At 39.1% G+C, this 72089-nt stretch overlaps 4 protein-coding genes across 4 annotated transcripts in view; 1 reads left to right on the top strand and 3 right to left on the bottom strand.

Moving 5' to 3' along the window:
* Positions 1-2634: 2634 nt before the first annotated feature.
* LOC148046818 (vomeronasal type-2 receptor 26-like) lies at positions 2635-8837 on the top strand. The gene is made up of 4 exons (XM_087714986.1): positions 2635-3438; positions 4920-5147; positions 7110-7236; positions 7939-8837. Exons 1-4 carry the CDS (start codon positions 2635-2637, stop codon positions 8835-8837), a joined length of 2058 nt encoding a protein of 685 aa, XP_087571112.1.
* A 6714-nt stretch (positions 8838-15551) lies between these two features.
* Positions 15552-43802, bottom strand: LOC148046817 (vomeronasal type-2 receptor 26-like). Its single transcript, XM_087714985.1, has 5 exons — positions 43606-43802; positions 42165-42456; positions 28897-29136; positions 16579-16705; positions 15552-16447 (listed from the first exon to the last, which is right to left on the bottom strand). The coding sequence occupies exons 1-5, from the start codon at positions 43800-43802 to the stop codon at positions 15552-15554; spliced, it is 1752 nt and encodes a 583-aa protein (XP_087571111.1).
* Positions 43803-47687: 3885 nt separating this feature from the next.
* LOC148046816 (vomeronasal type-2 receptor 26-like) lies at positions 47688-64310 on the bottom strand. The gene is made up of 8 exons (XM_087714983.1): positions 63713-64310; positions 60128-60187; positions 56058-56187; positions 53374-53665; positions 52045-52705; positions 51842-51936; positions 48717-48843; positions 47688-48586 (listed from the first exon to the last, which is right to left on the bottom strand). Exons 1-8 carry the CDS (start codon positions 64308-64310, stop codon positions 47688-47690), a joined length of 2862 nt encoding a protein of 953 aa, XP_087571109.1.
* A 4815-nt stretch (positions 64311-69125) lies between these two features.
* The window catches only part of LOC148046815 (vomeronasal type-2 receptor 26-like), a 12397-nt gene continuing 9433 nt past the window's right edge, over positions 69126-72089 (bottom strand). Inside the window, exons 4-5 of the mRNA XM_087714982.1 lie at positions 70161-70287; positions 69126-70024 (exon numbers count right to left, since the gene is read on the bottom strand). Of these exons, the coding sequence (XP_087571108.1) occupies positions 69126-70024; positions 70161-70287 (1026 nt within the window). The remainder of the gene's footprint in view (positions 70025-70160; positions 70288-72089) is intronic.

Raw genomic sequence — 72089 nt, 5'->3', positions numbered from 1 at the left:
GTCTTTCAAATGCATCTAGTTGTGGCAGAAGAAAGACTCTTCTTTATGTTATTTTGAAGACTTTCGCACGAAATGTACAAAACTTCAGATCAAGAAGTCTCTTATTGGACATATATTGAGGTCAGTGGTGGGATTCAAATAATTTAACAACCGGTTCTCTACCCTAATGACTATCTGGGTAGATTGGGTTCAGTGGTCATGTGACTGAGTGGGCTTGTCCAACTCAAGGTTACTTAGGGCGATGGGCGCTTCGCCTTAGCTGTTACAATGTAATAAGGGTTAACTGGAGAGACAATTTCTGTAAGCAGGGCAACAAAGATGAGGCTAGAAACAACACTAAAATGTTTCCTTCCTGCCTTCCTTACAGGATTAGCCCTGTAAAGTGGAAAAAAACAAAAGGATATTACTTCCAACAATCGGTTCTCTGAACTGCTTAGAAAGTTAGTTGCGAACTGGCTGAATCCCACCACTGATTGAGGTTAAAGTGATTTTTTTTAAAAGGGTTGGCATTATCAAATATACAAAATATACATAGAGTAAATGAGTAGTACACATGCTGAAAGTATTCCTATAAAACCTTGTGAAAATCTCATAGAAAATTAACATAGTATCACCTGCATTTGTTGCAGCATATGTTTGTTGCACATCATGGAAACGTTGTGTAAAAAGTAAGTTTTCACCCTATACAAATTACCAGTAAAGGACAATATTTTAGTTCAGGGTTGAAATGAAGGGTCTTTGGTGACATTGGTTGTTTTTCATTTCAAGACATTTCATTATTCAAACTAGATAACATCACCTGGTGTTAAGTTGGAATGAGGTTGCCTACTTTGGGTAATGAAATGCCTGCAAGAAAGGAAACAAGCTCAGAGAATATCAAGAACACCTCTGCAGAAATTATTAAGAATTTCAGAAAAGCTGCCAACTTTCTATTACCATCAGAGAAAGAAATGTTTGTTATTGATATAGAAAAGATGCCACCTTATGAGAATTGTCAACCTATAATTTCAACTACAATAATTTAATTATTTACAGTGCAACCACCAAATTTCATCAACATGTCCTTGCCTTGGCCTTTGCTGTGAAGGAGATCAATGAGGACCCCCAGATCTTACCCAACATCACTCTTGGGTTCCACATCTATGACAGTTACCTCGATGCGAGGATGACCTATCGCACCACCCTGGACCTGCTGTTCAAATCTCAAGAATTTGTCCCTAACTACAAATGTGAAAACCCGAAGAATCTCATGGCTATTATTGGGGGATTGGATTTTGACACATCATCTCACATAGCTGAAATTATAGGATTCTTCAAGATTCCACAAGTAATGTGATGGGATTGTGGGAAAAAAGTATATATTTTATTGTTATGAAATATTTAATGAGCATCAAATATTAGGGTTGGATTTGTGTTAAGGTATTGTCAGGTCTATTACTTAGCATTTTTTTTTATGAAACTACAATGAGTATCCAGAGTCATTCCATAGTTGAGTGAATATTTGTATGTAGTATCCTCTTTGAATGTATTGATCTCTTATAGGGATGTGGTGGCTCAGTGGCTAAGACACTGAAGTTGTCGATCAGAAAGGTCGGCAGTTCAAGTATTTGAATCTGTAGTGTTGCGTAAAAGAGTGAACTCCCTTATCACAGCTTCTGCCAACCTAGCAGTTCAAAAGCATGTTAAACATGCAAGTAGAAAAATAGGGACCACCTTTGTTGGAAAGTAACAGTGCTCCATGTGTCTTCAGCACAGTTTAGTCATGCCGGCCACTTGACCATGGAAACATCTTTGGACAGCGCTGGCTCTTCAGCTTTGAAACGGAGATGAGCACCACCACCCCATAGAGTTGGGAATGATTAGCACATATATGCTAGGGGAACCTTTTATTGATCTCTTATATATAATAATATGTAGTACTTGGACGTAATTCCAAGTATTTCTTTTCTATAACACCAATAGCAGAACAGGAATGTATATGTGGTAAAGGAGAAGTTGAAGATATCTCACATGTTTTATTGTACTGTGAGTTATACAGAATTTATAGGGCAGCATATATTCTCCCCTTACTAGAGATATTGCCAGGGAGGGCAGAAAAAATTTATGTAGGCTTTCTCCTCCGGGACTCAAACACCTCTACCATGCATGCAGTGGCAAAATTCTGTGTTGCTGCAATGTCCATAAGAAGAAAAAATGGTTACAGAATTATAGCTGTCAAAATGTACCAATTTTTTGGAGAAATCTCTAATAATGTTTGGAACATTATATTTACTTACATACATATTGGCTTTTCACCCATGTAAACTAGGGAGTGAGTGACCCTAAGAGTTTGAAAACATGTATTTTCTTAACAGGGATGTTATTATCCACTTTTTTTATGTATTGTAAAAAGTGATGTCTATTGCTGGTCTCTGGCTGTAATAACGATATATTCTTCTATACTTTTCGATAGTAATATTTAGAAGAATTCTAGAGAAAAATGTTGCTTGAGTGCATTTCATAAGAAAACTAGATAAGAAGGAATAGTTCTGATTTAACATTTCAAGAGAATCGTATTCCGCTTTCTTATAGCTGGCATATGGCTCAGTAGCCCAAAAGGAATTTGAGACAAGTAGACTCTCTTCACTTTATTCCATGGTCCCCAAAGAGGACCATCAGTATACTGGGATTATCCAGCTGCTTCGTCATTTCAGGTGGACGTGGATTGGGATTTTCTCTGTTGATAACCACAATGGAGAAAATTTCTTGCAGAAAATGCAGCCCTTGCTTTCCCAGAATGGAATATGCTCAGCGTTCATAGAAAGGATGTCACAACAAACCCATGTGGACGACCTCCTAGACGTTTATCAAACGATCTCCATGATTTCCATTAATATGATGAATCACAAAACCAATGCATTTCTTGTCTACGGAGAATCCTGGGCCATTACGTGGCTAAGATTTATTCCATTTGTAGTCGATCCTGAAAGCAAGGAAATTGCATTATTTAGAAAGGTGTGGATCATGACTGCACAGATTGATTTCATATTATCAGGATTTCAAGTCCTGTGGGATCTCCAGATGTTCCATGGGGCTCTTTCCTTCACTGTTCATTCAACAGAAGTTCCAGGTTTCAAGGAATTTCTTCAGACTGTAAATCCTCTTTCTGTCTCCAGAGATGGGTTTCTACAGGATGTTTGGGAACAATCATTTGATTGTTCATTTCCAAAATCAGAATTGCAAGAAGAATTGCATGATAAGCAGTGCAGTGGGCAGAAGAGGCTAGAAGATCTTCCTGCACCTTTGTTTGAAATAGAAATGACTGGCCAAAGCTACAGTGTCTACAATGCTGTTTATGCTGTGGCTCATGCTTTGCAGGCTCTATACACACTATATTTCAATAGAAAAAGAACTATGATTCATAAGAAAACTGACTATCCATATCTTCAGGCTTGGCAGGTATTCCCTTTGCATGAGATACTTCTTTAATTTCAATGAGAAGTTTGATGTAGAATTATTTTGTGAACCCACTGTGGAATGTCTTAATATTTTCCATATGTGGAATCAAGTTAAATATGAGAAATAACCTAGAAATAAAAAGAAATTTCCTGACAGAATAATTAAATAGTAGAAAAAAACTTGCCTTTACCAAGTGGTTAGATGGTGTTTAAAATGTATTAGGTTGTTTAAAATGTATTAGGTTTCCTCCTTCATTTCGTAAAATAAAATACATAAAAAGTAGTTTATTTTGAGACTTACCTTTCCTGACTTAATTTTTGCAAGTTTGAACTATTTGCTGATATTCTGCCTTGGTTATTTGCCTCCCATCAACTTTTTATACTTGTCCTTTTTCTCCTTCACTTTATCAGAGATTATTTTGTACACCCATGCAGATTTATTTTGAGATTTCTTATTTTTCATCTGCATTGGAATTATGCTAGACTGGGCTTTTATAATGTTACTTTTCAACTTTTGCCAAGCTTCTTGGGTTGATTTTTCACCTTTTGAATTCCAATCCATGGAATCTCTTACAAGCTCTCTCCAAGTATATTGAAATCAGCTGTTTTGAAGTTCAAGATTCTAGTTTGACTGTGTTATATTGCTTCTATTTGCATAATGTTAAACTCCAGTGTTGTGTGATCACTCACACATAACATTCCTATAACTTGAACATCTTCTTTCATTTCATCTTTGTTAGTGAGAATTAAGCCCAGTGTGGCTGACCCTCTAGTTCCCTTCTCTATCTTTTATCATGTTTAGGTATCAGTATCTAGGGAAACACCACAACTTGTACAATAAGAAATATTTAAAATGATAATTTAGGTTACTTTTCATTGCCTTGTCCTAAAATAATCAATTCTCCAAATACTTCTTTCTGGCTCGTGAATTTGTCAGGATTGAGAAGCTGAGGATTCTGTCCTTATAAGAATCGAAGAGGAATGAATTAGGAGAAGTTTATTTTCAGAAGTGGTATCCATGTTCTCTCTCTCATCTCTCTCTCTCATCTCTCTCTTTCTTTCTCTCTCTCTCTCACAATGTTCATCTCACATGTATTGAACAAGGAGTCTCAAATTTTCAAATCTGGCTAAAGGAAATTTATCATATTTAAGATTATCAAATACATTTATACCACTGAGGGAAGTTAAAATATGTTCTATGTTTCAGTATTGTTTAAATTATTGAAGGAAGTTGGTTAATCCTAATAGTCTACTTTCATTCAGGGTTGGTTCATTCTTATCTTTATCCTTAAAATAATATCAAATTAATAATAGAGCAGTTATGTACATTTCTATGAAATATCAATTATCAAATTCCTTAGTGTACATATTTAATAATTGTAATAGGAATAGGAAGCATGTGTCAATGAAATTTGAATACAGTGTTCATCTCTCTACTATGTTGTATTCAACTCTCTTTCATTTTCATTTGTTTTCAAGTAGCTCCATTCATTTCTTCAAGGCATTTCTTTTAACAATTCAGCTGGGGAGAAAGTGTTCCTGAATGAGAAAGGGGAAGCAACTGGTGGATTCGACATCACCAACTTGATCACTTTTCCAAACAGATCCTTTCAGAGAGTCATAGTTGGAAAGATGGATCTCCAGGCTCCAAAAGGAAAGGAATTATTCATGGATGAAGAGGTGATTGTCTGGCACCCAGCTTTTAACCAGGTATCAAATTACTGAATGAGCTATGATTAAACCATTATGATCTGATATTGAATGCAGTCTTTTTGGAAATCTGACCCCTCCTGAAGAAGCCATCTCTGGATCTTGCCATTTTGAATAACTACCGTCCAGTCTCCAACCTCCCGTTTGTTGGGAAGGTTGTTGAGAAAGTGGTAGCCTTTCAGCTCCGACGGTCCTTGGATGAAGCCGATTATCTGGATCCCTTTCAGTCTGGATTCAGGCCTGGCTTCAGCACGGAAACTGCTTTGGTCGCACTGACCGATGATCTCTAGAGAGCCAGGGATGGAGGTCATACCTTCATCCTAGTGCTTCGTGACCTCTCAGCAGCCTTCAATACCATCGACCATGGTATCCTTCTGCGACGGTTATGAGAGGTGGGGGTGGGAGGCACCATTTTTCAGTGGTTCTCCTCCTACCTCTCGGACAGGTCACAGTCGGTGTTGGTCGGGGGGGGGCAGAGGGTTTTTTTAAATTAACATTTATAGGCCGCCCTTTTCCCTGAGGGGACTCAGGGCGGCTTACATAAAATAGGGAGGGGGGGTACAAAACAATAAGCATAAAACAATACATGAGATTAAAATAGTACACAACATTCATTCATCATCCGGGTGGGGACAGATTGTGGTCTTTATCCCCAGGCCTGACAGGATAGCCAGGTCTTAAGGGCTGTGCGGAAGGTCTGGACGGTGGTGAGGGTATGAATCTCCATGGGGAAATCATTCCAAAGGGTCGGAGCTACTACTGAAAAGGCTCTCCTCCGTGTGGTTGCCAGTATACACTGACTGGCAGATGGAACTCGGAGGAGGCCTAATCTATGCGATCTTATTGGTCGCAAGGAGGTAATTGGCAGGAAGTTGACCCCTAGGCCCCTGAAATATGGGGTCCCACAGGGTTTGGTCCTGTCCCTCCTCCTGTTTAACATCTACATGAAGCTGTTGGGTGAGATCATTCGGCGGCACGGGATAAAATACCATCAGTATGTGGACGATACCCAGTTGTATCTGTCCGCCTCATGCCAACTCAGTGAAGTGGTTGACGTGATGTGCCAGTGCCTGGAGGCTGTCAGGGTCTGGATGGGAGTTAACAAGCTTGCGCTCAATCCAGACAAGACCGAGTGGCTGTTGTGTTTTTCTCCAAAAATTTCGGCTAGTACTCCATCGTTCAGGCTGGTGGGTGAAATTTTACGCCCCTCAGACAAGGTTCGCAATTTGGGAGTCCTCTTGGACCCCCAGCTGACCTTAGAACATCATTTGTCAGCTGTGACCAGGGGGACATTTGCCCAGGTTCTCCTGGTGCACCAATTGTGTCCCTACCTGAACCGGGAGGCACTCGCAACAGTCACTCATGCCCTCATGACCTCATGACCATTAAAACCTGGCTGAGTCGGCAGGCCTGGGGTCGATGAGTTCCCTTCCCCTCTCGAATCGTGCAGCAGTTGGTTGTTTTTAAATGCCCTGTACTTTTGTAGTTTTTGTGTTTTTCCCTTCCCCTCCTTCGGGTTTGTGCGCCGCCCTGAGTCCTGCTGGGAATAGGGCGGCATATAAATAAAAAGAAACTCAAACTCAAACTCAAACTTCTGTTTTTTTAAAATAAACACTAGCATACTCTTTTCAAAAGTTGCTGAAGATCAAACATTTGTAAAATTGGAAAAATGGCATTACAATACAAAAACATGCTTGTATATTTCATTGGTATTTCCATTTATAATTACAAGAGTGGCCATGTTTCCATGACATTGTTACCCTGTTAAATTATTTAAACACCTTGCCCTTCAAACAGGACATCTTGTACATCATTGTAATTTCTAAAACTTTTAAAATTGTTGATGAATTCAGTATTTTTGGGGGGAGGGGGGGAATCAAATATATTTTCCCTGATAAAGGAGAACAATTACAAACTGCTAAAAGTATCTCTGTTTTCAGAACCTTTTATGATTATCACCAGGTTCATCCGCTTTCTCGATGCAATGACCCCTGTTTCCCTGGATCCTGGAAGAAAGGGATTGAGGGGGATCAGTTCTGCTGCTATGACTGTGTTCCATGCCCTGAAGGGAAGATTTCAAACCAAAATGGTAGGTTAGGAATTCTACCAATTTTCATAAGACTTAAGCAAACTTTAATTGTTGTGGCCCACCAGTGGACAGCAAAGCTGGCAGCAGATTCTGATAGTGAGGAGGTTGGGAAGAAACATGGGCCAGTCCTGGAGTCTGTGTAAGGCTCGGATGAGGGTTCTGCATTGGAGACAGAGAGGGGACCAAAATTGTCTGGTAGTTATTTGCTGCTTCTGGAGCCTCCAGAGTCTGACATCAGTGAGGTAGGAGAACAGCAGGAGCCTGTTCCAAGTGTGCACATACGCAGAGCTGCCAGAAGGCAAGAACAATGAAGAAAACAGTGTTGACTTGGGTGTTAGGCTCGGAGATGATTGGCCCCTCCCATAAGTCATAAAAGAGGAGCGAACCAGATGTGAGATTTGGCAGGAAGCAATTAGCTCATCTGGTTGCTTCAAGCTTTGAAAAGTTCTGTTTCACTCTGTGCTATGCATAGGCAAATAGGTCTCTGGCAGAATTCCCAGGGAGATAAGGTGGGTGTCTCCTAAAAGACTGTGGCAACTCGAGCAGACATCTGTTGGAACCTTCACAGACTGTTTGTGAAGTCTTCTAAACTGGTAATGACCATAGTTTACAGCCAAACAAAAAAACAAACAAACAACTAAATAAGATTATTTTCAAAAATTTGGAATGTCTAGGTGACAAATTCCTTGATTTTCCTTTCAGATATGGATGACTGTTTGCAATGTTCAGAAGATCATTATCCAAACAAAGAAAAGAATGGATGTATCCCAAAACTGGTGGTGTTTCTAACTCTTCAAGAAACTTTAGGAATTGGTTTAACTTCAGCAGCTCTTTCTTTCTTCTTCTTGACCTCTTGGGTACTTGGAACCTTTATTAAGCACAGGGATACTCCCATTGTGAGAGCCAACAACAGGTCCCTCACATACACCCTGCTGGCCTCTCTCCAGCTCTGTTTTCTCTCCTCTTTGTTGTTCCTCAGCCAACCTAGCAAAGTGACCTGCCTTCTCCGTCAACCAATGTTTGGCATCACCTTCTCAGTGGCCATTTCTAGTGTCCTGGCCAAAACCATCACTGTGGTTGCGGCTTTCATGGCCACTAAACCAGGATCTCAGATGAGGAAATGGGTGGGGAAAAGATTGGCTCTTTCTAATGTACTTTCCTGTTCTATCATCCAAGCATGTATTTGTATACTTTGGTTGTCAGCATCTCCCCCATTCCCTGAGTTGGACATGCAGTCACAGTCCCAAGAAATGATTTTGCAATGCAATGAAGGTTCAGCTTCCTTCTTCTACTGTCTCTTGGGCTACATGGGTATCTTGGCCATTGCCAGTTTTATTGTGGCTTTTCTTGCCCGTAAATTACCCAACAGTTTTAATGAAGCCAAGTTCATCACCTTCAGCATGTTGGCCTTCTGCAGTGTGTGGATCTCCTTCTTTCCAGCCTATCTGAGCACAAAAGGAAAAGCCATGGTGGCTGTGGAGGTCTTCTCCATCTTGGCCTCCAGTGCTGCTTTACTGGGATGCATATTCCTGCCCAAATGCTACATCATGGTTTTCAGACCTGAGCTAAACCACAGAGAACAACTCATAAAGAGGAATTAGTGACCTATGTGTACATCTGAACTAGACTGTGTTTTTTTTCTATACATTCTGTCATACACTCTGTTGGTATGAGGGTATATGCATAATTTTGTATTTATTTATTTATTTATTTATTTATTTATTTATTTATTTATTTATTTATTTATTTATTTATTTATTTAGTCATGTTTATGTAGTGAATATTGGAGGTGGTGACCCTTTGAGAGAAGTGGGCAGCAAAATTTCATGTTAATGTATGATTATTAGTGTGCATTCAAAGTGATAATAAAGTTGTTCCAAATTGCTACATTTTTACCATTTCCCAAGATTCTTTAACCTGATCCTTTTCCCATTTCAATGCTCATTTTGAACTTGACTTTGATAATCTAGGTTTCTTGGTTCCTGTTAGGAAATTTCAGATATTGACTCAAGCAATTTTAAATCTTTGCAGAGACTTTTTCATGTTTTTCATACTTTCAAGTCATAAAGCACTTGAATATGGTAAAAAGTTAATTACCATTTTATGAATATATATTTAACATAGTATTATAGGATCTCCATTTTAGATATGTTAGCTTCCTCAAAATGTTATTGAGTTTAGTTATCTGGCATCTCTCCAAATGAGATAAGGTTCGTGTTGATAAATATTCCTCAGAAAGATTGTTTGCTAAGCCTTCCTGACTATGAATGAAAGGAATTCACAGTCATGTAAATAAAAGGATTTTTTTTCGAGGACCAAGACTCTGCTTTTTGGTTCTTAATGAAGCCTGGGTCAGAACAATCTCATATATTTAATTGCATTTTACAATAGACTTTAATGCTGGATTATAAATATTTGGTCTCTATCCATAAATCTGTTTTTATTGCAATCTGTTTTCAGATTTCACTAATAAGGAAGACATTGATGAAATGAAATTAAATGTATTTTTCCTTCTGCTACATCCTTTATTCAAGGTTATGTTGACCAAAGACCATATAAAGCATGATTTGAATTGGTTTGGAATTAGAAGTCTGACATTTTTTCAATAAAAGCAAAGGTGAAATCCAGTGCAAATCGTAGGGAAAAATGCATATCCCTCACTGATAGAGCGAGGAACAATAAAGATGAAAATATTTGAGGTTGGGATATTGTGAGTTTCCCCTACATAGAGATCATCGTGAAGTACTACAACATTTGGAGTATAACACGCACCGGAGTATAAGATGCATCAGTTTAGTTTAATTTAGTTTAGTTTCACTTTATTTGTATGCCGCCCTTTTCCCTGGGGAGACTCAGGGCGGCTCACAGTTCAAAAGGGGGGAGAGAAGGACAAATAATTTACAACATAAAACAAAAAAGCACTACACCATTTAAGAACTCAACAGTCATACAATTCGAGTAGGGTTTAGAGTCTTTAACCCCAGGCCAGTCGGGATAGCCAGATTTCAGTGCGGCGCGGAAGGTCTGGAGGGTGGTGAGGGTCCGGATCTCCACGGGGAGTTCGTTCCAGAGGTTCGGAGCAGCCACCGAGAAGGCTCTCCTCCAGGTAGTTGCCAGTCTACACTGGCTGGCTGATGGAATTCGGAGGAGGCCTAATCTATGCGATCTTATCGGTCTAGTGGAGGTAATTGGCAGTAGGCAGTCTCTCAAGTACCCAGATCCAATACCATGAAGGGCTTTATAGGTGACAAGTAGCACCTTGAAGCACACCAGGAGATCAACAGGCAGCCAGTGCAGCTCGCGGAGGATAGGTGTTACGTGAGTGAATTGGGGTGCACCCACGATCGCTCGCGCAGCTGCATTCTGGACCAGCTGAAGTTGCCGAATACTCTTCAAGGGCAGCCCCATGTAGAGCACATTGCAGTACTCCAGCCTAGAGGTCACAAGGGCACGAGTGACTGTTGTGAGGGCCTCCCGGTTCAGGTAGGTTCGCAACTGGTGCACCAGGCGAACCTGGGCAAATGCCCCCCTGGTTACAGCTGACAAATGGTGTTCTAAAGTCAGCTGAGGGTCCAGGAGGACTCCCAAATTGTGAACCCTATCTGAGGGGCGTAGAATTTGACCCCCCAGCCTGAGAGATGGAACACTTGGCCAATTCGTGGGAGGGAAGCACAACAGCCACTCGGTCTTTTCTGGATTGAGCACAAGCTTGTTAACCCCCATCCAGTCTCTGACAGCCTCAAGACCCTGGCTCATCACGTCCATCGCTTCATTGAGTTGGCACGGGGCGGACAGATACAACTGTCTATCGTCCGCATATTGATGGTATTTTATCCCGTGCCATCGGATGATCTCTCCCAGCGGTTTCATGTAGATGTTGAAAAGAAGGGGGGACAGGACCGAACCCTGCGGCACCCCATGTGTTAGGGGCCTAGGGGTCGATCTCTGCCCTCCGACTAACACCGACTACGACCTTTCCGAGAGGTAAGAGGAGAACCACTGTAAGACAGTGCCTCCCACCCCCACCTCCCGCAGTCGTCGCAGAAGGATGGTATCGAAAGCCGCCGAGAGGTCAAGGAGAACCAGGATGGAGGCATGGCCTCCATCCCTGGCTCTCCAGAGATCATCGGTCAATGCAACCAAAGCAGTTTCTGTGCTGTAGCCAGGTCTGAAGCCGGACTGGAATGGATCGATAACTGGCTTCCTCCAAGGATCATTAGAGCTGAAAGGCCACCACCTTCTCAACAACCTTCCCCACAAAGGGGAGTTTGGAGACTGGACAATAGTTGTTTAAAATGGCTGGATCCAAGGATGGTTTCTTCAGGAGGGGTCTTACCACCACCGCCTTTAAAGCGGGGGGAAAGACCCCCTTCCGAAGGGAGGCGGTAACAACTGCCTGGATCCAGCCTCATGTCACCTCTCTGCTGTTTACAACCAGCCAGGAGGGGCACAGGTCCAGCACACATGTGGAGGCACCAACAGCTCTCATCGCCTTGTCCATGTCCTCAGGGGTAACAGCTTGAAAATCAATCCAGCGATGGCTTACCAGATTATCCCTTAGTGCCTCGGCTGGTTCTGAAGAATTGGAGTCCAGGTCCACCCGGAGCCGAGCAACCTTGTCTGCGAGGAATTGGACGTAATCCTCAGCCCTGCCCTGCAGCGGATCACCCGTGTCCCTCCTATTTAGGAGAGAACGGGTTATCCTAAACAGGGCGGCTGGGCGTGACTCAGCGGACGCAATCAGAGAGGCAATATGTGATCTCTTAGATGTCCTTATTGTTCAAATGTATTCTCTGATGCAGGTTGTTAAAAGTGCTCGGCTCAATTTGGATTTACTGGACCTCCAATTGTGCTCTAGGCGTCTCTTCCGGCGCTTCATCTCCCGGAGTTCCTCAGTGAACCAAGGAGCTCTCCGGGATCCACTGCCTCGGAGCGGCCGTAGAGGCGCAATCCGGTTAAGGGACTCCGTCGCTGCCGAGTTCCAGGCAGCAACCAGAGTCTCCACCGGACTGCGGGCAAGAGTATCAGGGATAACCCCAAGCTCCGTCTTGAACCCCAAAGGGTCCATAAGTTGCCTGGGGCGGAACCACCTGGTCGGTTTCTCCTCCCTACAGTGGGGGTTTATTCACTGGGATGGAAGCGAGGGATGGAAGAGGAGGAGGAGCGGAGGAGAAGAATGAAGGAGGAGGAGAAGAGGAAGAAGAAGAGGAGTAGGGGAGGAGGAGGAGGAAAGGAGGAGGAGTTCAGAAGGTTGGAACATACCTGTTAGGTATTCTACCAATTTTCATTAAACTTAAGCAAACTTAAATATACCATTTTGGGATGCAAAAAATTAGTAAAGCAATTTTCAATAATTCGGCATGCCTAGATGAACAATGATTTTTCTTTGAGATATGGATGACTGCTTTGAATGTTCAGAAGATCATTATACAAATAAAGAAAAGAAAGGATGTATCCCAAAACTGGTTGGTGGTGTTTACAACTTTTGAAGAAACCTTAGGAATTGGTTTAACTTCAGCTGCTCTTTCTTTCTTCTTCTTGACCTCTTGGGTACTGGGAACTTTTATTAAGCACAGGGATACTCCCATTGTCAAAGCCAACAATCGGTCACTCACGTACACCCTCCTTGTCTCCTTCTGCTCTGTTTTCTCTCCTCTTTCTTCTTCCTTAGCCAACCTGGCAAAGTGACCTGCCTTCTCCGACAAGAAATATTTGGCATCACCTTCTCAGTGGCCATTTCTAGTGTACTGGCCAAAACCATCACTGTGGTTGTTGCCTTCATGGCCACTAAACCAGGATCTCAGATGAGGACATTGGTGGGGAAAAGATTGGCCTTTTCTATTGTCCTTTTTTGTTCTTTCTGCCAGATATGTATTTGTACTTTTTTGTTGTCAATATCTCCCCCATTCCCTGAGTTAGCTGTGGAGGTCTTCTCCATCTTGGCCCCCGCTGCTGCATTATTGGGATGCATATTTCTCCCAAAACGCTACATCATTGTTTTGCAGTCTGAGCTAAATTACAAAGAACAACTCGTATTCCATGTGATATTGTTGGTTGAGAGAATTCCTGAAAAAAGGAATAGAAAAACAGTTTGCTATTTACAGGAAATATATAGAAAACTAAAGAAATATTGATGTAGAATATTTTTATTATCAAAAATTATTATTACTGCTCATTGCAAAATAAATGTTCATTTTGCTTTCCAAGATTCCTCAATCTAATCCTTTCTCCCTTTCAACACACCTGTTAAATTTGACTTTCTTAATGTAGCTTTTTAGTTGCTATTAGTGTATTTCAGGTATTGTTTTAAGCTATATCCAATGTTTGCAGAGACATTTTCATGGTTTTTATATTTTCAATTCATAAAGCACTACAAAAATGTAGTAAAAGGCTGAATAACATTTGATCTGTATGTATTTAGGATATCAGTTTTTGGTTTTTTTAGGCTTCAATATAAAAGGTATTGAGCTTGTGAATCTTGTACACTTGACAGCATTTAAAAACGCTTTTATGTTGGATAATAACTATTCACTCTCTATCCATAAACCTATATTTCCATTACAATCTCTTGTCAAGTATTAGTAGTATGGGACATTTATTGAAATGATGTAAAATGTATCCTTCCTTCCTTCCTTCGTTCTTCCCTCTCACCCACCCTCCCTCCCATCCTTGATTCAAAGTGTATGCTTACCAGTGACCATAATAAAGACTGTTTAATTTGGCTTAAAGTAAAAAGTCTGGCATTTTAAAAGAAAACCAACGATGAAATTCAGTCCAATTCCTGTAAAAATATGCAGACACCATCCCCACCCACCTCCACTAACAGAAGGAGAAACTACAAGGTCAAAATACCTGGAGAAAACTTTTGAGTGTTCTACTAGATGGAGATGATAGATAGGAATATAGATGTGAAGGTAGATATGTAGATAGAGTACATAAGTAGGTAACTAGGTAGGTAGATTAAAATATGATAGATGATAGATAGATAGATAGATAGATAGATAGATAGATAGATAGATAGATAGATAGATAGATAGATAGATAGATATGGATAGGTAGATAGGTTAATAAATGGATGGATGGATGGATGGATGGATGGATGGATGGATAGATGGATAGATAGATAGATAGATAGATAGGTTAATGGATGGATGGATGGATGGAAGCAAGGAAGGAAGGAAGAAGGAAGGAAGACGGAAGGAAGGAAGGAAGGATGGATAGATAGATAGATAGATAGATAGATAGATAGATAGATAGATAGATAGGTTAATGGATGGATGGATTGATGGATGGATGGATGGATGGATAGATAGATAGATAGATAGATAGATAGATAGATAGATAGATAGATAGATAGATAGATAGATAGATGTAGGTAGATAGGTAGGTAGGTAGGTAGGTAGGTAGGTAGGTAGGTAGGTTGGTAGGTAGCTAGGTAGATAGATAGATAGATAGATAGATAGATAGATAGATAGATAGATAGATAGATAGATATCCATGAATTTTTTATCACTCTTTGCTGCACCATGTGGCATGTTTTCCACAAAATTGTCTTTTGTCTCCTTGCCTTATTTCCCTCTTTTCTTTTATTACTGTGCTTTTTTTGTGGTTTACTCCCTCCCTTTCCTATCCTTTCTTCTATAATCCCATTCCCTTTCTTTGTTGGGACATATATCCCCTTTTCAATTTTTCCTGTGCCACTGCCAAACCCAGTGAAATCTTTTATCTGCTTTTTTATTTTATTATCCTTCTATTGCTTTTCTATAGTTCCACTTTCTTTTCCCTCTTCTTCCCATGCTTCTTGTTTCTCCTTAATATCTAATTTCAAATCCAAACTAATATCCTATAACACTGTGTTATATAAACAATGAAAACATCTCCAAACATTGGACATCGTTTGAGTCAATATCTGAAATGCCCTAATAACAGCTAAGAAAACTAGATTGAAGTCAAGGTCAACAGGAGTGTTGAAAGGGAGAATGGATTAGGTTAAAGAAACTTGGAAAATGATGGTAATACAGCAACATGATAACTTACATTGTAATGGGCTCTTATATCAATGAATCTTAAATACCGTACATAAAATGTTCTTCGACAGAAAACAAATTATATTCCTACATGTTTTATAAATACTTATTTAGACAGCAAAAAGTTTTTCTATTCTTTATTTCAGCACTTTTTTCACACAAATCGTTCCTTGTGTGATACAAAGAAACAAAATTGTCCCTACAACATTAGATACGTTTCTCTACAGACTACATGCTTTCTATTTCTTTTTCAGCAATTTCTCTGAGACAGAAAGATCACATGATGTACTAATTTTTCTTTGTGAGTTGCTCTCTGTGGTTGAGGTCAGGCCGGACAACAATGATGTAGCATTTTTGGAGGAATATGCATCCCAGTAATGCAGCACTGGAAGCCAAGATGGAGAAGACCTCCACAGCTACCATGGCTTTTCCCTTTGTGCTCAGATAGGCTGGAAAGAAGGAGATCCACACACTGCAAAAGGCCAACATGCTGAAGGTAATGAATTTGGCTTCGTTAAAGCTGTCAGGTAATTTACGGGCAGGGAAAGCCACAATAAAGCTGGCAATGGCCAAGATACCCATGTAGCCCAAGACACAGTAGAAAAAAGCTGACCCCTCATTGCACTGTAAAATCATTTCTTGGGGCTGTGAATGCATGTCCAATTCAGGAAATGGAGGAGATGTCGATAACCAAAGAATACAAATACATACTTGGAAGAGAGAGCAGGAAAGGACAGTAGAAAAAGCCAATCTTTTACCCACCCATCTCTTCATCTGAGATCCTGGTCTAGTGGCCATGAAAGCCACAACCACAGTGATGGTTTTGGCCAGGACACTGGAAATGGCCACTGAGAAGGTGATGCCAAAAGTTGATTGTCGGAGAAGGCAGATCACTTTGCCAGGTTGGCTGAGGAAGAGCAAAGAGGAGAGAAAACAGATCTGAAGAGATACAAGGAGGGTGTAGGTCAGAGACCGGTTGTTGGCTTTGACAATGGGAGTATCCCTGTGCTTAATAAAGATTCCAAGTACCCAAGTGGTCAAGAAGAAGAAACCAAGAGCTGCTGAGGCTAAACCAATTCCTAACTGTTCTTCAAAGGTTAGAAACACCACCAGTTTTGGGATACATCCATTCTTTTCTTGATTTGGATAATGATCTTCTGAACATTGAGAACAGTCATCCATATCTGGAAGGATAATCAAGGAATTTGTCATCTAGGCCTTCCAAATTATTGAAAATTACATTATCCTTATGTACCCATGTCATTTATTAAAGTTAGCTTAAGTCTAATGAAATGTCATAGAATTTCTACCCTACCATTTTGATTTGAAATCTTCCCTTCTGGGCATGGCACACAGTCATAGCAGCAGAACTCATTTCCCTCATTTCCTTTCTTCCAGGTTCCAGGAAAACAAGGGTCATTGCATTGAGAAAATGGAAGAACCTGATGATAAACATGAAAATGTTTTGAAAAGGAGAATTTTAAAGACAGTTTCTGAATTTTCTCCTTAATGGAGTGACATGATTATTTACTTCCCAAAGGGATACTGAATTTGAGGTATAAAACTCCTGTCTGAAGAGAAGAGTAAATAAATAATTATTACATGGTGAAAATTTAATGGAAAAATGGCCATTTTTGTGTTTTTGATGGATATGCCCACCAAATATGCAATCCTGGCTTTTATATTATAATATTGTATTTGCTGATTTGACAAATCTCATGCACAACATTTGAAAGAATATGACATTGTTTATTTTATTTTTTTAAAAAAATAGAAATTACATTTCTAAAGACATTTCAACATGGGATAATAATGGGTTAAGGCATGGATGGTGATGGATTAAGGTGGAATCATTAATTCGATACCTGGTTAAAAGCTGGGGGCCAGACCATTCGATCTTCATCAATGAATAATTCCTTTCCTTTTGGAGCCTCTAGATCCATCTCTCCAAGTCTAATTCTCTGAAAGGATTTGTTTGGAAAAGTGATCAAGTTGGTGATGTCGAATCCACCTCTTGCTTCCCCTTTCTCATTTAGGAACACTCTCTCCCCAGCTGAATTGTTAAAAGAAATGCCTTGAAGATGTGAATGGAGCTAATTGAAAGAGGATAGAAGAGATAGGGAAAGAAAGGCAGTATAATAGAGAAGAGAAATCATATCCAAGTTTCATTCACTCATTCTTCCCATTCCTACAATATGTCAGGCCTGCATTTATATTCCTTTTAGAATTTGGCCTGCCACAATTTCTCTTATTTCATTATGCTGTTTCTTTAAGTATAGTCAATGGGAGGGGAGATTAGAAGGTGTAGGATTTTGGAATTTATTGTTTTTCATTCTTTGCTAGAAGCCAAGGTCATCCTTTGTCTCCACACCAGTACACCTGACTGGAAGAAGCTGGGCATGGACACCAGTGTGGAAGAGGAAGATTGGACCATGTGATGGATTGTGGGTGTGGGGACAAGATCATGAACTTTTAACTGGGTGGGATACTGATGTAACTTCCAGAGTTGGGATCCCACAGCTATGTGCCAACATGCCTGCTTTATAAAATTGGAACTTTAAGCATAGTTTTGCCTTCATTTCTGATTTGATTCTACATGGTATTTGGAACGCTGACACAATATTATTAAGCTTTGAAATTTGATAATCAATATTGTTGATAGTGTATATGTCTACACTATATATTTTATTTGATATCAATATAAGGAAAAGTAGGAATTAACTGAAACAGAATGAAAAAAGCATTTTGGAACATTGGATTTCTTTAAATTATTATTTAGATTCACTACTTAAACAACTACTTTCACCTATATCATATCTAATCTTTCCTCATTGATAGAAAGTGCTTTGACAGTCTGAGGTCTGACTTATGTCCTTTTGTCAAAGTTTAGAATTTGGGAGTCAAGCGTTCCTCCATAGACAGATGCAAGATAGTGATTATTGCAAACATGTTTCATGTTTCATACTATGGATGTCACTTCTAAGAAGGACCACTTTCACAGAGACACAAAATTGAGCTTGTTCCCCATTAAAGGTTCATAAACCATGTGCAAAGTTCTTGGAGAATTGATCATTTTTGGAGATGGCAATGAAGAGTAATTTAAATTATTGTTTCAATTATCTCTTATTGTATAATGTCTGGTGATTTACTAAATAGCTTCCAGTGACATATAAAACATAATTCATATAGAAGCTTCTCAATGATTAGAATAACACGAGAAACCATTTTTCTGTTTCCATTTAATAGAGAAATGTGTATCAGGGCCAGAAGGGACATGGACGTTTTCTAATCCAACATTTGCTCAAGGCAGAGACTCTATGCTGATTCAGATAAATGGCTATCCTTCTCTTTGTAAAAAAATCACCAGTGTTGAAGCATTCAAAACTCATGAAGGCAAGATGTTGCACCAATTAATTGTTAATTGTTCTCACCATCAGGAAAAAATGCAATGCATGGAGGCGGAATGAGCTGCGGTGACCCCCATAGTCTGGAACAGGTCTAAAATAGAGTGTGTGGAGGCCAAAACATGATATGTTGAGGCAGAAAATGAACAAAAGGTTGGGCCAGCAGGTGGGCAGGGCTTCAGCAATATTCACTGTATAAGATGCACACCAATTTTTACCCATTTTTTGGGGGGGAGTGTCTCTTATACTCTGAAAAATATGGTAATTATTAACTGTCAGGAAATTCCTCCTTATTTCTAGTTTGAGTTCTCATGCTTGATTCCACATGCAGAAAATATTAAGAGTTTCCACAATGGTATCAAAACATAATTCTATGACAAACTGCTTATTGAAATAAAAGAAGTGTCCAAAGCATAGGGAATACCTGCAAAGGCTGGATATGTGGACGTTTAGGATTTTTATTCATCATAGGTTTTTTTCTATTGAAATGCAATGTATACAGAACCTGCAAAGCATGAGCCACAGAATAAACAGCATTGTAGATGCTGTAGCTTTGGCCAGTCATCTCCATTTCAAAAGCAGGACTAGGAAGATCTTCCAGCTTCATCTCTCCAGTGCATTTCCTACTTGGCATTTCTTGTAACTCTGATTTTGGAAATGAACAATCAAATGCTTGTTCCCAGACTTCCTGCAAAAACCCATCTCTGGGGACTGAAAGAGGATTAATGGTCTGAAGAAATTCCCTGAAACCTGCAACTGCTCTTGAATGAATGGTGAAGGAAATAGCCCCATGGAACATCTGGAGACCCCACGGGATTTGAAGTCCTGATAATACGAAATCAATCTGTGCAGTCGTGATCCAAACCCTTTTATATAATGCAGTTTCTGTGCTTTCAGGATCTATCATAAATGTGACAAATCTGAGCCACATAATTGGCACTGATACTCCATAGACGAGAAATGCATTGGCTTTGCTATTTATCCAAGTTATGGCAATACTACAGATTCTTTTATATACTTCTTGAAAGTCGTCCAAGTGGATTAGCTGTTCAAGCCTTTCTGTGAATGCTGAGCAGATTCTGTTCTCTGAAAGTACGGGCAGCATTTTCTGTAAGAAATTTTCTCCATCATTGTTATCAACAGCAAATATCCCAATCCACGTCCACCTGAAATGGTGAAGCAGTTGGACAATCCCAATGTACTGATGGTCCTCTCTGGGGACCATGAAATAACCTGACGATAGCTTACTGGTCTCAAATTCCTTTTGGGGTAATGATCCATATGTAAACTGCAAGGAAGTAGAGTAATGTTTTCTTGAGTTGTAAGATCAAATTGTCCAGATCTAATTCTCATACAAAATATATTCAGGAAATGAATTGTTTTCCTGAAATTCTAATAGGTATTAATATGGAAATGAACTGATTGGAATTTTCAAACAAATATAATTGATTGATTCTTTAAAAAAAAAAAAAAAATTTCAAAATGAACATACAAATCCTCCTTCTTTACATACTGTAGAAAGTGTATCAGTTGGTTACAAAAGGCTTTTGTGCATCTCTTCCACTGTCATCAAATATAATTCATATAAATTCTAATATCTTAACTTGGATATTTATTATATTACCATCATCATACCTCCAATTTTATTTGACTATGATTATTTAAACATCTTTCATCATAAAATATACCAAGATTTCATACATAACCACATACTGGCTTTTCATTTACTTATTTATAAAATCCTCCTTTAACATTAAATCCTCATATCCTATTGTAATTGTAATTGTAATTGATTTTATTTGTAGGCCGCCCTTTTCCCTGAGGGGACTCAGGGCGGCTCACAGCAAACCAGGGAAGGGGGAATACAAGACTAAGACGACAACACATAATAAAATAGCAAACAACATGCATACAACATTCGGGCGGGGTAATTGTCCTTATCCCCAGGCCTGACGGGCGAGCCAGTTCTTCAAGGCTGTGCGGAAGGCCTGGACGGTGGAGAGGGTACGAATCTCTACGGGGAGCTCGTTCCAAAGGGTCGGGGCCGCTGCTGAGAAGGCCCTCCTCCTTGTAGTTGCCAGCCGACACTGGCTGGCCGATGGAATACGGAGGAGGCCTAACCTATGAGATCTTATAGGTCGTAGGGAGGTAATTGGCAGAAGGCGGTCTCTCAAGTAGCTATTCTAGCTAAACATCCATAATATTTAATACCAAAATTTTCTAATCCTCCTTTCCAAATCCCTGTTTACCATTTACATCCAATTCCCTTATATTGTACTCATAGCATGTATATAATTTATTATCATTATCCTTTCTTTATTTAACTATATCCTATCTCATAACATTTCCCCCCTAATAATTAAAACTTAGCTGTGTCTAATTTTGTTCTTTTTTAATGTTATTGTTATTAATAGCAATATAGCAGTAGACTTATATACCGCTTCATAGGCCTTTCAGGCCTCTCTAAGCGGTTTACAGAGAGTCAGCATATTGCCCCCAACAATCTGGGTCCTCATTAATAACCTTTATATATAGTCCAAATATTTCTAACCTTCCCTTCATGGGTAACATTCAATATTCATATCCAATTATTACTTATCATAACAGCTCAACATTGTATATATTACTATCATTATCAATTTTTATTTAACTGTACCTATTGTCACTAAATTTAACTAAGTTTAGCTAGTTTTAAATTATACTCTCCCATCTATCAACCTGTATCTCTCCAATAGCAAAACAATCTTACGTCTTCTGCCATTTGTGGATCCAGTCCTCCAAACATCCTCTTGATCAAATCTGTATGGACTCCTCTTAGCAACTCCTTGTTTGTAATATCTCTCATGTAGTCTTGACACCCACTTTCTGTTTCCTTGTTCAGCTTATCTTTAATTATCAGCAATGTTATCAAGTATTTTGCAAATAGTATTTCATAGTCCATAAATTATTTAATGTTTTCTTCTTCTTCTATGTCCTGTCCTTTGAAATAAATTTTCTCTCCATTTAATTCTTCTTCCAATATTCCATTCCTTCCTCCTTCAGAAATAAACCAATTGCCATGAATATCAACAGGCTCAATCTCTTTATATTCATCTTCCATTTCATTTTTTTGAATTTCAATCTTCTTATTTTGTATTTGAAGAACATCCTCAGTTTTTTCATCATATTTTGTTGTTAAATGCACAAAATATTCCAATTTTCTCTCAATTCTTTCCTCTGTATCCAACACTCTCTGCAGCGCTAAAAATACTCCTCGGAGATTCAAAGGCTCTGTGGATGCCATGTTCATACACAGTTATATTTTTTCCTAGAAGATCAAGCAAGACTAAAACACACACTCACAAGCTCTCTGTAAGTGAAAATAAACTTCAAAGAGACAGCTGTAAAATATTATCAGATCTTAAGCCAAACAGCCAAGCAATAAAAGCTTGCAATGTTGAAGTCAAAACAATCCATCTGTAACTTGCAGAAAGTCACAAAGAAATGTTAGAAGAAGAAAGCTTAATCCCTTCATTTGAAAAGGGTTTGCTGGGGGAAAGAAGGCGAGGCTTAGCAGTGTGAAGACAGACTTTCAGGCTGGTCCTGAATGTCCATCTAAACTGGATCATCTGGACCCAAGCTGTCCCGAAGAGACAGTGAAAGGCAGGGGGAGACCCAGTGGTCCAAGAGACATTCGCAAAGTCTCTGGGGACCCAGGAAAAACCCTCTTTGCCAGAGATTTCCGGATTAGCCGCAAGGCTACTGAAACTGCTGACAGCCCTAAAGAGACTGGATAAGAACATGTCGTTTGGTGAGAGCTTTAAAATCTTTTTTTTTATTGGAAAGAGAACACTCTAAATTTGGAAACTTAGTTTAAAATAAGGCTGACTAGTGAGAAAAGCGGCGTGTATAAGCTTTGCGAATTGAAGGATTATTTTTTATTTTTTATTTTTATCTTTTTTATCTTTGGAAACCGGGCTGGACTTTCTTGCAATTCAAGTCGGCTTTCTGTGTTTTTCTTTTTACCATTCATATCTTTAACTTTGGACCGTGTGTGGACATTGAATTTAAACTTAAAGTGCTTGGAAGATCTGTTTCTTTTTTTTTTTTTTTTGTATCTTTTTGGTTGTGTTTCAATAATTAGTAATTTTCTGTAAACAAAGAAGTTATGGAAGCTTTAATATTGAGTTAATGCAAGCTAACAAGTTAATACAAGCTAATACTGCCATCTAGCGGACTTGAAATATTGTTACCAAAATTTCCCCTGTAATCTATCTGACTTTTTTAAAAAAAGAAGGCTTTATTTACACAGCTGCTGCTCTTCCTTATCTGGAGCTTTGTCTCAGACTAAATAATAAAGCAGCAAAGGAGGCTGAGAATGACCTTGGAAAGACTTTTATCTTGGGGGGGGTGGAGTCTGAAAAGACTATTTGTTTTAGCCTGGTGGCATTTTTTTTAACATTACTTTCACATTATTCTTCTGGGGAGATATTGATATTGACTTTTTTCCTTTTTTATTATTATCCTTTTTGACTTTTTGACTACTTACATTTTTTGTGGCTTGAAGCATCCTTGTTTTTTTCTTTTTGGGGGGTTTTCTTTTCTTACCTTATGTCTTCTTTTTGCACTTTTTTAAGACATTGGGACATCAATAGATGGCTCACCTTAAAATTTGAGCAAACTAGTCTGAAGAATCTTTTTTTCTCTTTCTTTCTTTCTTTCTTTCTTTCTTTCCTTATTCTTTCACTATCTCTCCCTTTTCTCTCTCCTTTTTTCATCCTCTTTCTTAAGTCAGATTTCCACTCTCCCCCCTCCTCTGTCTCTTATGCCTTTTTTTCATCCTACTTATAATCTTACACCTTCCAAAACTTGCCGACCATGAATAGAAAAGCAGCCCCTGTTGGCTCTACAACAACTTCCACCCCCTCACCTGCGGGAGGCCAGAGGACAATACAGCCAATGCTTCAGCAAGAAAAAGAGAAAGGAGCAAACTTTGAGACAATCATGCAAGCGATACAGAAAATGCAAGCTGGACTTGACAGTAGGGGTGACAAGCTAGACACCCTTGTAAAGAAGTTTGAGAGTATGAAAAAAAGAATTGAGATAATGGAAAAACAAAACCAAAGTATAGTACAAAAAGTTGATAAAATGGAAGGGAAAATTGACAGTATGCATAACTGGATGACGACAGGATTCAAAAAATTGAAGATAAAATCCAAGAAGGAGAGAAGAAAACCGAGAAGCTATAGAGCAGACTAAGCGATGTTGAAAGAGAGAGTAGTGGAATACTAAGATGGGAGATGGATAGGTCTGAATTTTTCTTAAGATTTCAAAACATAGAAGAAGAAAAATGGTGGGAGACTTTAATGGCATCATGAACCAAAATCTGGACTATAAAACACACAAAACAAAAAAGTTAAATAGAAAGTTGCTGCTGAAATCCTTCTTTAGGATGATAGATGAAGTAAATCTAAAAGATATATGGAGAGAAAGAAATGTCAAAAAGAACAATACACTTTTTATTCAAATAGACATTCATTGTATGAGCTTCAGCAGAGTTGAGCTGCAATGTACAAAAAATTGAGATTGGAGCAAGCACTTGAGCAGACCACAACCCAATTTCAATAAAATGGAAAGGCCAAAGGGCAAGATCCAGATGGACATTAAATAATAATATATTGAAAGAAAAAGACTTTGTACAAAAAATGGAAAAAGAGTTAGTCCTTTTCTTTAAAGAAAATAGGAAAGAAGATACATCAATGCAGAATCTTTGGGACACAATGAAGTTACTGTTACTAGAGGTCTGATAATAGACTATACAAGGAAGATAAACCTAAAGGAAAGACAAATGCATAAAGCTTTAGATAATGATTATAAAATACTTGAAAGAGAATTACAGAGATCGCCACAAAAAAAAGATGTCAAGATAAAAATGGACATAATTAAACATAAAATGGACCTACTAGAAAAGGAAGAACTAGCACAAAAAATTAAAGGTGCTAAACAGAACTATTTTGAAAATGCAAATAAACCAGGCAGGTGGTTGGCATATAAACTGAAAAAAGAGAGAGAACAAAGAAAATATTCCAATTAAGAGATAAACAAGGACAAATTCAGTATGGAAATATTGAGAAAAAAAATATTATACAAGACTACTATGGTAAGCTCTACGAACAAGAGAAGGTGGAGGAGGGAGGAGTCAAAAAGTATTTACAGGATGCCAATCTTCCCCAAATATCAGATGAAATTAGAACAATGCTAGAAAGTAAAATAACAATGATGGAGCTAACAGATGCACTTAAAAAACAAAACAATGGGAAAGCCCCAGGACCGGATGGACTACCTGTGGAATTTTACAGAACATTTGAAGAAATATTGATTCTCCCACTCCTACAAGTTATGAATGAAGTGATGTTTGAGAGCTAAATACCGAAGTCATGGTCAGAAGTGTATATTACATTGCTACCCAAGGAAGGGACCGATCTAACACAAATTAAGAATTATATACCAATTTCCTTATTAAATTCAGACTATAAACTGTTTGCATCTATACTAGCTGAGAGACTTAAAAAATATTTAAATGGCTTCATCCACTCAGATCAAAATGGTTCCTTACCTAAGAGACAAATTAAAGATAATATGAGAATGATTTTGAATACTTTGGAATATTATGAGGCTCGCCCTGAAAAACAAATGGCTTCGATGTTTCTCGATGCACAGAAGGCTTTTGACAATGTGAATTGGCAATTTATGTTTTTACAACTGGAGCAGATGAACTTTGGTAAGAAATTTACTCAAACCATATGAATGATATATCAGAAACAAGCAGCAAAGATAATGGTAAATGGAGAATTTACAGATCCTATAGAAATAAAGAGAGGTACGAGACAAGGTTGCCCATTATCACCATTACTCTTTGTCTTAACATTAGCGGTATTAAACAGAAAGATCAGAGAAGAAGAAGAAATAAGAGGAATGAAAATTAAGAAAGAAGAATATAAGCTACAAGCGTTTGCAGATGATCTAGTTTTTATCCTTGAAGATCCATTAGAAACAGCACCCAAACTGCTAGAAAGAATAGAGGAATATGGAAAAGTAGCAGGCTTGAAAATAGACAAAGACAAAACAAAGATTGTGACAAAGAATATGCCAGCAACACAAAAGGAAGAGTTGTCAGAAACTTTGCAGATTCAAATTACAAGTAAGGTTAAATATTTGGGGATATACTTATCACCTAGGTGCAGTACTCTTAAGGAGGACAACTATACTAGACTAAAACAACAAATAGCGACTGATCTGATGAAATGGGAAAATTTGCATCTATCAATGATGGGAAGAATTTCTACAATTAAAATGAACTTTTTACCTAGAATTTTATACCTGTTCCAGACAATCCCAATCAGATTGGGTAAGGACTTTTTTCAAGATTTAAACAAAATAGTTTTGAAGTTTATTTGCAAGGGAAAAAAGCTAGAATAAAACTTAAATTGTTACAAGATGCTAGAATTAGAGGAGGATTGGTCCTACCTGATTGGGAGCTATACTACCAAGCAACAAACTTGATGTGGATTAAGGAGTGGATATCATTAAAAAACTCTAGATTATTGAATGTAGAAGGTCATGATTTACTGTTGGGATGGCATGCTTTCTTATGGTATTAGGGAACTAAAGCACATGGCTATTTTAGAGGACATTATATAAGGGAGGTGTTGTTATTAAACTGGGAAAAGGTAAAAAGATTACACTACTTAAAAATTCCAGTCTGGATATCAACAATTGAAGCATTTTCATATCCAATAATATATAAAAAGGAACAAACAGTTAGATATGTTGACATATTGAATGAAGAGGGTAAACTCAAATCTATCCAAGAGTTGAAACAAGAGGGACAGAAATAAACTGGTATTCATATGTACAGATACAATCTAGATATAATGAAGATAGAAAATCCAAAGGTTTTTACAATAAAATGACTGAGTTAGACAAAATTTTAACAGGTACTGATGAAAAAGTAATTTAAAAACTATAGGGATATTTATTGGAGGTTAAATTACAAGAAGAACAAGTCAAAGAAACTATGATAGCTTGGGAATTTTTTTTAGGTATGGGATTGATTTAGAGAAATGGCAGAAACTGTGGTCTCAAAATTGTAAAATGACAATGTCTACTGCATATAGAGAAAATTTGTATAAGATGTTTTACAGGTGGCATTTACTCCCAACCAGAAGTGCAAGAATGTCCAAGAATAAATCAGAAAAGTGTTCAAAATGTCATCAGATACCGGGCTCATATTACCACATGTAGTGGACTTGCATTGAAGCTAAAAGATACTGGACTAAAATCCACATGTGGTTGGAGAAAATGACACACAAACAAATAGACTTTAAACCAGATGTCTTTTTATTGGGGATCATACCAGAAATTTATAACAAAGACTTAAAATATCTGATTGTAAATGTGTTAACAGCAGCCAGAATCATATTTGCAAAAAACTGGAAAAATGAAACAATACCAAAACAGGAAGAAGTTATTCGAAAAATAATGGACTGTGCTGAAATGAGTAAATTGACACTTGAAATTAGAGAACAAGAGGACGAGCAATTTTATAAGATATGGGACTTGTTTTATCAGTGGCTGGGGGAAAAAACTTGGAAATGAAAAATGGTTTACTCATGCTTTAACTGAAGGAGTTAAATGATAACACAATCATGCTGTGAAATAAATTAACAACGATACAATGAAAAACTAATATATCTATGAATTGAATACTTTAGAATTTTTTGCTTTAAAAAGGATAAGGATAATAATGATTTTATGTATACTTGATAGAGGACTGATGATATAGTGTATAACGCTAAGAACATACTACAATGATATCTTGTTGTTGAGAAATAATCTTAATAAGGGAATAATTGAAAATTGGTATATATATGTAACGACTATTTAGAATATTTTGTTGAAAAATAAAGGAATAAGATTTCTATTTGAATGTATGATGTACAAGAATAATAATGAACATAAGCATACCTGATAGATGATTGGTGGAATTATGCATAATTGAAAATAGTGATATACAAATATAAATGGTTGGTAAAAAAACATTTTTCTATCACAGGTATACAAAGGTATACTGTTATCAAATAGACAATCAAGAATGTAAGTGAATCATGATTTACTGGAAAAAAATAATACTAATTGTAACTGAACATATACTGTACAATGAAAGTGAGGTATTTAGTTATACTAGATGAAAAATCTGAGATGGTAATTATTATTTGAGAATATGGATGTTAAAACACCTGTAACCAAACGACATGCTGTATGTGATGATGTTTTTTGTTGTTATTGTTGTGTGTATGTGTTGTCTATGTAATAAAAATAAAAAATTTTTTAAAAGGAAAAGGTTTTGCTTAGATTCAATCCATGTAAATAGCATTTAAAAAGTAAGATAACCACTGTCCAGAACCATTACAAAAATCAAATTCGCCACTAAGTTCTTCTATTCTTTGATTTGTAAGATAGTTTTTAGGTTTTATGGGCAGTCCATTTTTTAAAAAACAATAAAAGTTTCTCACCACCTGGAAATTCTCTTTCCACATTGTTCCGTTCTGAGGCCGCCCTGACTTTGTCAGTCTTGAGAGACTGGAATTTTTATTACCAGCTAGAAGACTTTTCCTTGCTTCTCTCAGAGATGTTGCAATATCCCTGAGATCAGCAAGATGTAATCTTCCTATTCACCATCTCTTCGGGATGATTTAGGTCCGTTGGGACCCCCCAGCAATAAAAGTGTTGACTGCGATCTCAGAGCTTTGAGATTGCACGTCATCTCATCATGGTTTAGGCCCTGCCCTCCATAATTGATTGATACTTTTGATGGAAACAAAGAACATTACGTTCCATTAGGGATGGAGTATCTTTGGATACTCACTTCTTGTATTTGGCATTGTAGTTTCAAAATTATGCTAACTCACAGACCTTAACTCAGGGAGAACATCTTAATATACATGGAAGCTTCATCTTTGTTGTTGTTAGATAGTTGCGAAGTGGTGTCCAACCCATTGTGACCCCATAAAAAAGATTGATCCAGGCCTACTTGTCCTCTACCATCATCTGGAGTCCATTTAAGTTCATGCTTTGGTGACTCCATCCAGCTACCTCCTTCTCTGTTGTCCCCTTTAATCTTTAACAATCCTTAATTAATAAAAAAATAATATAATATACTTTCTCCCTTTAGCCCTTTCACAACTTACTTGTGGAATTTTGAAGAATTCTGCAATTTCAGCAATACAAGAGGATGTGACAAAATCCAGTCCCCCAATGATAGCCATGAGATTCTTCTCCCTGTCACACATGTAGTTGGGGACAAATTCCTGGGATTTGAAAAGTAGGTCCAGAGTGGTGCGATAGGTCATCCTTGAATTGTAGTAACTGTCATAGATGTGGAATCCAAGAGTTACATTAGGTAAGATCCAGGAGTCCTCGTTGATCTCCTTCACAGCAAAAGCCAAGGCAAGAACATGTTGATGGAATTTGGGGAATATACTGCAAAAATTTAAATACCCCAGTTGAAGGAGAAAATTGACAATTCTCATAAAGTGGCATCATTTCTGTATGAATGATAAACAATTCTTTCTCTGATAGTAGTAAAAAGATAATCACGTTTTCTAAGGGTCTTAATAATTTTTACACAGGATCTTTGGTGCTCTCTGAGCGTGATGGCATTGCTGAAGACATTTCATTACCCAAAATAGGTAACATCATCAATGCCTGGCACCGTGGTTGTTATCTAGTTTGAATAATGTCTGCAAGAAAAGAACACATCTCAGAGAGCACTAAGGAGAACATCATTTCCATCCTGAACTAAAATGTTCTCCTTTATTGATAATCTTTACAGAGTTCAAATGTAATTTACACAGCCTTTCCATGACCTCCAACAAATATATACTACAACAAATGCAAGTAGTGACTTTTTTGCCAGTACTATATTTATATTCTACGATTTTTTCAGAAAATAAATACAAAATTATGTATATATCCACATATATTATATGACCTAGAGAACAACACAGTCTAGTTTGGACATATACATTTACATGGTGAAGAAAACATTTGAGCACTAAGCACATAGATTTTATAAATAGCATCCTGAATGACAGGAAATGATATTGTTATAAACATCTCAGCTGTCCTTAGCACTCTCTGTATGGACTTTCTATCAAAGGCACTGCTGCGCTAAACCAAACAGTGATGCACTTTGTTAAAATGCTCTCAATCATGCCTCTGTAAAAAATAATGTCTCTCTATGTGTATGTTTTGTGATGAGAGATAATGCCAAATCTTTCTAAAAATTATCTTTCCTCAGTAAATGTTCAAATAGAGACTTCTTGATCTGAAATGTTGTTCATGTCATGTGAAAGACTCTAAAATGATGTAAAGATGTTTTATTTTTTCTTTCATAACTTGACACATTTGAAAGAAGGAAAGGAAGGAAGGAAGGAAGGAAGGAAGGAAGGAAGGAAGGAAGGAAGGAAATGATATTAAAAACTTTTAGCCATATAAAGTATTTTTGAAAATCTAGGAAACTTTAGATAAGAGGGAAAAAATCTTACATTGGTATGTCATAAGGTTTTTTAGAAGGATTTTCACTAAATTTAAATTCATAAAAGTGGTAACCCATGTGAGATGTAATCCCACCAACGATGAAGTCACCTGGCTGATACCATTCATGTGGAACAAGGAAAGCATCACTTGCAGGGCTGCTCAGAGTAACTATTTTGGGTACCAAAAACATCACAAGAAATATCTTCATGCTTTTGTTGTTGTGACAGTGGTTTGCCTTCTAGCCTACCAATCAGGAAGCACACATAATTCAAGACTTCATCTAAAGATTAATCCATGGTTTATATCTGAGAATGCACTTAATGAAAAACTGTATTGTCTTCTATTTGAAGATTGATGTGAGTGCAAAGTTTTATCTTGAATAGCATTAGGATTTCAACAGATATTCCGGAAGAAGAGAACAGTGGTTAGAAACCTGAAGCAATATGTCTGACAGAGCCATTATTACCCTTGTGCCAAACTTTCTGTGGTTCAAGTGTTATCTTTTTATCCAAGCTAATGCCTTGACTATTTCTGAATATCATTCCCTCCTGGGCAGCCTTACATGTTTTGGCCAGCCAGGAAAACATGGTGAATCCTGTAGGAGATAATTATTTTGTTTTGATGAAATAATAATTGGCCAATGGTTCAGCTATTTTTTTTATGACCAAATGCCAATGAATGTAATATAAGAGAGATTTGCAATAAAATATATGCTTGGTTGTTGAAAGTGTTCATTGAAACATTTATTTTCTACCGTCATTTCACAAAATAAAATATGGACAGATCCACCAGGAGGAAATCATTTATTGTATATATGTTGTAAAGGAATACTAAGAAATTTTAATATTATATTAATATTAATTAATAAGAAAGTTTGAGCACTAAAGAATTGAGGTCTTTGAACTATGGTGCTGGAAGAGATTCCTGTGAGTCCTTTGGACTGACCAGACCAGTCAATTCTAGAGGAGATAAACCCTGAGTGCTCTTTAGAAGGCCAGATCCTGAAGATAAAATACTTTGGTCACCTAATGAGAAGGAAAGACTCCCTGGACTCACTTGACAGGAGTCTAATTCTGGAAAAGAAGGAGTGCAAAAAAAGAATGGGCCGACAGAGAATGAGGTGGATGGATGGAGTCACTGAAGTAGTAGACATGACCTTAAATGGACTCCAGAGGATGGTAGAGGACAGGAAGGCCTGTCCATGGGATTGCAATGCATCAGACATGACTTCACAACTAACAACAAAAACAATGTATGCTTTGTTAGGAGAAACAATGCACACCTTTAAAAAAATCACCTTGAGCTCACTAAAAATCTTCAAAAGACTTATTGCACTAAATTTACATCCTATGGTAAAAGCTTTAACAAAATCTACAGTGTATTGTTTCATATCTCACAACTAGAAATAGTTGAAAGGCAAAGTGGCTAACATTATATATAAAGTTTACTTTTATGCTAAAACACTTTTAGTCATATCAGAAATTTTGAGGGAAGTGGCTCAAGCAGGGGTGGGATTCTACCGGTTTGGATTGGTTTGGGAGAACTGGTTCACTCCAATTTTCAGCTGCCCCTGAACTATACTAATGTATATTCCCTTTTCTGAACCCCAGCTAATGGGCACAGCAGAATGACATGAATGGCATTCTGTTTGCCTCCACAACAGTAATGCAGAAAGTGATTTCCCTGTAAACTGTGAAGCACATGCTCAACGAACTGGTTGTTAAACCAGTAGGATCCCCCTCCTGGGATCCTAATCCTAAGATTAAAAACAGATAAAAACTATTTACAAGGTATGTCATAATGTTTCATACAAGGAAGTTCCTTAAATTTCAATTCATACCAATTTGTCCCATGTATCATCAAGATAATTCAGCACAACATACACTTTGTGTGCTTCCAAAACACCATTCCTTGGTCTTCTACTTCAAGGAAGGTTTTTCTCATGAACTGGAGGTGATCCAACCAACGTTCTCCAAAGTTGTAGCCTTCCCTATAGCCATGATGGTGAACCTATGGCACGTACCATTCCGATCCATCACTGCAGCTCAACTCCACTGCCCATGCATGCACGCCTCCTGCTGCCCAGCTGATCTTTGGGTTTCTGCTGCACATGCAGACATATGCCTTGAGCAATTTCAACCAAAGTTGATACACAGATGACTTACTCTCTGGAAACAAATACTATGGGGGTAAGACACCCCTAACGCCCCTTGGGATATGTCCATGTCTGTTTGTGTTCCAGCATAACTCTGGAATGCACGGGCTGCTGAAATGAAAAGGACTGAATTATATCTATAGGGCCCGACTCACATGGCAGGTCACATGCTCGACCTCGTATTCCTCTCGGAGCAGTGGAGTTGTGATCTTGGTTTGAGGGGTAGTGAGATCTTACCTCTGTCATGGTCGGACCACTACCTACTGAGGCTTGACTTTCGGAGACCAAACCCCTACTGTAGGGAGGAGGAACTGATTAGGTGGTTCCACCCCAGGTGACTTATGGACCCTTTGGGCTTTCAGACGGAGCTTGGCGTTGTTCCTGATACCCTCGCCCGCAGTCCGGCGGAGACTCTGGTTGCTGCTTGGAATTCAGCAGCGGCAGGGGCTCTTAACCGGATTGCACCTTTACGGCCGATCCGAGGCAGTGGATCCAGGAGGGCTCCTTGGTTTACTGAGGAACTCCGGGAGATGAAGCGCCGAAAGAGACGCCTAGAGCAACGATGGAGATCCAGTAAGTCTGAGTCAGACCGAGTGCTTTTAACATCCAGCATCAGAGCTTACCTCTGGGCAATTAGGACGACTAAAAGAACACACATTGCCTCTCTGATTGCTTCCGCTGAATCGCACCCAGCCGCCTTGTTCAGGATAACCCGTTCCCTCCTTAATAGGAGGGATACAAGCGATCCTTTGCAAGGCAGAGCTGAGGATTAAGTCCAATTCCTCGCGGATAAAGTTGCTCAGCTTTGGACGGACCTGGACTCCAATTGTGCAGAGCCAGCTGAGGCACCAGGGGAGAATCTGGCAGGACATCACTGGATTGATTTTCAAACTGTTACCCCTGAGGACGTGGACAAGGCCATGGGAGCTGTAAGTGCCTCCACATCTGTACTGGACCCATGCCCCTCCTGGCTGGTTGCTAACAGCAGGGAGGTGACACGGGGCTGGATCCAGGCGGTTGTTATCTCCTCCCTTCAGGAGGGGTTCTTTCCCCCCGCTCTAAAGGCGGTGGTGGTGAGACCCCTTCTGAAGAAGCCATCTTTGGATCCAGCCATCTTAAACAACTATCGTCCAGTCTCCAACCTCCCCTTTGTGGGGAAGGTTGTTGAGAAGGTGGTAGCCTTTCAGCTCCAACGGTCCTTGGAGGAAACTGATTATCTAGATCCCTTCCAGTCAGGATTTATGCCTGGCTACAGCACGGAAACAGCTTTGGTCACATTGATCGATGATCTCTGGAGAGCCAGGGATGGAGGTTATGCCTCCGTCCTAGTGCTCCTTGACCTCTCAGCGGCTTTCGATACCATCAACCATGGTATCCTTCTGCGATGACTGCAGGAGGTGGGGGTGGGAGGCACTGTCCTACGGTGGTTCTCCTCTTACCTCTCGGACAGGTCGCAGTCGGTGTTGGTTGGAGGGCAGAGATCGACCCCTAGGCCCCTGAATTATGGGGTGCCATAGGGTTCGGTCCTGTCCCCCCTCCTGTTTAATATCTACATGAAGCTGCTGGGTGAGATCATTCGATGGCACGGGATAAAATACTATCAGTATGCGGAAGATACGCAGCTGAATCTGTCCGCCCCGTGCCAACTCAGTGAAGTGGTTGACGTGATGTGCCTGGGCCTCGAGGCTGTTAGGGACTGGATGGGGGTTAACAAGCTTGTACTCAATCCAGATAAGACCGAGTGGCTGGTGTGTTTCCCTCCTACTAATTGGCCAAGTGTTCCATATCTCAGGCTGGGGGGGTGTCAAACAGTACGCCCCTCAGACAGGGTTCACAATTTGGGAGTCCTCCTGGACCCACAGCTGACTTTTGAACACCACTTGTCAGCTGTGACCAGGGGGGCATTTTCCCAGGTTCGCCTGGTGCACCAGTTGCGTCCCTACCTGAACTGGCAGGCCCTCACAACAGTCACTCGCGCCCTTGTGACCTCTAGACTGGACTACTGCAATGTGCTCTACATGGGGCAGCCATTGAAGAGCATTCGGTGACTCCCGCTTGTCCAGAATGCAGCTGTGCGAGCGATCGTGGGTGCACCTCGGTTCACCCACGTAACACCTATCCTCCGCAAGCTGCACTGGCTGCCTATTGGTCTCCGGATACGCTTCAAGGCGCTAGTCGTCACTTATAAAGCCCTTCATGGTATTGGATCTGGGTATTTGAGAGACCGGTTGCTGCCAATTACCTCCACTAGACCGATTAGATCCCACAGACTAGGCCTCCTCCGAATCCCATCCGCCGGCCAGTGTCAACTGGCGACTACCCGGAGGAGAGCCTTCTCTGTGGCTGCTCCGACCCTCTGGAACGAACTCCCCATGGAGATTCGCACCCTCACCACCCTCCAGGCCTTCCTCAAAATGCTTAAAACCTGACTATTCCGACAGGCCTGGGGCTAAAGAACCGTCGCCCCCGTCTCGAATGGTATGACTGTCATGTGTTTTAAATTATGCATTGTTTTGTGTAGTTTTTAATTTTGTCTGTATCACCCCTTCCCTGGTTTGAGTTGTGAGCCGCCCTGAGTCCCCTTCAGGGGAAAAGGGCGGCATATAAATAAAATAAACATTCAACATAAACAAACATTATAGTGTCACATCACAGTACTTTTGACAGTGATAGTGTGCATTTGGGGATAGAGTGCATTTTGGATTCAAGTTCTGTTAAGATACAGCCTGATGTGCCTTAAAATGGCTTCTATAGTACAGCACAGTGGAGTTGCCATGGCAATGGCTGGGCAATACTTCACAAGGGGGCTTCCTTTTGGGAATAGGAATAAATGCACACCTAGGCTATGCTGGGTTATTAGCTAGTATGGCTAGAAATAAACAATGGTTAATATCATTGAAGGGGGTTGCACTTGTGGGTATGAAAAGTCTCTAAACTGATCCCTTTTCCATTCTTCCCCCTGGCTCTACCAGTCTTCTCCTACACAAATAAAGTACCTCTTTATTATAGTTGCTGGGCAGTATACACTTTGAAAAAAGAATGAGGCAGAAGCGAGAATATATTTTATTTCATTACATTAGTTTTTTATATTGTTAGAATATGATAATCAGTTACAGTGGAGTTGTATTTACAGATTAAAAATGAATGGTAATGATGTAAGATAACATTTTTAAAAAACAAGGTGCAATGTACAGCATTCAGAAACCATGATGCTGGGGGAAAATGGCAGAAATGAAACTTCTACATATTTTTTTTAGAGAGCACGTGGTCTCATTTTTGTCAGCAATTTTTCCTAGCAAGAAAGATTATATGCGGTACTAATTCCTCTTTATGAGTTTCTCTCTGTGGTTGAGGTCGGGACGGTAAACAATGATGTAGCACTTTGGTAGGAATATGCATCCCAGTAATGCAGCACTGGAGGCCAAGATGGAGAAGACCTCCACAGCTACCATGGCTTTTCCTTTTGTGCTCAGATAGGCTGGAAAGAAGGAGATCCACACACTGCAGAAGGCCAACATGCTGAAGGTGATGAATTTGGCTTCATTAAAGCTGTCAGGTAATTTACGGGCAGGGAAAGCCACAATAAAGCTGGCAATGGCCAAGATACCCATGTAGCCCAAGGCACAATAGAAGAAGAAAGCTGAACCCTCATTGCATTGTAAAATCATTTCTTGGGGCTGTGAATTCATGTCCAACTCAGGGAACGGAGGATATGTGAACAACCAAAGAATACAAATCCATACTTGGAAGAGAGAACAGGAAAGGACAATCCAAAAGGCCAATCTTTTCCCCACCCATTTCCTTATCTGAGATCCTGGTTTAGTGGCCATGAAAGCCAAAACCACAGTGATGGTTTTTGCAAGAACACTGGAAATGGCCACTGAGAAAGTGATGACAAACATTGATTGTCGGAGAAGGCAGTTCACTTTGCCAGGTTGACTGAGAAAGAAGAAGCAGGAGAGGAAACATAGCTGAAGAGAGACTAGGAGGGTGTAGGTGAGGGATCGGTTGTTGGCTTTGACAATAGGAGTATCTTTCTGCTTAATAAAAGTTCCAAGTACCCAAGAAGTCATGAAGAAGCAACAAACACCTGCTGAAATGAAACCAATTCCTAAAGTTTCTTCAAAGGTTAGAAAGACTATTTTTTTTTAGAATACATTCTTTCTTTTCCTTATTTGAATAATGATCTTCTGAACATTCAAAGCAGTCATCCATATCTGAAGGAAAAATCAAGCATATTTTTTCATCTAGACATTCCATATTATTGATAGGTTATCCTATTCATTTTATGCATCCAAGCTTGCTTAAGGATATATGAAAAATGGGTAGAATGCCTAACCTACCATTTTGATTTGAAATCTTCCCTGCTGGGCAAGGAACACAGTCATAACAGCAGAACTGATGCCCCTCAATCCCTTTCTTCCAGCATCCAGGGAAACAAGGGTCATTGCATTGAGAAAGTGGAGGAACCTGATGATAAAGATAAAATATTTTGAAATTGGAGATATTTAAAATTGTTTCTAATCATTTATGGAGGTGAATTATATGGAATTTATTAACTTCATCAACAACTTAAAAAGATATAGAAATTATAATGCTCCATGTTCTCTCCACTTCTGTTCTCTCTTTATACCAAGGACTGCATCTCAAATGAGCCATCTGTTAAGCTACTGAAGTTCACAGACGATACAACAGTGATTGGCTTCATTCGTGACAATAATGAATCAGCAGACAGATGGAAAGTTGAACAACTACCCTTATGGTATGACTGGAACAATCTGGAACTGAAGACACTCAAAACCATAGAAATAGTGGTAGACTTTAGGAGAAACCCTCCTATAATGCCACCTCTTACAATACTAGACAACACAGTATCAACAGTAGAGATCTTCAAGTTTTTAGGTTCTACCAGATCTCAAGACCTAAAATGGACCCACAAAACATTATCAAAAAAGCACAACAAAGAATGTTATTTCTGCTCCAACTCAGGAAGCTCAAACTACCCATGGAGTTGCTGATACAGTTCTACAGAGGCATTATTTAATCTGTCGTCTGCACCTCTATAACTTTTTGGTTTGGTTCTGCAACCCAACAAGACAGACACAGACTTCAGAGGATAATTAGAACTGCAGAAAAAAACCAATTACTACAAACCTTTCGTCCATTGAGGACCTGTACACTGCACAAGTCCAAAAGAGGACTGTGAAAATATTTACAGACCCCTCACATCCTGGAAATAAATTGTGTCAACTCCTACCCTCAACACTATAGAGCACTGCACACCAACACAGCTAGACACGAGAGCAGCTTTTTCCTGAACACCATCATTCTGCTAAATAAATAATTCCCTCAACACTGTCAAACTATTTACTATTTACTAAGTTTGCAGTACTATTAATCTTTTGATAATTCATATCACCCATCTCCTTCCACTTATGACTGTAACTTTGTTGCTTGTACCCTTATGATTTATATTGATAGTTTCCTAGTATGATTTGATTGCTTATTTGTACCCTATGACTATCATTAAGTGTTGTACCTTATGATTCTTGATTAATGTACTTTTCTTTTATGTACACTGAGAGCACATGCACAAAAGACAAACTCCTTGTGTGTCCAGTCACAATTGTCCAATGAAAAATTCTATTCTATTCTATTCTATTCCATTCCATTCCTAAATTCTATTCTGTTCTATTCCATTCCTAAATTCTATTCTATTGTATTCAAACATGGCCACTCTTATGATTTCAAATTGAAGTACAAACCAATTATGCAAACATGTCATTTGTATTGAATTATATTTTCATTAAATGGGTGATCATCAATCACATTTGAATAGAATATGCCACTGTTTATTTTACAAAACCAGAAATCAGATTTCCAAACACGCTGATCGCTAATTCGATACCTGGTTAAAAGCTGGATTCCAGACAATCACATCTTCATTCATCCATAATTCCTTCCCTTTTGGAGCATCTAGATCCAGCTTTCCAATTCTGACTCTCTGAAAGGATCTGTTTGGAAAAGTGATGAAGTTGGCAATGTCGAATCCATCTGTTGCTTCTCCTTTCTCATTCAGGAACACTCTCTCCCCAGCTGAATTGTTAAAAGAAATGCCTTGAAGAAATGAATGGAGCTACTTGAAAGACAATACAAGAGAGAAGCAATTGAAAGCAATATAGCAGAGAAGTAAGTATTCAAGTTTCATCCACTCATTCTTTCCATTCCAATACCTATTATTAAATATTTATATTTAGAAGTTTGATAATCAAAATTGCATGGAAATCTACAAGTCTACTCTACTAACTGGATACCTGTGCTTCACATGTGATTGGGCTATGCAAGATAAATTCTATTCACAATCCATTGGCTCAGTGGTGATCAGTGATCAGAAACACATAAAGGAATATCTCTCTGTCCACCTTGAGTCTGGCAGTTCCATAGGTGGAAGGCATAGACATTTTGGTGAGGTACTGATGTTTAGTACTGTAAGAAGCCCAGACTGCTCCTGAGTGAAGGAGTGGAACATCTGCCAGTTTGAACTGAGATAACAGAATGTGAGGCAACTGGCAGTTGGAACAGAGTTATTTTCAGGTGGGGAGGGGAAGTAGAATGTTTAACTCCTTAGCATCTGAACATGTTAATATAAGCCAACTGGTAGTTGGAACAAAGTTATTTTCAGGTGGGGAGGTGGAGTAGAAAACCTTAGCCTCATAGTGTGTTAATTACTGTATAAGAAATGCTAATGACCTGATGGACATTTCAAAAAATCCTTTCTTAGCGAGCACCTAGAAGCCAAGGAACATATGTGCCAAATTTCAAGTTTGTAGGCTTTATGGTTCTGGAGATTTTGTGAGTGGTACTTGGCTTTTATAGAGAGAGAAGATTTGTTATTATTTTAAGAAAAGGTAAGAATTAACTGTAGCTGAATGAAAATAGAATTTTGGAATTCTGTAAATTTCTTCAATTATTTTTAGGCCTATTACATAAGCTACTACATGAGGCAGCCCTTGGAGAGCATTCAGAATTCCATCCACCAGCCAATGCCGGCTGGCGACTACCCAGAGGAGAGCCTTCTCTGTGGCTGCTCCAACCCTCTGGAACGAGCTCCCCGTGGAGATTCGAACCCTCACCACCCTCCAGGCCTTCCGCAAAGCCCTTAAAACCAGGCTGTTCCAACAGGCCTGGGGCTAAAGAGCTTTCCCCCCCTCAAATGGTATGGTTGTTGTGTACTTTTAAATTGTGTATTGTTTTGTTTGTCTTTTTAAAAATGGCTTTCTGCCTGGATGGCTCCTAGGATGAGTCAAAAAACAGAAAAGGGAAGCAGTATGCTCCTTCCCATATTTGGGCATACCAGGGGTTGTGACACAATGCATACCTATTTCCCTGGCTTAGCTGATAAAGGAGGAGAGCCTGTGGCTTAGTGACTAATGCAACTGCCTGATATGTAATACAGCCCAGGTTTGATTCCCAGTAAGGGTATGGCTAGCTGATGAGAGCTAAATAGCTTCAAATAGATCTATACTAGTCTCCCTTTATTTATTTATTTATCAGCACAAATGCAACACAAATGTAACAAAGGCAACATAAAATGGCTTTCTGCCTGGATGGCTCCCAGGGTGAGTCAAATACCAGGGGTTGTGACACAATACATACCTATTTCCATGGCTTAGCTGATAAAGAGGAGAGCCTGTGGCTAACACACACACACACACACACACACACACACACACACACAGACACAAACAAACATGCTAATAAATAAATAAAGGGTGACTAGTATAGATCTATTTCAAGCTTTTTAGCTCTCATCAGCTAGCCCTAACCTTACTGGGATTCGAACCTGGGCTGCAATTACATGTTGGGCAGTTGTATTAGCCTCTAAGCCACAAGCTCTCCTCCCTTATCAGCTGAGCTGAGGAAATGATTGTTATGTCAAAGCAGTATGCTCCCTCCCATATTTGGGCACACCGGGTGCTTTGTCATAACACATTAGAGATAGATAGATAGATAGATAGATAGATAGATAGATAGATAGATAGATAGATAGATAGATGGATGGATGGATGGATGGATGGATGGATGGATGGATGGATGGATGGATGGACGGACGGACGGACAGACAGACAGACAGATTCTGGATGATCAGAATATTAGAATAACTGAATGACAGAATGATAACAGTATCCATTTATTCTGTATCTATTTTATACCACACAATATAACACCCTGTTCAAGGAGAAGACCCTACAACATTTCTGACAAATGACTATCCAACCTGTTCATAAAAATCTCCACTTAGGGAGTGCCCAGGACTTCTGCTGGGAAATTTTAAACCAATTAGTTGTTCTCACTGTCAATATTTTTTTCTTTATTTCTACATTTTTAAAAATCACAATAAAGTTGCAGAATTATAAGTTAACAAGCAAAAAAATATTAAGACCTTCAACAATGGGTTCAAAAGACAATTTTGCATCAAGCTGCTCATTGAAAGAAAAAGAGGTGTCTAATGCAAAGGGAATACCTGCCAAGGTTGCAGATTTGGAAGATCAGGTATTTTACCCATCAGAGTTTTCCTCCTATTGGACTTCAACATGTGTAGAGCTTGCAAAGCATGAGCCACAGCATAAACAGCATTGTAGACACTGTAGCTTTGGCCAGTCATTTCCATTTCAAATATAGGGGCAGGAAGATCCTCCAGCTTCATCTCCCGAGTGCACTGAGTATTGTCCATTCCTTGTAATTCTGGTTTTGGAAATGAACAATCAAATGCTTGTTCCCAAACATTCTGCCGAAACCCATCTCTGTGGTCTGAAAGAGGATTGATGGTCTGAAGAAATTCCTTGAAACCTGCAACTGTAGTTGAGTGGACTGTGAAGGAAAGAGCCCCATGGAACATCTTCAGATCCCATATGATTTGAAAGCCTGATAATAAAAAATCAATCTGTGCCGTCATGATCCACACCTTCCCTAATAATGCAGTTTCCTTGCTCTCAGGATCGACCACAAATGTGACCAATCTTAGCCATATAATTGTCCAGGATTCTCCATAGACGAGATATGCATTGGATTTGTTGCACAACATATAAAAGGAAATAATGGAGATTGTGGAATATATTTCTGGGAAGCCTTCCAAGTGCATTTGTTGACCAAGCCTTTCGATAAACGCTAAGCAGATTCTGTTCTGTAAAAGCAAGGGCTGCATTTTCTGTAAGAAATTTTCTCCATTGTTGTTATCCGCAGAAAATATCCCAATCCATGTCCATCTGAAATGGCGAAGCAGTTGGACGATCCCAATGTACTGATGTTCCTCTTTGGGGACCATGAAATAAAGTGAAGAGAATTTACTGGTCTGAATTTCCTCCTGGGCTAATGAGCCATAGGTCAGCTAAAAGAAAGGCCAGTGGTATTCTATTGAGTTCTTCAATAAAATGTTCCTATTTGAAATATATCCAAGCAAAATTTCTCCCTAGCATTCTTTAAAGAGTATAGCAACAAATATCTTGGAACTATTTCAAACTTATGTACTAGATCAATTGTTTTAATAGAAGCTATTCAAATCTTCCCTCAGCTATGATATTTGGAGCCCTGATACTCACTTCCTGTAGCTGGCATTGCCCTTTCAGAAAAAAATGCCAAGTAGTAGACCTTAAACCATGCAGAACATCTTAACAGAAACTGAGCCTAACCTTTGTTGCCCATTAATTATTCCATAACAATAATAAGATTAAAATTTTTCTTCTCAACCTCCTCAGTACTTACTTGTGCAATCTTGAAGAATCCTATAATTTCAGCTATAAAAGATGCTGTGACAAAATCCAATCCCCCAATGATAGCCATAAGTTTCTTCTGGAAATCACATTTGTAGTTAGGGACAAATTCTTGGGATTTGAAAAGTAGGTCCAGAGTGGTGCGATAGGTCATCCTTGAATCATAATAACTGTCATAAATGTGGAACCCAAGAGTGACATTAGGTAAGACCTGGCAGTCCTCATTGATCTCCTTCACAGCAAAGGCCAAGGCAAGGATGTGTTGGTAGAACTTAGTTATTACACTGCAAATGATTTAAACACCCCATTTGAAAAAGGAAGTTATCCGTTCTTACAAGGTAGCATCCTTTCTCTATGAATAACAAACATTTCTTTCTTCAATGAAGGAAGCAAGAAAATTGGTCTTCTAAAATGCTGAATAATTTGTACTAATACATTTTCTAAAATGTTCAAATGAGTAATTTGAACAAAGTTCAAATATCCTTGTTCTACCATAGTTGCATAATTTTCAACGTTTATCTGCTACAAGAAATAAAAATAGTACTTTTTGTTTTCAGGGAACCCTATTTATTTGTTAACTTCTCCCCCACACGCAAAATGGAACATGAACAATTCCAGAATGTATTAGTAAAATAGAATAGAATAGAATAGAACAGAATAGAATAACAGAGTTGGAAGGGACCTTGGAGGTCCAACTGCCTGCTTAGGCAGGAATCCTATACCGTTTCAGACAAATGGCTATCCAACATCTTCTTAAAGACTACCGGTGTTGGGGCATTCACAACTTCTGAAGGCAAGTTGTTCCATTGATTAATTGTTCTCACTGTCAGGCAATTTCTCCTTAGTTCTAAGTTGCTTCTCTCCTTGATTAGTTTCCACCCATCACTTCTTATTCTACACTCAGGTGCCTTGGAGAAAAGTTTGACTCCCTCTTCTTTGCTTCAGCCCCTGAGATATTGGAACACTGCTATCATGGCACCCCTAGTCCTTCTTTTCATTAAACTAGACATACCCAGTTCCTGCAACCGTTCTTCATAGGTTTTGGCCTTCAGGTCCCTAAATCATCTTTTTTGCTCTTCTCTGGACTCTTTCTAGAGTCTTCACGTCTTTTTTACATCATGGCAAACAAAACTGTTTTATTTATTTACTGTATGTATGTTTTGTTAAGGTTGACAATACAGATTTTTTTGAAAAAAAGTTCCCTTAGGTTTACTAATTGTTCTTTAAAAGATGTTTTGCACTGTAGTTTTATACATTATATGACAAACACTTTACCATAAGGTAAAGAAAATTGTTGATTCTACCACAGCTAGAAACAACTGAAAGACTGAGACACTTAGATTAGATATAAAGCCTACCTTTATACTGAAAACCTTTTAATCTCATAAGCAATTTTGGGGAAACTGATTAAGATTAAAGGGGAAAAAACTTACTTTGGTATGTCATAAGATGTTATACAAGGATGATCCTTAAAATTAATTTCATAAAGGTTGTAAAAGATGTTGGACACTATCCCACCAATGACGAGGTCACCAGGTTGGTACCACTCATGTGGAACAAGGAAAGCATCACTTGCAGGACAGCTCAGAGTCACTATTTGCTTCACCAGAAACACCAGGAAAAGCAACATCTTCACTCTTAAAAATGTCTCTGACTTTCATCCTGTCCTACAGGAAAGATTGTATTATTCCAAGAGCTTAATTCAAGGGTTATATCTGAGAATGGACCAAATGAGAAAATCCACCATTGGGTATTTGGAGATCCAGGACAGTGCAAATTCATGTCTTCAATATCATCAGGATTTGAACTAGTACTCCGGCAGAGGAGAACAGAGGGAGGAAACCTGTAGCAATGATTCTTAACACACAGCCATTATTATCCTTGTGCCAGTCTCCCTGGGGTTCAAGATAACGTTGATTGTTCTTGAATTGAAATAACCTTCTATATACTCTTTGATGTTTTTGCCTAATTGAGAAAATATGGTGATTCCTGTAGGGGATCATTACTTTGTTTTTGATGAGAGAATAAATGAATGGTGTTGAAATGGTGCTTTTTAACATGCACAATTGCTTATAAAATGTACAGAGAGGATATTGGAGTACAAAATCCACTTTAGGTTATAAAAAAATTGTTTTACTTTTTTGACAATGAATGATAAATGCAGTTCACTTTCATTTGCATAGCATTAAGATGAATGCGCGCACACACACACACACACACACACACACACACACACACACTTCCCTATCTCCCTAGAAGGAAGGAGATGTATCTGTTGTTTATTATTTTTGAAAAAAAACCTCTTGGTTGTTGAAACAGTTTCATTGACAAAACCCAGGTAAACTGGGTAGAGAGTTGGTGTCTAAAGGAAGGAAGTATCTAATTGTGTCTTTTGCCTTCCAAATGTTGTCCCCCATGTAGTGGGCCGAATGTCAGCCCCGGTCCACCAAATGGCCTGGGGCTGCCATTCAGGCGGTGGAGGATTGGCCAGCTGGGACTCACATCCATTGCCACCAACAGGCATCCTACTGGGCAAGGATCCTGCTCCTTTCATGGAGCCATCGGATGGCCACTTGAGACCCAGACTTTGAATACAGCTGATTTGTGGCAGAACAGCTGACCATCGGATCACAAGCAGGTGCAGGGAGCTAGGCGTGCTGGCCCAGGGTGGGTGGCTGGGGAGCTGCAGGAATACGGTGGCCGTATTGGCAGCAAACAATAGGAGGGAAGGGGAGAGGGTGGAACGAAGGGATGGGGTGGAGCACAATATAAGGTGTGTTGGAGAAAACCATGTGTCAGGGTTCCAACGGATGCCCATGAGCCTCGAGCCAAGCTTCAAAAGAAATCCAGTCATTTATTAGGAGCAACGCGTCTGCACCAACCCAAGTGAAGCCAACTCTGATCCCATGTAATTCATGTCCCAATTATGAGGGAGGGCAGAGAGGAAGGGGTCAAGCTATTTTCCAAAGCAGAGAAGGAATAATGGATGGGAAATGAACATGGAGAGATTCAATGTAGAGACAAGGATAAATTTTCTGACAGTGGGAGCAATCAACCAATGGAACAGCTTGTCTTCAGCAGTTGTGGGAGCTTCTTTACTGGAGGCTTTCAAGAAGAGACTGGACTGCCATTTTTTCATAATGGTGTAGGGTCTCCTGCTTGGGCAGCAGGTTGGACTAGATGACCTAACAAGGTCCCTTCCAACTCTGTTAATCTGAAATCTGTAAACGTTCTCCTTTTCAATCAGAACTATATCTGGTGCATTATGGGCTAAGATTATATCAATCTATATTCAGAAATCCCACAATATTTTAACCTGCTCATTTCAACTACTTTTTCAGCTATATACTTGCAGAAATTCTTTTATTTTTGCCACATGATCATTTTTTCTTTTCTGTTTTTTCTATTATTTATTCGCTTTCTTTATCTATTTCTCTTTATTTTTTTATTTTTTTTATTTAATCTCCCCTCCATCATCCTTTCCTACTCTACTTCCCCTCCCTTTCTACTACTCCTCTCTTTACAATCCACTCCTCCTTATCCTTTTTATCTTCCCCCCTTACCCTCTCTCCTATCCTTCTCTTCCCATCTTTCTTTTACCTTCTGTTTCCCACTCCTCCTCTCATTGGTGTATTTCTGCTACATGTCAATATGCTTAACATATCCTAGTTTTAAAGAAGAAATAGTAATAATAATAGTAATGAGAATATAAGAAAAAAAAACAGTATACAATTGGGGTCAAATTACATTAAAATCTAACACTTCTCGTCAAACCTGATATATCCCTCCTCCCACTCTCCCCCCCCAACCGTATTTATTTTGTATATAATCAATCCATTTTTTCCAGTCTCGTTTGCATCTCTCATTTGAGTGGTCCTTAAGATATGCAGATATTTTAGCCATCTCGGCTAAATTTGTGACTTTCAATGTCCATTCTTGAATTGTAGGCAAGTCTTCCTTCTTCCAGTATTGCACCACCAACAGTCTTGCTGCAGTTATTAAGTGCAAAATCAAGTTAATCTCTACCGCTGTACAGTCGGTAATTATATCTAACAAAAATAACTGAGGAGTAAACTTTATCCTTTTTTAAAGAACATTTTGCATAATCCACCATATTTTTATCCAAAATACCTTAACCTTTTGGCAAGTCCACCATATATGGAAGTATGTAGCATCGAAAGAACCACGTCTCCAGCATTTGGGTTGTGACATAATCACATGATCATTTTCACAGATGCTCCAGTGAATCATTATTCAGTGAATCATTATCAGGAGCCGAGGTGGCGCAGTGGTTAGGGTGCAGTACTGCAGGCCACTTTAGCTGACTGTGATCTGCAGTTCAGTGATTCAAATCTCACCGGCTCAAGGTCGACTCAGCCTTCCATCCTTCCGAGGTCTGTCAAAGGAGGACCTGGACTGTGAGGGCAAGTTGCTGACTCAATTTGCTAAAAAAAATTTGTAAACCGCTTAGAGAGGGCTGAAAGCCCTATGAAGCGGTATATAAGTCTAATAAATAAATAAAATAAATAAATAAATTATGGCAACCGTGTTATGTTATTTATAATCAATGTCTGCAATCTTCTTGTCTGAGCTGAATATATGATCTACTGTTTCTTCTGCTTCTTTGTACAATCTATACTTTGAATCATTTGATAGTTTTCAATTTTGGCTTTGACGGTATTCATTCAAATAGCTTACTTGCTTTTGACCAGGCAAAATCAACCATTCAATTTCTTTCTTTTTAAATATTCCAGCCTGTAATGCTGCCAGATTTTATTTTTATTCACTTTTTTGCTCAATCTTTTGTAGAAATGGCCAGCAGACCATAACACTATTCCTTGCTCTCCTCTGTGGTGCTACATGAGCACAGGAAGGGGACTTTTGCAAAAGTTAAATAAAGCTCTTTTTATTATTCATTTTCTCCTGATGATTCAACTGAGAAGTTTTAAATCTCATAGACACCACACCACTAATTAATAAATCAGCCCCGTCCATGGGAGTCTACATGGGGCTGCTTTTGAAAAGTATCTGGAAAATCCAATTGGTTCAAAATGGAGCCACTTCTATGGTTTTGTTCAGGTCCAGGTGTGCCCACATGTCACCATTCCTGCAGAAGTTGCATTGGCTGATAATTTGCTTCTGGGTAAATTTTACTAAATTTATGTAGTGCTTTATGAATTGAAAATAGAAAAACCATAAAAATGTCTCTGCAGACATTGGACCTCAATTGCATCAATATCTCAAATATCCTAATAGGAACTAAGAAAGCAATGAGAGTGTTGAAAGGGAGAAAAACTTAGGATACAGAATCTTGCAAAAGGGTGAAGACAGAGCAACACTTCTTTTGGAATGTGCAATCACAATAAATGTTAATAATCAAACATATCCAACATAAATTGTTGTTGAATAAAAATAAATAAAAAGTTTTACATACTGCATATTTCTTGTGCACAGCAAACAACCATTCTATCTATTTTTCAGCAATTTATTCTAGGTAGAAATATCACACGATGTACTAATTTCTCTTTGTGAGTTGTGCCCTGTGGTTTAGCTGAGGCTTGAAGACAATGATGTAGCATTTTGGCAGGAATATGCATCCCAGTAATGCAGAGCTGGAGGCCAAGATGGAGAAGACCTCCACAGCTACCATGGCTTTTCCTTTTGTGCTCAGATAGGCTGGAGAGAAGGAGATCCACACACTGCAAAAGGCCAACATGCTGAAGGTGATGAACTTGGCTTCATTAAAGCTGTCAGGTAATTTACGGGCAAGAAAAGCCACAATAAAACTGGCAATGGCCAAGATACCCATGTAGCCCAAGACACAGTAGAAGAAGAAAGCTGATCCCTCATTGCACTGCAAAATCATTTCTTGGGGATGTGAATGCATGTCCAACTCAGGAAATGGGGGAGATGTCAACAACCAAATGATACAAATCCATACTTGGAAGAGAGAGCAGGAAAGGACAATAGAAAAAGCCAACCTTTTCCCCACCCATTTCCTCATCTGAGATCCTGGTTTAGTGGCCATGAAAGCCACAACCACAGTGATGGTTTTGGCCAGCACACTAGAAATGGCCACTGAAAAGGTGATGCCAAAAGTTGATTGTCGAAGGAAGCAGATTACTTTCCCAGGTTGGCTGAGGAAGAACAAAGATGAGAGAAAACAGAGAAGAAGAGAGATCAAGAGGGTGTAGGTCAGGGACCTGTTGTTGGCTTTGACAATGGGAGTGTCCTTGTGCTTAATAAAAGTTCCAAGTACCCAAGAGGTCAAGAGGAAGAAACCAAGAGCTGCTGAGGCTAAACCAATTCCTAAGGTTTCTTTAAAGGTTAGAAACACCACCAGTTTTGAGATACATCCTTTCTTTTCTTGATTTGGATAATGATCTTCTGAGCATTTAAAACAGTCATCCATATCTAGAAGGAAAATCAAGGAATTTGTCATCTAGGCCTTCTAAATTATTGAAAATCCCATTATTTTTATGTACCCATGTCATTTATTAAATTCTCTTACTTCTAATGAAATTTGGTAGAATTCCTACCCTACCATTTTGATTTGAAATCTTCCCTTCTGGGCATGGAACACAGTCATAGCAGCAGAACTGACTTCCTTCAATTCCTTTCTTCCAATATCCAGGGAAACAAGGGTCATTGCATTGAGAAAGTGGAAGGTCCTGGTAATAAGCATAAAAATGTTTTGAAAAGTTATATTTCTAAAACAATTTCCAGTTTTTCTCTTTTATGGAGTGAAACTATTTTTTGGATTCCCAAATGGAAGTAGAAATTACAATGATGTGCAAAAGATCCTATTTAAATTCAGGGTAAGTAAATAATTACCCATGATGAAAATTTATGGGAAAATGAGCACTCTTGTGATTTACAATGGTTGTTGTTATTGTTGTAAGTTGTGAAGTCATCTCCAACCCATTGTGATCCCATGGACAACATTTCTCCAGGACTTCCTGTCCTCTACCATACTCTGGAGTCCATTTAAGCTCATACCTACTACTTCGGTGATTCCATCCAACCACCTAATTCTCTGCCATCCCCTTTTTCTTTTGCCCCAATCGTTCCCAGCATTAGGCTCCTCTCCAGTGAGTCCTTCCTTCTCATTAGGTGGCCAAAGAATTTGAGTCTCATCTTCAGGAACTGTCCTTCTAAAGAGCAGTCATGGTTGATCTCCTCTAGGACTGACCAGTTTGATCATCTTGCGCTCTAAGGGACTCACAGGAGTCTTATCAAGCACCATAGTTCAAAGGCCTCCATTCTTTGATGTTCAGCCTTTCTTTTGGTCCAATCTTCACAACCTTCAAATGGTATGCAGGCCAAATATGGCAACATGGCTTTTTTTGTTGTAATATCATTTTTTTAACATTTTATCAATGCTTAATTATTATCATTTGAAAAGAATGTCATTTTTCATCTTAAGAAACAGAAATCGGATTTCTTAATTGACTATGCTCACTTTTCTTGAATACAGCTCATCTGTCTGGAACCCGCACTGCGTATGAGACATTAATACAATTGAACAAGTCCAGAGATATTTCACAAGAAGTGTCCTCCACTCCTCTGCTCGCAACAGAATATTTTATGCCACCAGACTTGAAATTGTGGGCTTAGGCAACTTAGAATTTTGCCATCTTCAGTCTGACCTAAGCGTAGAACATAAAATTATCTGCTACAATGTCCTACCTGTCAATGACTACTTCAGCTTCAACCACAACAATACAAGAGCTCACAATAGATACAAACATAAGGCAAAACACTCCAAACTTGATTGCAGAAAATATGACTTCAGCAACAGAGTGGTCAATGCCTGGAATACACTACCTGACTTTGTGGTTTCTTCTCAAAATCTCCAAAACTTCAACCTTAGACTGTCTATTGTTGACCCCACCCCATTTCTAAGTGGTCTCTAAGGGGCATGCATAAGCTCACCAACATCCCTTCCATTCCGGTCCTAATGTTCCCTTTTATTCGTATCCATTTCATGTATACAAAATCATGTTTATGTATATATATGTTATTTAATACATGCTCAATGAAATAAAATAAAATAAAAAATAAAATAAAAATTATGGGATCCTGATGGATTAAGGCATGGTTGCATCAATGACTCCCTTTATACCTGGTTAAAAGCTGGGTGCCAGGCAATCAAACCTTCATCCATGAATAATTCCTTCCCTTTTGGAGCCTCGAGATTCATCTTTCCCACTCTAACTCTCTGAATAGATCTGTTTGGAAAAGTGATCAAGTTGATGATGTCAAATCCTCCAGTTGCTTCCCCTTTCTCATTCAGGAATACTCTCTCCCCGGCTGAATTGTTAAAAGAAATGCCTTGAAGGTGTGAATGGAGCTAATTGAAGGAGGATAGAAGAGAGAAGGAAAGAAAAGCAGTATAATAGAGAAGAGAAAATCATTTCCAAGTTCCCATTCCTACAATATTATTAAGCTTTGAAATTTGATAATCAATATTGTTGAATATCTTGAAGAAATGGATGAGGCTACTTGAAAGAGAATGAAAGAGAGAGGGAGTACGCTTCCATCCTATTTTTAATTTGATACGAGTTACAAAAAAAATAGAAAATGTCCATCAAGCAAAGTAGAATGAAAATATATAAATGCCTTACATTATAAAATTAGGCCCACTCCAGTTAACTAAATCCAAATCATATTTAATCATTCGTGATTGGTACAAAGCTATTTTGCAGTCTGAGGTCTGACAAATTTCCTTTAGCCAGATTTTAAAACCTGAAACTCAAGCATTATTACATAGGTAGATGAACGATGGTGAATAGAATAGAATAGAATAGAATAGAATTCTTTATTGGCCAAATGTTACTCGACACACAAGGAATTTGTCTTTGGTGCATAAGCTCTCAATGTACATAAAAGAAAAAATACATTTGTCACAAATCATAAGGTACAACACTTAATTATATTCATAGGGTACAAATAAGCAATCAAATCATACTAGGAAACAATCAATGTAAATCATAAGGATACAAGCAACGAAGTTACAGTTATACAATCATAAGTGGGAGGAGATGGGGGATAGGAACGATGAGAAGATTAATAGTAATAGTAATGCAGACTTGATAAGTAGTTTGACAGTGTTGAGGGAATTATTTTTTTTAGCAGAGTGATGGGAAGGAACTCTTCTTGTATCTAGTTGTGTTGATGTGCAGTGCTCTATAGTGTCATTTTGAGGGTAGGAGTTGAAACAATTTATGTCCAGGATGTGATGGGTCTGTAAATATTTTCACAGCCCTCTTATTGAAAACATAGGTTTGTTTCATACTATGGATGCCACCTTTGAAAAGGGCCAACTTTTATCTCATTCCTCTAAAACTCTGATAGAGACAGAAAACTCAGCTCATGGAACCTTAAAAGTTAATGAGCTACATAAAGTATCTTGAAAAATTCATTATTTTTGTATGGGACAATGGATAGTAATCTAAATGACTTGTTTTAATCATCCTTTATTAGGCAACCAATGATGATTTCCTACATAACTCCTACTGACATCTAATTTTTTCCCCATGTAGTGGCTTCTCAGTTATCACATTTAAGTTGATTGTCCATGCAGAAAATATTAACACTTTCCAAAATGGTTCCAAAAAGTGATTCTGTTGATTAAAATAAAAGTGGTATCAAATGTAAAAGAGATACCTGCCAAGCCCTCAGAGGTGGAAGGTCAGGCTTTTTCTCCATCTTAGTTTTCTTCTTATTGAAACCCAACATGTATAGAGCCTGCAAAGCATGAGCTACAGCATAAACAGCATTGTAGATGCTGTAGCTTTGCCCAGTCATTTCCATTTCAAAGGCAGGTCCAGGAAGATCCACCAGCTTCATCTCCCCAGTGCATTTCCTACCATGCATTTCTTGTAACTCTCGTTGTGGAAATGAACAATCAAATGCTTGTTCCCAAATATCCTGTAGAAACCCATCTCTGGAGTCCGAAAGAGGATTGATAGTCTGAAGAAATTCTTTGAAACCTACAACAGCTGTTGAATGAACAGTGAAGGAAAGAGCCCCATGGAACATCTGGAGATCCAATCTGATTTGAATGCCTGATAATACAAAATCCAACTGTGCAGTCATGATCCACACCTTTCTTAACATGGCACTGTCCTTGCTTTCAGGATCTACCAGAAACATGACAATTCTCAGCCACATCATGGCCAATGATTCTCCATAGACAAGAAACACATTGGCTTTGGTGCTCATCAAATGAATGGAAATATGTGAGATTGTGTGATAAAGCTCCGTGTAGTCTTCCAAGTATGTTTGTTCTAACAGCCTTTCTATGAACGATGAGCAGATTCCATTCTCAGAAAGCAAAGGCTGCATTTTCTGTAAGAAATTTTCTCCATTTTTGTTATCGACAACAAAAATCCCAATCCATGTCCACCTGAAATGGTGAAGCAGTTGGATAATCCCAATGTACTGATGGTCTTCTTTGGGGACCATGAAATAAAGTGAAGAGAGCTTACTGGTTTGAAATGCATCTTGGGCTAATGAGCTGTAGGTCAGCTGCAAGAAAATGGAGTAGTAATATCTTGAGTTGTTAGATCAAATCAGATTGTCCTTTCTAATTTTTATATCAAATATATCGAATAAATATTTTTTCCTGGATTTCTTCAAATTATGAATATAGAAAGGAATTTATTGGAATTACTTCAAATACATGTAATAGATCAATTGTTTATACAATTGATCTGCTATATGTATCTGAGGAGTGACATCTTGGCTCAGTGGCTAAGACACTGGGCTTTTCAATCAGAAAGGTCAGTAGTTCGGCAGTTTGAATCTCTAGCATTTAGTCATGCCGGCCACATGACCACAGATACATCTTCGGACAGTGCAGGCACTTCAGCTTTAAAACGGAGATGAGCACCACCCCCTAGAGATGGGAACAACTAGCACATATGTGTGAGGGGAACCGTTACCTTTACCTTTTATGTATCTGAAGTAATTCCAAGAAATATGGAGTACACATTCAAGTCTTCCCTCAGCAATGGAATGTCCTCGGAAACTCACTTCATGTAATCGGCATTGTAATTGCAGAAAAAAAAAACAGCTAAGTATTAGACCTTAACCATGCAGAACATATGTATTAACACCAACCTAAGCCTAATTTTTGATACATATTGAACAACAATAAGATTAAGAATTTTATTTTCCACCCCTTCTGAACTTACTTGTGGAATCTTGAAGAAACCTGTAATTTCTGCTATATAAAATGATGTATCAAAACTCAATCCTCCAATAACAGTCATGAGATTCTTCTGGTTATCACATCTGTAGTTAGGGACAAATTCCTGGGATTTGAAAAGCAGGTCCAGAGTGGTGCGGTAAGTCATCCTTGAATTATAGTAACTGTCATAGATGTGGAACCCAAGAGTGACATTCAGTAAGATCTGGGAGTCCTCATTGATCTCCTTCACAGCAAAGGCCAAGGCGAGGACATGTTGATGAAATTTGGTGATTATACTGCAAAAAATTCAAATACCCCAGTTAAGAAATGAAACTGAGAATTCTCGTAAAGTGGCATTATGAAGCACAGTGGTTAGAGTGCAGTACTGCAGGCTACTTCTGCTGACTGCCGGCTGACTTCAATTTGGCCGTTCAAATCTCACCAGGCTGAAGTTTGACTGAGACTTCCATACTTCTGAGGTCAGTAAGATGAGGATGCAAATTGTTGGGGGCAATATGCTGACTCTGTTAAACCGCTTAGAGAGAGCTGTAAAGCACTGTAAAGCAGTATATAAAAATAAGTGCTATTGCTATTATATCTATATTAATATCAAACTTTTCTCTGACGGAGGTAGGAAGATAATAGGCTTTCTAAAATGCTCAATAATTTGTAAAGATCAATTCTGTTTTTTTATATACAATATTTCCATGGTTGACAACAAATATCTACTACTAGAAACAAAAAAAACTGTTTTTCTCACAATACAGATTTATTTCTAACTTGTTTCACAATTCACCAGGATGCATGTTTTGTTAAGAGTGAAAATACAGAGTTTTCTAAAAAAATAATTACCTTAACCTCACCAAATGTTCTGCGAAAGATTTTTTGCACTAAAATATCATATATTATATGCCAAACACTTTGACATAAAGAAAATGGTTTAATTTCCCATAACTCGAAATAGACAGGGATGATTAGATACAACAATAGCAAATATACTACTTGACTTACACTGCCATTTCTAAGTGGCTTACATATTGCCACCAGCAATCTGGGTCCTCATTTTACTGACTTGGGAAGGGCTGAAGGCTGTCTCAACATTCAGCCCCTCAGGATTGAACTCCTGGCAAAAGCATTCATTTATTGTCTTCATTCTAACTGTTACACCACCATAGCTTTTGACATAGTGTCTTTGTCCTGTTACACTTTCTATTATTTTACTATGCATTTTCTATTGTGGGAAAAATGGGAGGGGAGATTGTATGAAGTTAGATGATAGGTAACCATAACAAAATTCTTTCTAGAAAGCCAAGGTCATCCTTTGTCTTAGCACCTCTGCACCTGACCAGAACTGGATGGGTGGAATTGCTGGCATGGCAACGAAAGATTGGACCATTTGATGGACTTGTGAGTGTGACGGCAAGATCTTGAACTTTCAACTAGGTGGGGAAAACAAGGGAAGCTTTCAGATTCAGTTTTTCCCAGATGTGCCAACATGGCTCTCTTAATAAATTGGAACTTTGAGCAATACTTGGACTCTGATGTACTTTTGGATGCTATTTGGAACCCTGACACATAGATTACACATAACACCTATATTTATGCTGAAAACGTTTTTCTCATATAAGGAATTTGGTGAGAATTTATTAAGATTAGAAAAAAGAATCCTTACTTTGGTAAGTCATAAGGTCTTACACCAGGATTTTCCTTAAACTTCATGTCATAGAAATTGTAAATGATGTGGGAGGCCATCCCACCAATGACGAGGTCGCCAGGCTGGTACCACTCATGTGGAACAAGGAAAACATCACTCGCAGGGCAGGGCAGAGTCATTATTTTCTTCACCAGAAGCATCAGGAGGAGCAGTATCTTCATTCTTAGAAATGTCTTTCTTCCATCCTCTCCTAAATCAGAGGGAATTTTCTATTATTCCAATGGTGAATCCTGTGATGAAGTCAAGGTTTCTATCTGAGAGTGCACCTAATCGAAAAACCCATTACTGTCTATTTGAAGATCCATGAGATTCCCAACTGGTGCCTTGAATATCATCAGGGTTTAAACTGATGGAGAACAGATGTACGTAGCAATGGCTCCAAGATAGCCATTATGACCCTTGTGCCAATCTCCCCGGAGTTCTTATAACCATACAGATATGTTGATTGTTGTTGAATGGAAACAGCCTTCTGTTCGGTCTTTGTTGTTTTGTATGGGTAATAAATATGGTGAATACTTTAGGGATCATTATTGAAAGAATAAGTGGCTGACTTTTTCCCCCCAAGTGCACACCTGCTGATGAAATGTACAGAGGAGAATTTGCAATAAACAGGGTACTTGATTTTGGAAACTTATTTTATTTTTTACAATGAATAAGTGCTGTCCACCTTCCTTTGCATAGCATTACGATGCATAGATATTATATTATGTGATTGGCTTATTTTAAGAGGTAATAGTAACCATGTTGGAATGGACCTTAGAGGCCATCTGGTCTACCCCTACTCATACAGGAGGCCTATATAATTTCTGACCAATGGCTGTCCAGTCTCTTAAAAGCCTCTAGTGGTGGGGCACACACAACTTTCAAATGCAATTTGTTCCACTGATTGATTGTGCTCACTGTTGGGAATATTCTCCTTAGTTCTAGGTTGCTTCTCTCCTTCATCAGTTTCCATCCATTGCTTATTGTCTTACCTTCTGGTGCTTTGGTAATTAAGTTGCCCCCCGCCTTCCTTGTGGACCCCATTGGAAGGAAAGGGATATCTCTTGTTGATGATGTAAACCCTCAGAGTCACCTGAACTATGAGAGGGGTAGCAAATAAATCTGGTAAACAAACAAACAAATAAACAAACAAAATTTGATAGTCCCCCCCCCCCACAGTGTAGCAGTTGGGTGAACCTTTTGATTATATTAGCCGTAAGAAGGCAGTAAGTTGTTTTATTGTATTTGGAAATGGGGAGGAAACTTTAGTTCTTATTGTGGTTTCCTTCCTCCTCCTCCTCCTCCTCCTCCTCCTCCTCCTCCTCCTCCCCTCCTCCTCCTCTTCTTCTTCCTATTCTCCTCCTTCCTCCTCCTCCTCCTCCTGTCTTCCTCCTCCTCTTCCTCTCCTGTTCTTCTTCCTCTCCTCGCTCTACATGGGGCAGCCCTTGAAGAGCATTCAGAGACTCCTGCTTGTCCAGAATGCAGCCGCGCAAGCGATCGTGGGTGCACCTCGGTACACCCACATTACACCTATCCTCCGCGAGTTGCACTGGCTGCCTATCGGTCTCCGGATACGCTTCAAGGTGCTAGTCGTCACTTATAAAGCCCTTCATGGTATTGGACCTGGGTACTTGAGAGACCGCCTGCTGCCAATTACCTCCCAAAGACCTATCAGATCCCACAGACTAGGCCTCCTCTGAATTCCATCCGCCAGCCAATGCTGATTTTCGACCACCCGGAGGATTGCCTTCTCTGTGACTGCTCCGGCCCTCTGGAACGACCTCCCTGTGGAGATCTGGACCCTCACCACCCCTCAGGCTTTCCGCAAAGCCGTCAAAACCTGGCTGTTCCAACAGGCCTCAGGCTGATGAGTTCCCATCCCCACTCGAATTGTGTGGCTGTTGACTGCTTTTAAATTGTTTCCGTATTTTGTTTGTTTTGTTTTTTGCTTTTTTGTCTGTATTATTCCCTTCCCCTTCGATTTGTTAGCCGCCCTGAGTCCCTCCGGGAATAGGATGGCATACAAGTGTAATAAACCTTGAACCTTGAACCTCCTCCTCCTCTTCTTCCACTCCTCCTCCTCCTCTTCTCCTCCTCCTCTTCTTCTTCTTCTTCTCCTCCTTCCTCCTCCTCCCTCCTCCTCTCCCATGCCTCATTTACAGCATCACATTTCATTACTTTCATTTCTGTACAGAAGAGTATTGAAAAAACCTCACAAACTGGAAAGCATCAAATGTGAATTCACCGTAAATATCTCCAGTATGTGATAGAGCTTATGAAGGAGAAAAGAGGAACTATAGCCTAACATTTCTTTGCAACATCTGTCTTCAGATCATCAGCTTAATAGTAGAAGCCAGAGCTCTGTTTTGCTGTGTTAGAAATACAGGGATTGAGAACTTGTGGTGGGCAGCCAAGAGCTACAACAGCACTGAAAAAGGTCACCGATGGCCATTTTTCACACTCATGACAATTGCAGCATCCATATGGTGATTAAAATTAAGACACTTGGCAACTGACTCGCATTTGCGATGGTCACATTGTCCCAGGATCACATGATCTCCTTTTGTGATCTTCTGTCAAGCAAATGGGCAAGCCAGATTGACTTAACCTTTAGAGTTACTCATTTAACAACTGCAGTGATTCACTTAATTGGGGGAAGAACGGTCCATAAACATCCCACCTCTCTATCTGTCCATCTCTTTTTTCCCCTCTCTCCATTCCTACCTTCCTATCTATATACTGTATTTTTGGAGTATAAGGCACACTTCCCCCCCCCCAAAGAGGGAGAAAATATGGGTGTATCTTATACACTGAATACGGCATTTTTGGCCTCTCAAAACCCCAAAAATGGATGTGCAGAGGGTTTGGGAGGCCTGCAAAGTGCTCTTGGGGTCTGGGGAGGGCAAAAATCAGTGAAAAATAGGCCAGATTTTGCTCAGTTTTGCCCCCCAGCCCCCAGGAGCACTCTACAAGCCTTTTAAAGGCTATGCATTCCCTGTTTTTGGCAAAAATGGGCCTGTTTTCATGAAAAATGGGCAATGTTTGTTCGTTTTTGCGCCCCCCCCCCCAGACCCCAGGAGCACTTTGCAGGCCTCTAAACTCTCTGCATGCCAACATTTTCAAAACAAATGAGGTATGCAGAGGATTTGGGAGGCCTGCAGAATGCAAAATCTTTTTAAAAAACATTTACTTCTTCAAAATCTTGGTGTGTCTTATACTCTGATGCATCTTATACTCCGGTGCGTATTATACTCTGAATATTGTGGTACTTATCGATGATCTCCATGTAGGGGAACACTCACAATTTCCCAACCTCAGATATTTTCATCTTTATTGTTCCTCCCTCTGTCATTGAAGGATATGCATTTTTCCCTATGATTTGCACTGGATTTCACCTTTGCTTTTATTGAAAAAATGTCAGACTTCTAATTCCAAACCAATTCAAATCACTCTTTATATGGTCTTTGGTCAACACAACTTTGAATAAAGGATGTAGCAGAAGGAAAAATACATTTAATTCCATTTCATCAATTATTATTGAATAATAATAACCTATTAATAACCTATTATTGAAATCTGAAAACAGGTTGCAATAAAAACAGATTTATGGATAGAGACCAAATCTTTATAACCCAACATTAAAGTCTATTGTAAAATGCAATATATGAGATTGTTCTGACCCAGGCTTCCTTAAAAACCAAAAAGCAGAGTCTTGGTCCTCAAAAAAAATCCTTTTATTTAAACGACTGTGAATTCCTTTCATTCACAGTCAGGAAGGCGTAGCAAACAATCTTACTATATTCAAGTGCTTTATGACTTGAAAGTATGAAAACCATGAAAATGTCTCTGCAAACATTGAAAATTGCTTGAGTCAATATCTGAAATTTCCTAATAGGAACCAAGACACCTAGATTATCAATGTCAAGTTCAAAATGAGTGTTGAAATGGGGAAACGATTAGGTTAAAGAATCTTGGGAAATGGTGAAAATGTAGCTATTTAGAACAACTTTATTATCATTTTGAATGTACACTAATCATAATACATTAACATGAAATTTTGCTGCCTACTTCTCTCAAAGAGCCATCACCTCCAATATATACTACATAAACATGACAAAATAAATAAATAAATACAAAATTACGCTCATACCTTCATACCAACAGAGTGTATGACATAATGTATAGAGAAAAAACACAGTCTAGTTCAGATGTACACATAGGTTACTAATTCCTCTTTATGAGTTGTTCTCTGTGGTTTAGGTCAGGTCTGAAAACCATGATGTAGCATTTGGGCAGGAATATGCATCCCAGTAAAGCAGCACTGGAGGCCAAGATGGAGAAGACCTCCACAGCCACATGGCTTTTCCCTTTGTGCTCAGATAGGCTGGAAAGAAGGAGATCCACACACTGCAGAAGGCAAACATGCTGAACGTGATGAATTTGGCTTCATTAAAGCTGTCGGGTAATTTACGGGCAAGAAAAGCCACAATAAAACTGGCAATGGCCAAGATACCCATGTAGCCCAAGACACAGTAGAAGAAGGAAGCTGAACGTTCATTGCACTGCAAAATCATTTCTTGGGGCTGTGAATGCATGTCCAACTCAGGGAATGGGGGAGATGCTGACAACCAAAGGATACAAATACATGCTTGGATGATAGAACAGGAAAGTACATTAGAAAGAGCCAATCTTTTCCCCACCCATTTCCTCATCTGAGATCCTGGTTTAGTGGCCATGAAAGCCATAACCACAGTGATGGTTTTGGCCAGGACACTAGAAATGGCCACAGAGAAGGTGATGGCAAACATTGGTTGACGGAGAAGGCAGGTCACTTTGCTAGGTTGGCTGAGGAACAACAAGGAGGAGAGAAAACAGAGCTGGAGAGAGACCAGCAGGGTGTATGTGAGGGACCAGTTGTTGGCTCTCACAATGGGAGTATCCCTGTGCTTAATAAAGGTTCCAAGTACCCAAGAGGTCAAGAAGAAGAAAGAAAGAGCTGCTGAAGTCAAACCAATTCCTAAAGCTTCTTGAAAGGTTAGAAACACCACCAGTTTTGGGATACATCCTTTCTTTTCTTTATTTGGATAATGATCTTCTGAACATTGCAAACAGTCGTCCATATCTGAAAGGAAAATCAAGAAATTTGTCACCTAGAAATTCCAAATTATTGAAAATAATTTTATTTATTTATTGGTTTGTTTGTTTATTTATTTACTTATTATTTATTTGGCTGTAAATTATGATCATTACCAGTCTGCAAGGCTTCACAAACAGTCTGTGAAGGTTCTGCTCGAGTTGCCACAGTCTTTTAGGAGAATGCTGATAAACACCCACCTTATCTCCCTGGGAATTCTGCCAGAGACCTATTTGCCAAATGCAGAGCACAGAGTCAAACAGAACTTTTCAAAGCTTGAAGCAACCAAAATTGAAATTGAAATTTAATAAATTTGTATGCTGCCCAATCCCATAGGACTCTGGGCGGCTTACAGAGACAAGATAAAAAAGTTAAAAATTTAGAATAAAAGATACAGTTTTTAAAAATAACACACCATCCATTCTGTCTAGATGGGGCTGGACATTGTTCAACAGCCCCAGGCCTGCCAGAACAACCAGGTTTTGGTGGCTTTTTGGAAGGCTGAGAGAGTGGAAAGAGTCCAGATCTCTACAGGTAGATCATTTCACAGAGCCGGAGCAGCTACAGAGAAGGCCCTCCCCCAAGGGATCGCCAGCTGGCATTGTCCGGCCGATAGCACCCAGAGGAGGCCCAACCTGTAAGATCTTATTGGTCATTGGGAGGTTTGTGGCAGGAGGCGGTCTCTCAGATAGCCAGGTCCTAAGCCATGTAGGGCTTTAAAAGTAATGACTAGCACCTTGAAGCACGTTCGGAGACTAATAGGGAGCCAGTGCAGCTCGTGGAGAATGGGTGTAACATGGGTGTATCTAGGTACACCCGATATCACTCGCGCGGATGCATTCTGGACCAACTGTAGTCTCCGAACACTCTTCAGGGGCAGCCCCATGTAGAGCGCAAACCAGATGAACTAATTGCTTCCTGCAAAAGCTCACATCTGGTTCACTCCTCTTTTATGACATGGGAGGGGCCAATCATCTCCGACCCTTACCCCCAAGTTGACACTGTTTTCTTAATTGTTCTTGCCTTCTGGCAGCTCTGTGTATGTGCACACTGGGAAGAGGCTCCTGCTGTTCTTCTACCTCGCTGATGTCAGACTCTGGAGGCTCCAGAAGCAGCAAATAACTATCGGACAATCTTGGTCCCCTCTCTGCCTCCAATGCAGAGCCCTCCTCCAAGCCCTACCCAGACTCCAGGACTGGCCCATGTTTCTTCCCAACCTCCTCACTATCGGAATCTGCTTCCAGCTCTATTGGTCACTGCTGGGCCACAGCAATTAAAGTTTCCTTAAGTCTAATGAAAATTGGTAGAATTCCTAACCTACCATTTTGGTTTGAAATCTTCCCTTCTGGGCATGGAACACAGTCATAGCAGCAGAATTGATCCCCCTCAATCCCTTTCTTCCAGGATCCAGGGAAACAGGGGTCATTGCATCGAGAAAGTGGATGAACCTGGTGATAATCATAAAAGCTTCTGAAAACAGAGATACTTTAAGCAGTTTGCAATTGTTCTCCTTTACGAGGGAAAATATATTTGATTCCCCCCCCCAAAATACTGAATTTACCAACAATTTTAAAAGTTGTAGAAATTACAATGGTGTACAAAATGTCCTGTTTGAAGGGCAAGTTGTTTAAATAATTTAACAGGATAACAATATCATGGAAACATGGCCACTCTTGTGATGATAAATGGAAATACAAATGAAATATACAAGCATGTTTTTGTATTGTAATGCCATTTTTCCAATTTGACAAATGTTTGATCATCAGCAACTTTTTAAAAGAGTATGCTAGTGTTTATTTAAAAAAAAACAGAAATCAGATTTCCAAACAGACTGCATTCAATATGGTTTAATCATAGCCCATTCAGTAATTTGATACCTGGTTAAAAGCTGGGTGCCACACAATCACCTCTTTATCCATGAATAATTCCTTTCCTTTTGGAGCCTGGAGATCCATCTTCCCAACTATGACTCTCTGAAAGGATCTGTTTGGAAAAGTGATCAAGTTGGTGATGTCGAATCCTCCAGTTGCTTCCCCTTTCTCATTCAGGAACACTCTCTCCCCAGCTGAATTGTTAAAAGAAATGCCTTGAAGAAATGGATGGAGCTACTTGAAAACAAATGAAAATGAAAGAGAGTTGAATACAACATAGTAGAGAGATGAACACTGTATTCAAGTTTCATTGACACATTCTTCCTATTCCTATTACAATTATTAAATATATACACTAAGAAATTTTATAATTGATATTTCATAGAAATGTGCATAACTGCTCTATTATTAATTTAATATTATTTTATGGATAAAGAGAAGAACGAACCAAAGCTGAATGAATGTATACTATTTGGATTAACCAACTTCCTTCAATAATTTAAACAATAATGAAACATAGAACATATTTGATCTTCCCTCAGTGGTATAAATGTATTTGATAATCTTAAATATGATAAATTTCCTTTAGCCAGATTTGAAAATTTGAGACTCCTTGTTCAATAGATGTGAGATGAACATTGTGTGTGTGTGTGAGAGAGAGAGAGAGAGAGAGGGAGGGAGGGAGGGAGGGAGGGAGGGAGGGAGGGAGGGGGGAGACAAAGAAAGAGAGAGATGAGAGAGAGAGAGATGTGAAAGAGAACACGGATACCACTTCTGAAAATAAACCTCTCCTAATTCATTCCTCTTCGATTCTGATAAGGACAGAATGCTCAGCTTCTCAATCCTGACAAATTCACGAGCCAGAAAGAAGTATTTGTAGAATAGAGAGATTCCATGGATTGGAATTCAAAAGGTGAAAAAACAACCCTAGAAGCTTGAGAAACTTTGAAAAGTGACATTATAAAAACCCAGTCTAGCACAATTCCAATGCAGATGAAAAATAAGAAATCTCAAAATAAATCTGCATGGGTGTACAAAATAATCTCTGATAAAATGAAGGAGAAAAAGGACAAGTATAAAAAGTTGATGGGAGGCAAATAACAAAGGCAGAATATCAGCAAATAGTTCAAACTTGCAAAAATTAAGTCAGGAAAGCTAAGTCTCAAAATAAACTACTTTTTATGTATTTTATTTTACGAAATGAAGGAGGAAACCTAATACATTTTAAACATGTCACTATCTAACCACTTGGTAAAGGCAAGTTTTTTCTACTATTTAATTCTTCTGTCAGGAAATTTCTTTTCATTTCTAGGTTATTTCTCATATTTAACTTGATTCCACATATGGAAAATGTTAAGACATTCCACAGTGGGTTCACAAAATAATTGTACATCAACTTCTCATTGAAATTAAAGAAGTATCTCATGCAAAGGGAATACCTGCCAAGCCTGAAGATATGGATAATCAGTTTTCTTATGAATCATAGTTCTTTTTCTATTGAAATATAATGTGTATAGAGCCTGCAAAGCATGAGCCACAGCATAAACAGCATTGTAGACACTGTAGCTTTGGCCAGTCATTTCTATTTCAAACAAAGGTGCAGGAAGATCTTCTAGCTTCTTCTGCCCACTGCACTGCTTACCATGCTCTTCTTGTAATTCTGATTTTGGAAATGAACAATCAAATGATTGTTCCCAAACATCCTGTAGAAACCCATCTCCAGAGACGGAAAGAGGATTTACAGTCTGAAGAAATTCCTTGAAACCTGTAACTGCTGTTGAATGAACAGTGAAGGAAAGAGCTCCATGGAACATCTGGAGATCCCACAGGATTTGAAATCCTGATAATATGAAATCAATCTGTGCAGTCATGATCCACACCTTTCTAAACAATGCAATTTCCTTGCTTTCAGGATTGACTACAAATGGAATAAATCTTAGCCACGGAATGGTCCAGGATTCTCCGTAGACAAGAAATGCATTGGTTTTGCTATTCATCATATTAATGGAAATCATGGAGATCGTTTGATAAACATCTAGGAGGTCGTCCACATGGGTTTGTTGTGACATCCTTTCTATGAACGCTGAGCATATTCCGTTCTGGGAAAGCAAGGGCTGCATTTTCTGCAAGAAATTTTCTCCATTGTGGTTATCAACAGAGAAAATCCCAATCCACGTCCACCTGAAATGACGAAGCAGCTGGATAATCCCAGTATACTGATGGTCCTCTTTGGGGACCATGGAATAAAGTGAAGAGAGTCTACTTGTCTCAAATTCCTTTTGGGCTACTGAGCCATATGCCAGCTATAAGAAAGTGGAATACGATTCTCTTGAAATGTTAAATCAGAACTATTCCTTCTTATCTAGATTGCTTATGAAATACACTCAAGCAACATTTTGTTCTCTAGAATTTTTCTAAATATTACTATAGAAAGGTATAGAAGAATATATCATTATTATGGCCAGAGACCAGCAATAGACATCACTTTTTACAATACATTAAAAAAAGTGGATAATAACATCCCTGTTAAGAAAATACATGTTCTCAAACTGTTAGGGTCACTCACTCCCTAGTTTACATGGATGAAAAGCTGATAAGTATGTAAGTAAATATAATGTTCCAAAAATTATTATAGATATCTCCAAAAAATTGGTACACGTTGACAGCAGTAATTCTGTAACCATTTTTTTTTTTCTTGTGGGCATTGCAGCAACACAGAATTTTGCCACTGCATGCATGGTAGACGGGTTTGAGTCCCGCAGAAGACTCAAAGAAGAAGCAGAAGAAAGCCTACATAAAAATTGTCTGCCCTCCCTGACAATATCTCTAGTAAGGCAAGAATATATGCTGGCCTATAAACTCTGTATAACTCACAGTACAATAAAACACGTGAGATATCTTCAACTACTCCTTTACCACATATATATACCTGTTCTGCTATTGATGTTATAGAAAAGAATTACTTTTAATTATGTCCAAGTACTACATATTATTACATATAAGAGATCAATAAAGGGTTCCCCTAGCATATATGTGCTAGTCATTCCCAACTCTATGGGGTGGTGGTGCTCATCTCTGTTTCAAAGCCAAAGAGCCAGCACTGTCCGAAGATGTCTCTGTGGTCATGTGGCCGGCATGACTAAACACCAAAGGTACACAAAACACTTCCCACCAAAGTTAGTGCCTATTTTTCTACTTGCATTTTGTATGTGCTTTCGAACTGCTAGGTTGGCAGAAGCTGGGACAAGTAACGGGAGCTCATTCCGTTATGGGGCGCTAGGGATTTGAACAGGCAAACTGCCAACCTTTCTGAATAACCAGTTCAGTGTCTTAGCCACTGAGCCACCACATCCCCACAGAAAGCATAGATTACATTAAAAGAATTATATGCAGTATTTGTGCACAAACAGAGTTTACTTATTTAAGGGGCTTTGGAGATCTGGCTAAGATCAGATAGCAAAAAAAATATATCTTACATTGGTATGCCATAAGGTATTATGGCAGGGTTTTCTTTAAATTTACTTTCAACAAAGTGGTAAAGGAGGTGAGATGTCATCCCACCAATGATGAGGTCTCCAGGCTGATACCACTCATGTGGAACAAGGAAAGCATCACTTGCAGGGCAGCTCAAAGTACCTACTTTATGCACCAAAAACATCAGGAGAAACATCTTGATGCTTTTGTTATTGTGCAGATGTTTTGACTTCCATCGTACCAGTCGGAAAGTATAGATCATCCAATACTTCATCTAACGATTGTATTTGAGAATGCAATTGATTACAAAATCTATCATTTTCTATTTGAAGATCCAAGGGAGCGCAAATTTGTTTCTTGGATACTGCCAGGATTTGCACAGATATTCTGGCAGAAGAGAACAGAGCATAGAATCTTGAAGGAATTAATATGACAGATTGTCATACCTTGTGCCAATCTCCCAGTGGTTCAAGACTTACTTTATAGCCAAACAAATACCTTGATTGTTATTGAATTTAAATACCCTTTTCTGCAGCCTTATTTTTATATTCAGGCCTAGCTCAGAAAATAGGGTGATTCCTCTAGGAGATAATTATTTTTGTTGTGATCAGCTATTTTTTTTAAATGAGCAATGCCATTGAACATAGCCTATGGAACACTTGCAATAGAATATATATTTAATTATTGAAAACAGAAATAAAAATAATGCTTTTTTTCAAGATACTAGATTTATTTTCAACCAATTTTTCACAAAATAAAATATATACAGATCTGTCATGCTCCCATTGGAGCCTGAACAGTGGTGGGTTTCAAAATATTTTAGAACCTCTTCTCTAGGCGTGGCCTGCTTTGTGGGAGTGGCTTGCCAGCCATGTGACTTGAGTGGAAGTGGCTTGGTAGTCATGTGACTAGGTGGGTGTGGCCAACTTGTAAAATGTGATGAAACTCACTTAACAACGCTCTTGCTTAGCAACCAAAATGTTGGCTCAGAAACTCTGGCATTTAAAGCACGCAAGTCTTAAAGCTGTCAAATTACAAGACCCTTGCACACCTAACCCTTTAGGAAAAAAAACCCAGGGGTTTTCAAACTTGACAGCTTTAAGACTTGTGGACTTCAACTCCCAAAATTCGTCCTCTCACTCTTCATCTTGATGATGTGCGGACGGACGGGGGAAGGAAGCTGGAACTTGTTCTAAATGGCACTGTAGATTTGTGGAACCTCTTCTACAGAAGTGGTTAGAACTGGCAGGAACCCACCCCTGATCCTGAATCTGTGGAAGAAGATGAGCCAGAACTGAAGCTGATGGAGATAAAGGGGCTGCCTTCGTTAACTTCAAATGAAAATGGGAAGGAATAGTCTGAGTCAGGCCAGGGCCATTTAGGCTTGTAGGCATGGAGGAAGGGGGGCAAGTTGACCAAGAGAGGCTAAGCAGTGAACATGAGAGACAGAGCTTAGGCGATGAGCAAGGACCACCCCCTCCTGATCCTCAAGCATGGAGAGTGGAGAGAAGGCAAAAACAGTGCAGGCTGATGCGACTACTTGGGAGGAGAGCACCCCAATGCTTGTGTTAATAGCATTGGGCTGGACTACTTTCCGAAACCCACCCCTGCACCACAGGTGCCTCTGACATACATCAATGTCAAATTGGCCATGTTGGCCACACCCATTCCCCCCCCCCAAAGTCAAACATAACCCTGATGCAGCCCTCAATGACATTGAGTTTGATACCCCTGTTCTATCAGATTTGATTACCTTGACAAAAGGCAGACTTCTAATTGCTAGTCAAATCAAGTCACTCTTTATTATGGTTGTTTTGAATAAAGGATGAGACAGAAGAGAGAATACAAAGAGCATAAAATAATAGAGTTGGAAAGGTGTTCTGATCCCTTCCTCCGTCCAGTAACGAATGCCGAGACAAGCTTAACTGGAATTTCACAGCACTTTATTAGCAAGAAACCAAAACCTCGGTGGCTGAAAGCCAAGCATAACAAACAGATAAGAACCTTGGCAGCAACTCAGACTTTGACAGATAATAGCTTCTCCAGCATTAGGAATCACGTTCCATCCTACAAAACCAGGCTCCTCCCAGTCTCTCTTTAAATACAATCTTGAGAGGAGCCTAATTACAATCACCTGGGTCCAATTATCTTTTGTAACTGCGTAGCTTCTCTCTACGTCAATCCGCCCGGCATTGCTGGGCATCCAGGACCACCTCCCTTGTCTCCTCATCACTACTCCAACCGCTGCTCCATGCCTCAGGAGCCTCCTGGTGGCCAACCAGCCTCTCTGCGCCCTGCTCAGAGTCAGAACCATGTCCAGGGTTCTCCACCTCTTCTAGAGCCGACTCATAAGGCCACACGCTGTTGGAGTCTGTTTGCAGCTACAAGGACTCCTGCTGAGCCACAACAAAAAGGTCTTCCAGTTCAACTCCCTGTACCCTCTCAAGCAGGAGCTTCTATACCATTTCAAACAAATAGTTGTCCAGTCTCCTTTTCAAAGCTTCCAGTGATGAAGCACACTGAAGGCAAGTTATTCCATTAGTTGATTGCTCTCACCGTTAGGAAATTTCTCTTTAGTTCTAAGTTGCTTCTTTCGTTGATTAATTTTCATCTATTATTTTTTTTGTCTTGTGTTGCCTTCTGGTTTATTGGAGAATAGGTTGAATTTTTTATGGCAGCCATTCAAATATTGGAATATTGTTAACATGCCACCCCTAGTCCTTCTTTTTACTAGACTAAACATACCCATTTCCTGCAACCATTCTTCATATGTTTTAGCCTCCAGCCCCCTAATCTTCTTAGTTTCTCCTCAGTGAAGTCATTCTAGAGTCTCAACACCTTTTTTAACAGTATGGTGACCCAATATTTATATAACAGTGCTTTAGGAATTGAAAGTATAAAACTCAGGAAAATGTCACTGGACATCATTGGAGTCAATATATGAAATATGCTAAGCAGCAACTAAGAAAACTAGATCAAAGTCAAGTTCTACAGGAGTGTTGAAAGAGTTAAACAATCTTAGAAAATGATGGAAATGCAACAACATGACCACTAATTTTGGAAAAAGCTTAAATAGGAATGAATCTTAAATATCCTACATCAAAGGTGGTATTCAGCAGGTTCTGATCAGTTCTGGAGAATTGGTAGTGGAAATTTTGAATAGTTCAGAGAACTGGTAAATACCACCGCTGACTGGCCCCCACCCCCATCTATTCTCCGCCTCCCAAGTTCCAGCTGTTCAGGGGGAAATGGGTATTTTGCAGTATGCTTCCCCTGCCACACCCATCAAGCCACGGCCACCAAGTCACGCCCTCAGAACCGGTAGTAAAAAAAAATTAAATCCCACCATTGCCCTACATTCCTTGACAGAAAAACATTTATGTTCATATAGATTTTATAAACACTTCTTGAGACAGCCAACAGTTTTTCTATATTTTCTTTCAGCAATTTTTTTACATAAATTCCTCTTTGAAAAAACTAAAAAAAGTGTTCCTACAACTTTATATGTGTTTCTTACAGTCTGCATTCTGTCTATTCCTTTTTTCAAGAAGTTCTATAAGCAAGAAAGATTGCACCATGTGCTAATTCCTCTTAATGAGTTGCTCCCTGTGGTTGAGGTCAGGCCGCAAAACAATGATGTAGCACTTTGGCAGGAATATGCATCCCAGTAATGCAGCGCTGGAGGCCAAGATGGAGAATACCTCCACAGCTACCATAGCTTTTCCTTTTGTGCTCAGATAGGCTGGAAAGAAGGAGATCCACACACTGGAAAAGGCCAACATGCTGAAGGTGATGAACTTGGCTTCGTTAAAGCTGGTAGGTAATTTACGGGCAAGGAAAGCCACAATAAAGCTGGCGATTGCCAAGATACCCATGTAGCCCAAGACACAAAAGAAGAAAAAAGGTGACCCCTCATTACATTGTAATATCATTTCTTGGAGCTCTGAGTGCATGTCCAACTCAGGGAATGGGGGAGATGTTGACAACCAAACAATACAAATCCATACTTGAAAGAGGGAGCAGGAAAGGACTATAGAAAGTGCCAATCTTTTCCCCACCCATCTCCTCATCTGAGATCCAGGTTTAGTGGCCATGAAAGCCACAACTACAGTGATGGTTTTGGCCAGTACACTAGAAATGGCCACTGAAAAAGTGATGCCAAACATTGATTGTCGGAGAAGGCAGGTCACTTTGCCAGGTTGGCTGAGGAAGAACAAAGAGGAGAGAAAACAGAGCAGAAGAGAGACAAGCAGGGCGTAGGTGAGGGACCGGTTGTTGGCTTTGACAATGGGAGTATCCTTATGCTTAATAAAGATTCCAAGTACCCAAAAGGTCAAGAAGAAGAAACCAAGAGCTGCTGAGGCTAAACCAATTCCTAAGTTTTCTTCAAAAGTTAGAAAGGCCAGCAGTTTCAGGATACATCCATTCTTTCCTTTATTTGGATAATGACTTTCTGGACATTTAAAACAGTCATCCATATCTGGGAGGAAAATCAAGAAATTTGTCATCTGGGCATTCTAAATTATTGAAATTCATTTTATTAATTTTATGTATCCTAAAGTTGTATCTTAAAATTTGCTTAAGTCTAATGAAAATTGGTAGAATTCCTTCCCTACCATTTTTATTTGAAATCTTCCCTTCTGTGCATGGAACACAGTCATAGCAGCAGAACTGATTTCCTTCAATCCCCTTTTTCCAGGATCCTGGGACACAAGGGCCATTGCATCGAGAAAATGGAAGAACCTGAATTGATGATAAACATGAAAATGTTTGAAAAAGGGGTTTTCTAAAACAGTTTATGAATTTTCTCCTTAATGGGGTAACATGATTATTGACATCCCAAAAAGATGCAGCCTTTAACAACTTCATCAGCAACTGAAAATAATGTAGAAATTATAATGAGGTACAGAAGCTCTTGTTTGAAAAGTAGAAAAAATAAATAATTATTACATAGTAACGATCTCATAGAAACATGGCCACCCTTGTGATTTCAAATGAAAATGCCCACAAAATATGCAATCCTGGTTTTTACATTATAATATCATATTTCTCAATTTGAGGAATCTTTGATCATCCACAACATTTGAAAGAATATGCCATTGTTTATTAAAAAGACTAGAAATTATATTTCTATAAAAAAGATTATGTTCAATATGGGATCATAATAGATTAAGGTGGAATCACTAATTCGATACCTGGTTAAAAGCTGGACTCCAAACAATCACATCATCATCAATCCATAATTCCTTTCCTTTTAGAGCCTGTAGATCCATGTTTCCAATTCTAACTTTCTGAAAGGATCTGTTTGGAAAAGTGATCAAGTTGATGATGTCAAATCCACCTATAGCTTCCCCTTTCTCACTCAGGAACACTCTTTCCCCAGCTGAATTGTTAAAAGAAATGCCTTGAAGATGTGAATGGAGCTACTTGAAAAGGAATGAAAGAAAGAGGTAATTAAAAACAATATAACAGAGAAGAGAAAATCATATTTAAGTTTCATTCCCTCATTCCTTCTTTTCCTATAAAAATTATTATGAACATTTCAAAAATTGAGAATCAATATTGCCTGATAATGTACATGTCCTGTCTGTCTGTCTGTCTGTCCGTCTGTTTATCTATCTGTCTATATCTGTCTATATCTATCCGTATCTATCTATCTATCTATCTATCTATCTATCTATCTATCTATCTATCTATCTATCTATCTATCTATCTATCTATCTATCTATCTAATTGATATTAATATAAGGAAGAGTAAGAATGAACTGAAGCAGAATGAATAAAAGGTATGGAATTATGTACCTTCCTTAAATTATGATTTAGATCAATCATGTCAAACTCACACCATCATGCCATCATGTGACATGTCACAACTTTTCCCCACTTCACGAAACCAGGGCTGAGCATTGACATCCGGCCCATGGGCCATGAGTTTGACACAAATGATTTAAACAATTCATTCACCTTGATCATATCTAATCTTTCCTCATTGCCCGTTACTCAAATTTTAGATTCTGACACTATAGTATTCCTCCATAGAGAGATGTGTGATAGAGATTATTGCACACATGTTTCATGTTTCATCTGTGGATTTCACAACTAAAAGACCCACTTTTATTTCACTCCTCTAAAACTCTGATAGAGACAGAAAGCTCAGCTTGTTACCCACAACAAGTCCATGAGCCCCATAGAAAATTCTTGGAAAATTGATTATTGTTGGAGGAGGCAATGAAAAGTAATCTAAATTATTATTTTAACTATCTCGTATTTTGCAATGTATAGTAATTTACTCAATAACTTCACTGAGAACTAAGCCATAATTTATGCAGTAGCATCAGAATAAGAACACAAATTATTTTTTTTTCCAAAATCTATTCAAGACAGAACAGCATTTCCGAGTCAGAAGACTTGGAGGTCTTCTAATCCAATACCCTACTCAAGTAGGAGACCCTATGCTATTTCAGATCAGTGGCTGTCCTTCTCTTCATAAACATCTCCAGTGTTGGAGCATTCAAAACTTTTGAAGACAAGCTGTTGCACCAATT

This window comes from Thamnophis sirtalis, unplaced genomic scaffold, assembly GCF_051295495.1.
Source record: "Thamnophis sirtalis isolate CommonGarterSnake01/CBP01778 unplaced genomic scaffold, rThaSir2_p1.2 scaffold_4, whole genome shotgun sequence".
NCBI lineage: Eukaryota > Metazoa > Chordata > Lepidosauria > Squamata > Natricidae > Thamnophis > Thamnophis sirtalis.
This window is presented reverse-complemented; position numbering and strand designations above follow the sequence as displayed.

What these genes read in the sequence shown, in the direction of transcription:
- LOC148046818 (XM_087714986.1), top strand. Translation starts at nt 2,635, where the DNA reads ATGGTCCCCAAAGAGGACCATCAGTATACTGGGATTATCCAGCTGCTT. An exon ending in CATATCTTCAGGCTTGGCAG is followed by an intron (nt 3,439 to 4,919) that starts GTATTCCCTTTG and finishes GTTTTCAAGTAG; the next exon opens with CTCCATTCATTTCTTCAAGG. An exon ending in GGCACCCAGCTTTTAACCAG is followed by an intron (nt 5,148 to 7,109) that starts GTATCAAATTAC and finishes GATTATCACCAG; the next exon opens with GTTCATCCGCTTTCTCGATG.
- LOC148046817 (XM_087714985.1), bottom strand. Translation starts at nt 43,802, where the DNA reads ATGTTGCTTTTCCTGGTGTTTCTGGTGAAGCAAATAGTGACTCTGAGC. An exon ending in GATTCTTCAAGATTGCACAA is followed by an intron (nt 29,137 to 42,164) that starts GTAAGTACTGAG and finishes TTTGCTGTGAAG; the next exon opens with GAGATCAACGAGGACTCCTG. An exon ending in AATTCTTCAAAATTCCACAA is followed by an intron (nt 16,706 to 28,896) that starts GTAAGTTGTGAA and finishes GTTTATCATCAG; the next exon opens with GTTCTTCCATTTTCTCAATG.
- LOC148046816 (XM_087714983.1), bottom strand. Translation starts at nt 64,310, where the DNA reads ATGGTCCCCAAAGAGGACCATCAGTATACTGGGATTATCCAGCTGCTT. An exon ending in AGAATTACAAGAAGAGCATG is followed by an intron (nt 60,188 to 63,712) that starts GTAAGCAGTGCA and finishes TTTTCCTTTCAG; the next exon opens with ATATGGACGACTGTTTGCAA. An exon ending in AAATAAAGAAAAGAAAGGAT is followed by an intron (nt 56,188 to 60,127) that starts GTATCCCAAAAC and finishes TTTGTTTACCAG; the next exon opens with ATTTATTTGCTACCCCTCTC.